Source organism: Suricata suricatta, chromosome 9, assembly GCF_006229205.1.
Source record: "Suricata suricatta isolate VVHF042 chromosome 9, meerkat_22Aug2017_6uvM2_HiC, whole genome shotgun sequence".
NCBI lineage: Eukaryota > Metazoa > Chordata > Mammalia > Carnivora > Herpestidae > Suricata > Suricata suricatta.
Genome location: NC_043708.1, coordinates 76,674,967 through 76,731,652, shown reverse-complemented (window position 1 = coordinate 76,731,652; position 56,686 = coordinate 76,674,967). Strand labels below are relative to the sequence as shown.

Sequence of the window (56,686 nt, the reverse complement as noted above, 5' to 3'; positions counted from 1 at the left end):
CCCTCTGTTTATATCTTATTGTTCCTTCCCTTCCCATATGTTCATCTCTTGTGTTTCCCAAATTCCACATATGAGTGAAATCATGGTATCTTTCTCTAACTTACATTGCTTAGCATAATACACCCTAGTTCCATCCACATTGTTGCAAAAGGCAAGATTTCATTCTTGTTCATCACTAAGTAGTATTCTGTTGTATACATATACCACTTCTTCTTTATCCATTCATCAGTCAATGAACATTTGGGCTGTGTCCATAATTTAGCTCTTGTTGATGGTGCTGCTATTAAGCACACATTCTCTACCTCTAATGTGCATGTCTGTTTTGCATGTGATGGAGGTTTTTGTATACTTAATACAAATTCTGGAATCCCTGCCTGGTGACTCCAGAAACCTCATAGGTAAAGCAATAAGAACTTTGACAAAAGATGGCTGCATTCTTTCTCATTAGACTAAGACCACTGAGATCCTAAAGCTCTTGATCAAAGGCCACCCACTCTGAGGATGTGTACCATGGGAAAAAGCTTACTCTAAGAGGTGACAGACTCTTCGTACACAAACTTGCTTCAAAGAGGTTTTGGTGTGAAAAAAGGAGAAATGACTTTTAGCAAATCTCTGTACCTTATCCCTCAAATTATTCTCTGAATTTGTAGTGTGAAAAAATATTAAAACCCACACATGGAATTTCACCACAATCCCTCTTGCCTAGGAAGAGCTAAAAAAAACTGTTCAGAATGCAGGTTTTCCTTAGTTTGAATCCAAGTGCCGCTGCTTACCAGTTAGACCTTGCCTACCAAGGCAAGGGAAACAAAAGCAAAAATAAACAATTGGGAATACATCAAAATAAAAAGCTTTTGCACAGGGGTACCCAGGTGGCCAGTCATTTTTAAGCATTCCACTCTTGATTTGGGCTCAGGTGATGATCTCATGGTTTGTGAGTTCAAGCCCCATGTCAGGCTCTTCACTGACAGTGTAGAACCCGCTTGATATTCCCTCTGTTACCCTTTTTCTCTGCTTCTCCCAGGTACTCTCTCTTAGTCTCAAAAATAATATAGTTTTTTTTAAGAAAAAAAAAGCATTTGCACAGGAAAGGGAACAATCAACAAAACAAAAATCAGCCTACTGAATGGGAGAAGACATCTGTAAATTATATATCTGATAAAGGGATAATATCCAAAATATGTAAAGGACTTAATAAAGTCAACACCAAGTAAAACAACCTATCTAATTAAAAAAATGGGCAGAGAACATGAATAGACATTTTTCCAAAGAAGACATCCAGATGGCTAACAGACACCTGAAAAGATGTTCAGCATCATTGTTCATCAGGAAATGCAAATCAAAATCATAATGAGGTATCACTTTACACTTCACACCAGTTAAAATGGCTACAATCAAAATGACAATAAATAACAAGTGTTAGCAAGGATGTGGGGAAAAAAAGAACCCTTGTGTACTATTGATGGGACTACAAACTGGTATAGCCAGTGTGGAAAATAGTACAGAGGTTCCTCAAAAAATTAAAAGTAGAAATACTATACGATCCAATAATTCTACAACTGTGTTTTTACCCAAATAAAATGAAAACACTAATTTTAAAATATATACACCACTACATTTATTCCAGCATTATCTACAAGAGCCGAGATACAAAGGCTACTAAAGTGTTCATCAATAGAATAAGGAACAAGGAAAGTGATACACCCATACCTTCCTCATACACACAAGAGAATACTATGAAGTCATAAAAGAGGATAAGATTGTGCCATATGAGACAACCTGGAATGGCCTAGAGGGCATTAAGTGAAATGAGTCATAGTGGGAAAGGTAAGTACTCTACATGATTCCACTCATAAATGGAATCTAAAAAAACAGAACAAACAAAAAGCAGAATCAGACCTACGGAGAATACAGAGAACAAACTGGTGGTGGTCAGAATGGAGGGGATGGGGAAACAAGCATAAAGGGTGGAGCAGATAGGGAGACACAGGTCTTCAGTTACAGAATAAATAAGTCACAGCATAGGAATACAGTCAATAATAATGTAATAGTGATGTATAAGGACAAATGGTAGCTGTACACGCAGTGAACATAGCATAATGTATAAACTTGCCAAATCACTAAGCTGTCTACGTAAAACTGGTGTAATATTGTAGGTCAATTATACTCAAATAAGAAAAAATATATTGTATCTTTCCCCATTCAAAAATAATTAAAAACCTAAAAGAATAAATTTAAAAAGAATGTATGACTCAGAATAAGTATCTAAATGTTGCTTTTATTACTGTTGGTACTAGTATTATTACTTTCCAAAACGTTATGGTCACTATTGAATCATGAATAGAGGAAGAGGAGAATTAAAAGAAGCTAAGAGAGGCTAAATTATATAATTTTTATACTGGGGCAAAATTCATACAAATTAAAGCTCAACATTTTAACCGTCTACAATTCAGTGGCTTTTATTATGCCTACCATGTTGTAAAACCATCATAATTATCTAGTTCCAGAACTTCTCTTTACCCGCAAATGAAACCTATACCCATCAAGTAGTCAGTCAATCCCCATTCTTCCAACCCCTGGCTACTGTTGGTCTTCTTTCTCTATCTACACATACAACTATTTCTGTATATTTTATTAAAATGGAATTATACAATAAGTGGCCCTTTTTATCTGGATTCTTTCACTTAGCACAATTTTTTCAAGGTTTGTTCATGGTGTGCATGCTTCAGTACCTCATTCGCTTTTATGTCTGAATGATAGATATCCCATTGTATGACTATATGACATTTTGTTTATCCATTAATCAGTAGATGGACTTTGGGTTGTTTCCATCCAAATTCAGCATTACCTAAGAACATCAACTAAATAGTGACACAATGGAATATGTGGATTATGTTTTGGCTGTTATGCTTTCTCATCCTTTCACTATCTATTTGTGTCTTCATATCTAATGTGAGTCTGTTATACTCTAAATAGTTGGTCCTCATTGTTATCCATTCTGCTAGAGAGTAGGTAATGGTAGCAGGTTGGTTAAACAACACAGTGTTCTCTTATTGAAATGTAGCTATTCTTTCTTCAGTGAGCATTCCCTTGGTTGTGGTAAGGTCTTGATTAGATTCCAGAGATGTAGACACTGCTTTTGTGAAAGGAAAGTATGAGGCTTCCTTTGTCATTGTTTTTGATAATGTCATTTTGTCAATTAATTTGTATTTTAAAAGGCATGTAGATTTTGAAGTGCATAGCTAGAGTTTCAGTAGGGAAATAAGAGATTAGAGCATTCCCAGGTTTAATGATTCTCTAGGAGAATTCATATGTAGTTGTAATAATTTTTTCTATATATAGTAAAGATATACAAAGCAAAATCAAGGGGGAAAGTGCACATTGGGCAAATCCAGAGGAAATCAGGCACAAGCACTAAAGCATCCTCTCTGACTAGAGTTGAACAGGGTGTACTAATCGCTCCAGCGACAAACTATAACAAGCTCATTAGAGGTCAGTGCCCTGGGTTTTCCTGGTGGCTCGTCACAGACATCCTCTGCCTGACACAAATTTCAGACTTCCCAAAATAAAGCGGTTTTCAGTATAAACCTTAATGTTTGTACAAAACAGTTTAGGCATAGTGAGTCATTTTTATAAGGTAGGGTAGTGGGAACCTTCCTTAAATCCAAGTTAACAGGTATCAGCCAATCTTGTGATCAGGCCTACTATGCTAACATCTTTTTTAAACAAGGCATTTACCTATATGGCATTGAAAACTGGGGCAAAAATGAATTAAAAAAAGATTCTTAGGAAGTTCTGTAGTATATTTTGTGATGCAATTCCCTTTCCACACACTCTCTTCTTCATCAGGAAATTCAAATAAAGACTTGCAACCTCATGATAACCACATGCAAAAAACCTATGGTTAACATACAAATGAAAAAACAGAAAATAACTTAAGCCTAATTATACAGAAAATCAAATCACAAAGAAAGAGAACAAAACCAAAACAGAAGTACTAAACAGTCACAAACAACTAACAATGTAACAATAAGTAATACTGGTCAATAATTACTTTAAGTGTAAATGCACTAATTTTCCCAATCAAATAACAGTTACTGACTAGTTACAAAACAACAACAGTGGGGCACCTGGGTGGCTCAGTCAGTTAAGCATCTGACTTCAGCTCAGGTCATGACCTCACAGTTCATGGGTTCAAGCCCCCATTGGGCTCTGTGCTGACAGCTCAGAGCCTGGAGCCTGCTTCAGATTCTGTCTCCCTCTCTCTCTCTCTCTCTCTGCCCCTTCCCCCACTCGTGTTCTCTCTCTCTCTCTCAAAAATAAATAAACATAAAAAAATTTTTAAACAGCAACAACAATTAAAACAAGACTCATCTATATGCTTTCTACAAGAGACTCATTTTGGATGTAAGAACATACATAAACTGAAAGTGAAGGGATGGAAGAAGACATTCCATGCAAAGAGGAACCAAAGAAAGCTGAGATAGCTATATTTGTATCAGCCAAAATAGATTTTAATGTTTATTTTTGAGAGAGAGAGAGACAGAGCATGAGCAGGGAGGTGTAGAGAGGGAGGTGTAGAGATGTCAGCACAGGGCCTGATGCAGAGCTTGAACTCACAGACTACAAAATCATGACCTGAGCCAAAGTCAAAAACTTAAATGACTGAGCGACCCAGGCACCCCTCGGCAAACAAGATTTTAAGACAATGACACTAAGAGACAAAGAAGGTAATTACATAATGATTAAGGGATCAATCCAACAAGAGGATACAATACTTGTAAATATTTATGCATCAAGCATAGAAGCACATAATATATAAAGCAAATATTAACAGGCCTGAAGGGATAAATAAACAGCAATATGATAATAGTAGGGGAATACTCTACTTTCATCAGTGGATAGATCTGGACAGAATATCGACCAAGAAACATTCTTAAACAACACACTAGATCAGATGGATGTAACAGGTATATATAGAACATTCCATCCGAAAGTAAGAGACTACAGATTTTTCTCAAGCACACATGGAATATTTTCCAGGATACATCATATGTTGAGCAAAAAAAAAATCTTAATAAATTTAAGAATATTAAAATAATATCCAATATCATTTATGATCACAGTGGTATAAAACTAGATACCAATTATAAGAAAAAAACTAAAAAATTCACAAATATGTGGAGATTAAACAACTTGTTACTGAATAACGAATTAAGCAACCGATAAAAGATAAATCAAATAATACCTTGAAACAAATCTAAATGGAAATACAAAATACCAAATTTATGGGATGCAGCAAAAGCAGTTCTAAGAGGGAAGCTCTTAGAGGTAAGTCCTTACATCAAGAAATAAGAAAGTATTACAAATAAACAACCTAACTTAAAACTTCAAGGAACTATATAAAGAAGAACAAAGTCAGTCTAAATTTAATTAATAAATAATATAAGAAGGAAATAAAAAGCAAAACAGAAATAAATGAAAGGTTAGGACAAAAGACAATACTAGTGAAACTAAAAGCTTATCTTTTTGAAAAGATAAACAAAATCGACAATTCTTTAGCTGGACTCACACCAAAAAAGATTCAAATAAAATCAGAAATGAAATTAAAGATACTACAATTATTACCACAGGGGGAAAAAAAGGGAGGGGTTTCTATATACCAGCAAATAGGACAACCTAGAAGTCACACATGGGTGAATTCCTAGAAACATGCAACCTAGCAACACTGAATCATGAAGAAATAGTAAATCTGCACAAATAAATTACTAGTAAAGAAATTGAATCTGCAATTAAAAAAAACTCCTAATAAACAAAATCAAAGACCAGATGGTTTCACTGGTGAATTCTACCAAACATTTGGTAAAAACCCTAACATTTTAAAGAATACCAGTATTTTTTAAACTTTTCCAAAAACTCAAAGAGGAGATCACACTTCCAAACTCATTTTATGAGGGTAGCATTACCCTGATGACCAAAACCAGATGAGGATACCACAAGAAAATTATAGGCAAACATCCCTGAGAAACATAGATGCAAAAATTCTCAACAAAATATTAGCAACATGAATTTAACAATACATTAAAAGAATCACACACCGTGATCAATGGGATTTATTTATTCCAGTGACCAAGGATGGTTCAACATCTGCAAATTGATGTGACACACCACATTAACAAAATTAATGATAAAAATCAATTGATTATCAAGAGATGTAGAAAAGGCATTGAACAAAATTTTAAAAACCATTTATGAGAAACACTCTCAAAAAAGTGAGTATGGAAGATTCCTCAACATAATAAAGGCTATATATAAAATACCCATAGCTAACATCATACACAAAGATAAAAAGATCAAAATGTTTACTCTAAAATCAGGAATAAACAAGGATTTTCACTCTCACCACTTTTATTCAACATAGTATTAGAAGTCTTAGGCAGAACAAGTAAGCAAGAAAAAGAAATAAAAGGCATCCAAATAGGAAAGGAAGAAATAAAACTCACTATTTGCTGATGAAATAATATTATCTCTAGAAAGCCTTTAAGAATCAACCCCAAAACTGTTAGAATAAACAAATAATTGCAGGATACAAAATCAATACATAAAAATCTGGGACATTTCTATATACAAATAATGAATCATCAGAAAGAGGAATTAAAACCCAGCTCATTTACAATTGCAAAAAGATAATAAAAAGAATTAAATTCTTAGGAATAAATATAACCAAAGAGGTGAAAGACCTGTACACTGAAAAGTGTAAGACACTGATAAAATACATTGAAGAAGACATAAATAAGTGGAAAAATTTTATGTGCTCATGGATTGGAAGACTATCGTTAAGATGTTCACTTTACAGATGCAATCAACAGATCCAATGCAATCCTTATCAAAATCTCAATGGTGTTTTTCACAGAAATAAAATAAACAGCCCTAAAATTTCTTTGGATCCACCAAAGATCCAAAGCAATCTTGCAAAAGAACAAAACTGGAGGCATCACCATCTCTAATTTCACACTATATTACAAAACTTATAGTAATCAAAACAGAATGGTATTAACATTAGAACAGATACATTAATAATGGAATAGAATAGAAATCCCAGAAATAAATACATATATGTGTGTGTATATACACATATATACATATACATATATACACATATATACATATATAGTCAATTAACTTACAACAAAAGAGCCAAAAATTACACAATAAGAAAAGGACAGTCTCTTCAATAAATGGTGTGTAAAATACTGGACAGCCACATGCAAAAGAATGAAACTTTACCACTATCTTACATCATACACAAAAATTAATTCAAAATGGATGAAAGACTTGAACCTAAGATTTGAAACCATAAATTTCCAAGAAATGGAAATGATTGGTGATCAGCTTAATTCCTAATAATAATTTTTTGGACTTGACACCAAAGGCAAAGACAACAAAAGCAAAAGTAAATAAGTGAAACTACATCAAACTAGACAGCCTCTGTACAGCAAAGGAAGCCAACAAAATGAAAAAACAACCTAATGAATGGGAGAAAGTATTTGTGAATCATAGCTGATAGGATGCTAATATCCATAGCATATAAAGAACTCATACAAGTCAATAGCAAAAAAATCCAATTACCAAAGGGGTAGAGAATCTGAATAGACATTTTTCCAAAGAAAGCATGCAGATGGACAACAGGTACATGAGAAGATGGTGAACATCATTACTCATCATGGAAATGCAAATTGAAATCCAATGAGATATCAACTCACACTACTTAGGATGGCTATTATTGAAAAGATAATAAATTACATGTGTTGGCTAGGATGTGTAAAGAGCACTAAGGAACACTGCTGGTGGGAATGTAAATTGGTCCAGTCACTATGGAAAACAGTATGGAAGTTTCTCAAAAAAATAAAAATAGAACTACCATACAATCCAGTAAATCTACTTCTGGGTATTTATCTGAAGGAAACAAAAGCACTAACTTGAAAAGATATGTGTACCCCCATGTTCATTGCAACCTTTACTCTAGCAAAAAATATGGAGATAATCTTAGTGTCTATCAATGGATGAATAAAGAATTATATATATTTATATACATGTGTATACACACCACACACACCACACACAATGGGACACTACTTAGCCATTAAAGAGTATGAAACCTTGCCATCTGTGACAACATGAATGGACCTTTGCACATTATGCTAAATGAAATAAGTCAGAGAAAAACAAATATTGTGTCATCTGACTTACATGTTGAATCTAAAAAGAAAGCCGGGGGTGGGTAAAACGGGTGAAGTTGATTGAAAGGTATCAACTTCCAGTTGTAAAATGAGTAATTTATGGGCATTTCATGCATAGCATGGTACCATAGTTAATACTACTGTACTGCATATTTGAAAGTTGCTATGAGAGTAGATTTTAAAAGTTCTCATTCCAAGGAAAAAATTGTAAATATGTCTGATGATGGATGTTAATTAGTGGTGATCACAAATATTGAACCATTTTATTGTACACCTGAAACTAATATGTTATATGTCAAGTATTTCTCAAAAAGGCTCGCAATTTTTTTAAGGCTTTGGAGTGGTATTTTGTTTGGTTGTAACATTATGCTGAGACAGATTTTAACTTGGAAGAATAAAATTCCAGTTTTATTCAGGTTTTGGCAGCAGAGTTCTGGGGAGAGGTGGGCTATAATAAAAATAAGGCAAATAAAAACAGTGTGTCTCGTCAGAGTGTCTCAAAGAACAAACTGAAAGTATCAGTAAGCCCCACTGTGGCTCTGGTGTCAAAACATATCCCAAACGTTAGAGGGATTTTGCCATCCCCTGCTAACGGCTATAGAAGTAGCTCAAACCCCCCTAGCTACACAGGAGTTCAGGGTGCAGTCAGTATGGACAACAGGAGACAAGACAGGAATATCAGCTGTTGTCAAATGTCCATAAAAAATGAATACCAAATGAGCCTTGGGGCCAACGGAAGGTGTGATAGTAAGGCAACAGGTGTAGGCTAAAGGGGGATACACGGGGTCATCCATGGACTTCACCTTAGCAGGCTTGGGCTGTCATTACAAAATGCCAGACTGGGTGGCTTACACGACAGACGTGTTTCTTCATGGCTCTAGAGGTTAGAAGTCCAAGACCAAGATATAGTGAGTTTTGCTTTCTCCTGATGCCTATCTCCTTGGCTTATAAGTGGCCTCCTCTGTGTCCTCGCATGGTCTGGTCTTTTTTTTCTGTGTATATGCATCATTTATATCTCTCTTCTTATGAGGACACTGGTCCTATAGGAATAGGGTCCCACCCTTTTAATATCACCTGACCTTAATTACTTCCATAAAAGTCTTTTCTTCAAATCCAGTCATTTCGGAGATTAGGATATCAACAAAGGAATTTTTAGGGGACACAATTCAGTCCATAACACCATCTCACACCTAATCCATAAAGTCTATTTCACTCACATCCTCTAGGTCTGCAGACGGCTGGAATTCTGGTGGGAAAGCCAAGTTAGCTGCATCGTTATGCTTCATCTTATATTTTCCTTTTTCCCCCATCATATTATATTTTCTAATAGCTGATCCCGCACATCTGAAATCGATTAAGTGAGCCACCATCTCTTCTCAACAGTCTCAGGAAAGAGGTAACCCTGTACAGAATCCTGCTACATATTTCTTTTAAATAGAATTGCCATTCTGCACATAGACCACGTTCAAAGAACTAGGTTGAATAAATTCACCCTTTTTAGAATCAAAATTATGTAAATGATCATCTCATTTTAATAGTATTTATAACATTCTTCAAGTTTTATAAATTGTTTCATATATGAATGAATGAATAAATAGCATTTCTCTTTCTCGCTGCAACCTAAATGCAATTATGCTCATGGAGGCAAATAGAAAGAAAATAATCATAGGCTCAACAAAATGCTGATCTCCAAGGTAGCAGTTGGCATTTCCAGGTAGTTTTTGACAAAAATCACAGTGTGAGGTCTTAGAATCCGTCATATCTTCCAGATAAGGGTAGTCTCAGGCCCAAGTTGTCTCCCTCGACCCCCTCTCAAAAATTTGCCCCAGTGGTCACTGATTTTGTTATAACATAGTTAATTTAGCACCTTAAACAATTTTCACTGGTTCTGATTACCTCATTTAATTTTCTCTTGAGGTTCAGCACTATAAATGTTTCAGACGTGAAGCAAACTGTATTTTTCACTAGAGCTGCTCAGCTCAGTAGGACATACAGATCCTAGCTCCTGCAGCTGAGCCAAACCCAAGGTTTAGGGTTTTTGTAAATTATTTTAAAGAGTTTTATTACAAAATATTGATATTCAGGACATTTGAGAGCACCCTTGTACTTCTACTATACCAAATCTGATTTTTGGTAACTGGTTCCAAGTGTTCCTTGAATATTTCTCTCATGGGGACTTTTAGGTAAAAGTACTACTGAGTGATTAAGAGATGTTAATGTGATTAAATAAAGAGTTTATTCCTAACAACCCGAGACACCAGTCCATAGATAGCTTGCCTGGTAGTTTTATAACAGTGTCAAGTAACCTTAGCAAGTTTATCTTCTGGGTTTTAGTCATGTGTTTCAAAACCCAACATAAAACTTTCTTGTCCCAGCAGGGCTTCCGACTGCTCTGATCTTTTCAGGCAAATCAAAGACGTGACTGGTGGCAAAGTCAAGCTAGAGGAATTCAGCGTATTCACCCAGTACTTATTCCACAAAAGTTCAAGCAATTCATGATCCAAAGACAATTTGAAATATAAAACTCCTAAGGCATAATATTTTGCAGTATACACCAAAATCTTCTATTCTATTAAGCAAAATAGTCTGATACTCAAGAAAGTCCTTCACTGAGAGGTTTGTAGATGATGGGTAGGTATGTCCTAAAGACTTCAAGATTCAATTTCCCTACAGATACTGTTCTTCTTAGGTTTGAAAACAGCCCTTGATGTAAACATGCTGAGAATCTCCGGGACTGTGCAAACCAGACATGCCCAGACTTTCTCCCTAGGAAGTTCTTCAAACCTAGTGAACACTGTAGAAAGAACCTAAGATCATTTTCTAAATCTTATATATTTTTTGTATCTCCCAAAGCTGAATAACACTATGGTAATAATATCTGGAACAGTGAGTTTGGTATCATTCTCTTTAATTCACTGTGATTTGGAAATTTTTATTAGCATTCTTACAGAGAATGGACTAACCTATCCCCACTTCAGCCAAGGGGTAATAAATAAGATTAATACAGTATTTAATATAAGTGGTACTGGGCAGCCTCTCCATTGACTGTGGAATGTGTTATGGTTTTGTCTTTCATGTCCACATAAGAGAAGAAAAAAGAAATCTTAAGGGAAAGAACTCATTAAAAGTCCTTTGTCTAAAAACCTTGGGAAGCTTGACATCCTATCCTTTCTGACCTCTGAGTGATCATGACTACAGCCAGAGATAATGTTTTTAATGTCACAGTTTGAACATGGCCCAATATTTTAAATTAAATCCACAGATTAAGCCTTCTTATAAATTTCCTGGTTCTGTTGCCTTACATTATTAGATATATTTCTGTTTCCTCTGCTTTCATAGACCTAAATAATGAAAACTCTTTATAGTTCTTCCAAAGCTCACCGATTCTGACATGTGGTATTCACATTTTGTGAGTAATTTCCAAGGCACTTCCTATTTTTCTGTTGAGCTGTATGCCAAGATAACTTTTGGAAGGTACAGCAGCATAGGTAGTTGGCAATCGGCCAGTTTTGTGTTGGCTTTGTTATGGAGGTGTTTCTATAAATTAGGGATCTGTGCAAACAGGTAAATTTTATTGCCTAATCATAATTCACGTTGGGGGTGCTCCCTTACTTTATATACTCTTTTCATATATTTATATGAAATTGCCTCAAATGATGCTTTTTCTTCTGAAAGAGCCCATCAACAGAGATCCAGAAACAGCCATAATTAGGTAAGCTGGCCAATTAAATAAGGAAACACAATATCTTGTTAGCAATTGGCATCAACTGTTGGGTGACATTTTGATAAACTGCTTCAATATAGCGTATAGCATTTTGGTGCTTTTTCACTTCTTAAAAGGTCACAGTCTCTGAAAAGTAACATCGAAAAAGCTGATATTTAAAGGGTATAGAGAAATTCAAATAAATAGTCTGTTCCACTTTTAGATAGCTCTTATCTTCTCACAATAAACCCCCTGATAGTCTACTTGGCGTCTTTTTTCCTACTTGTAGAGGGTTCCGTTGTTCTAAGGGGAAGAGGACACATCTTTTTCTCTGTAGTCCAGATTTGTTTTCACTTGAGGCCTTACTTTATATTTTCAATAAGAAATGTAATAGTTGACAGGGCGCCTGGGTGTCTCAGTCAGTTAAGCAACCAACTTGGGCTCAGGTCCTGATTTCACTGTTCATGGGTTCAAGCCCCACTTCAGGCTCTGTGCTGACAGCTTGGGGCCTAGAGCCTGCTTAAGATTTTGTGTCTCCCTCCCTCCCTCCTTCCCTCTCTCTCTCTCTCTCTCTCTCTCTCTCTCTCTCTGTCTCTCTCTCTGCCTGCCTCTCCCCCATTCATGCTCTCTCACCCTCTCAAAAATAAATCAAACATTAAAAAAATATTTTAAGAAATTTAACAGTTAACTTACTTGGGAAGATTTATGTGTTTACAAGGAGATGATTTCCTTTAAAAAAAAATCAGAGATATTTGTATACAAATACCCTAGTGAGACTTTTAGGAAAATTCTTCAAACCACATTGCTCATGGGTAGAAATCAGGATCAACTCCCTCAAGACTCTAGAATAGTGTTTCTTACACTAAGTTCCCCACCAGGGAACTTAGAGCTAGATCTTGCCTCTTTCTCTCTACCCAATAACCTGTCTACATTCTCATACAGCAGGAAAATCACTTCTATTCCTAACACCACTTTAAGACAAAAAAAAAAAAAAAAAAAAAGCAATTGCCTTCTTCCAAAATGACCCATCCTTGACTTTTTGTTCAGCTTAATGCAAAGGATGTGGCCTTGCACATTGTGTTCTGCTCATGACCAGTTGGAGGATGGGTATAACATCATCATTTTATTATGAGTGGATAATTCTTTTCAATTGTCCTGTGGAGTGTATGACGTGCCACATAAACTTCTTTTACAGCCTTGTTAGAAAGGTCTGAGAGCTGAAGCAAATACATGGCTTTGTGTGAGCATGAACAGGTTGAACCAGCCCAGGGCCCCATTGTTCCGCCAGTGGGCCACAATCGCAGACATGCAGGTGGCATAAATGCTTTTTCAAAGAAGTGAGGTTGTACTATTTTATCCCGTACCCAGTACATAATCAGTTTTATTGATTCTAAATAAATATCTGACATTTGGCTCAACAATTTTTGTAGCTAAGAGGTTCCCCAAGGCAATTTCCCCACAACAAAATAGCTGGAAATACACTGTAGGTTGTGCAAATTGCAGGAGGTTAACGAGGCAGGGACATGTTTATATCAAGTCTCGTTCCTGTGTGCCTGCCCTGGAGGTCAAAGAAGAGGTCAAGGCTCAAACAGCTAGAAACGCCCATGTGGTGGTCACCTCACACATCTTAAGGAAGAGCCCTCATTCAGGTTTGAGAAAAGCAATGTGGTGTTTCCTTTTATCTTGGGCTCACATGTATCAGTCTGTATAATTTGTTGAAAAGGAAGAATGCTCAGTGAGCTTCAGCTGTCATCTACTGTCCTGCTGCTTACAATCTGTCCACTCTGGTCCTACTTCTTATGGTCTCTTCTTCTCCACGCTCCACCAACTCTGAGACATTGGGGGTCTTATCAATCTATATTGAGGGAGTTTATCTTTTCTTCAATCTTTGGATTCAGGGTCTTATGTCAACTGGCTTTTTGTGCCACTTCATATTTTGTGCTTTCCTTCATTTGCTTTGCATCTCCTGATGAGGACTGTATTCCTGTGTGCCCCTCTCTGAGGCCACAGACAGATAGACTCAGTGCTTAGTTGCAGGCACTGGCCTTTCTCGTTTTCAAGCATCTGTAGCCCTCTTGAACACCTGTAGCCTTCTTGAACACCCGACTGCTTGAAAGACAACCATTTACCAAGTTCTCCTGATCAAGTGATGCCTGAATCTGCTCACTCCGGATCTGGCCAGTGGCTATCAGTGACTTAGTATTGACAGCAAAAGTAAAGAACTATTGATTGTATATGAATGTAACTCCAGTACCCAACTTCCCTTAATGGTTCTTCATTAAACTCTGTAAAGCCCAAGAGGAATTAAGGAACCAGTCATTTATAATGGGGGTGGGATGGAAAAATTAAGATGTATAAAGTACCAGCTGAGGACTGAACGTGCTATCTTCCTCATGGTCAGAAAATGCTTCTTGGGGATGGGGAAAAATTAGGCATAAGAAGAGGAAATATAAACATAGTGAAGGGACTCAAAGAATAAGTCAATATTGAAAAATAATACTTCAGAGGAAAGTTTAGAAATCAGGTTCAGTGACAAGATCACCCTTTCACACAATGAACATAATGACCATATCTGCTGTGTTTATTCCTCTATTCCCTGCGTAACTTGCTTTTTGGCACTTGATAGGAATGTCATAAATGTTTCAGAAATTAATGCATGTGTAAATGAATAAAATAATTGCTTGATCAGCAAAGCAAACTGCATTATAGAGTCAAAATATGTTCAGTTGTATTGGTACATTTACTAATGGTTTTAAACCTGTGTGCCTGTGTCCAAAATAAATGAAGGTTTAGAAAATAATACATTTGATTTTGCTCATAGATTATTCCAATAAAGGCTAAAGATCCTCATCATCTAGCCACCTATTTTCTCTTAAAAAGCATTAAAAACCTCACCATTTCTTAATGCATTAATTTACTATTTCTTAGCATGGTTCTTTTTCACGTTATTTAGAGAAAATTTGTCTTCCTGCTAGAAATTTTTGCATTGTATATACAATGCTACTTATTGCTTGGATAATGCCCTATTAATTTCAATGGATTCCTTTTGACATAAAAATGGATTTGCACTGAAGGGCAAACACTACCTCCATATGTATCCAGACTGCATTACAATTGAATCCATCACATTATACATTTATAGGTGTCTACCCCTGTTACACTGCTGAAATGGTCTGCCATAAAAAATGGCCATGTGAAAAGCTGGTTTAAATTTCATGCATTTTTACTTGCAAAGTATCTGCTTAGATGAACAGAAGCCTCCAAGATGAAATGCTTTCCAACATGAATATGCTAACATGACTCCGTGGAAGCGACACCTCAGCACGTCGTCCAGTGCCTTTTCTATAGATTCCAATGACAGATTTGTTTTAGGGTCAGCATGTTGGAAAGCATGAAGACTTTATTTTTTGAAGCCCACAGTAGTAAATGGCATATTGAAAGAGAAAAATGTTATCTCTTCTGTTTTCTTTGGCACTCTGGATGATAGTAAATGAGAGCCCGCACATGGTCTTCAAAAGCCTGAATGAGCATGGAGGACCTTTTGAGTTTTATCTGTAGACATAATTGTTTAGTGTATTATTAGCTTAAGTATTTTAGACAACTAAAATGTCTTCCCTCTTTCTTATTAAGCAGGGAAAATCATGCCTCTGAAGGTGACTTCCAGTTTAGAGGCAAAATATATTCCTCAGGGACAAGCATGGAAATGAGACTTAACAGAGCTTTCTGTTCAGAGTGCTTCTAAAAAGTCAGGGTCAAGAGTTTAGGTGAACACCAATTCTGGGGAATTTCATCGCTTTCCTATTTTTTCATAAGTTAGATATCTCAAATGGAGGTAAATATAAATAGCATACTAGTAGGAGTCAAAAAAAATCACTAGGTTTCTATTTATGAATTAAATAATAAAAGGCATTGGCCATTGTGTGGGATTTTACTTCTAGCATAATCTAAACAAAACAGAACTGGAGCTGACAGTAACACCACCAGATCTGAATAGAACATTCGGGTTAGGTCTCTGTCCTTTCTAGATATAATACTTCAAAAAGTTACTGGGCTTCTATTATATGCTTTATATGTAAAATGGGGATGTTTCATAATGGGAAGCTGCCCCATATATTTAAAAAAAATTAAAGCCAGTACTTATAAATCACAGATTTTGCATAAAAATATAGGCTTCTGGTCTCAGTTGCTTCATATGTAAAATGAAGGTAAAAATCTACTTTGTGTCATTATGCAGATTAAATAAGATAGTTTGTTATATACGTTGAAAACCTGAATATTATTTACTATCCGTTAAACTCATATTATTCTTGCCTTTAATGGTTTCTTTTGTCTCTTCTAATTTTCTTAGTTGTTTTTTCTTAAATCCCAGATATTAACCATAATATTTCATTCTTGATGGTTTGAAGACTACGGGTTCTTTAGTTAGGCTTGGCCCATGATTCCTGACTCACAATTTTTTCATTCAAATTGTTACAAGATGGCTTTATTTATCATAATGTATGAATGTAATATAAGTGAAGCACAGTGTACATCAGCTCCCTTATGTGAATACATAAAGGTCCTATACATGCAGAAAGGGGCAGAGTGAATTCTGAGATGGTGAAATTAAGTTTCTTCTCTCCTTTCTTCCCTTCTATCAATAAAGACTATGTAATATATAAGACCTAGAAGTAATACATATAGATGCAGCTTGACCTAGCTTATTTTTAAATAGAGGGCCCACCTTGCTCTTGTCTTAGAGTATGTTAAAATAGGTCTTCTAAAATTGTGTTGTAACCCTCAAATTAGTCGAGTTTTGTTTTTAAAGCCTTTTCATAGAATTTAGTGAGTCAAAGTTAAGGTTGAAAATTAGCAGAACCTTGCATTACAAAGAGTTTGTAGGATTCTTTCTGTAACTGAGAGTTTGAGAACCAACTCGTAATCATGTTAAAAAGTTAAAAAGAGATAAATGTGTACCAAGCAGAAAGAATTCAGTTCAGGTCTGCTGGCCCACATACAATGGTCTGAATAGCAAAGTTCTGAGATCTCTTAGCTGCATAATGTTCTTACAAATGGTCCATGCTGTGCTAATAAAACTATTGTGAGGAGCTTTTGCAGTGAAAACTGACAGATGAGGCAGAGTTAAGTACTTTTTCAGACAAGCGACTACAGTAAATCATTAAGGCACACAAACAATCATCCTTCATCAATGTGCAATTTGTTTCATAGCAATTGCAAATCGAAAACAATGTAAACAAACAAATCGACAACTAATGAACATCCCCCACCGCTCACTGTAAATAGATCTCCAACTTTAGAAGAACACTTTATCCAACACATTGTCAACTCATTGTAAACACATCTACAACTCATAAACAACTCATTACCCAGTATGTTGTCACCTCGTTGCAATTAAAGCTGAATGTTAACTGTACTGTATGCTCCTGCTCTGAATCAGATTATACCCTAGGAAGAAAATGCAAAGGAAGGAGAGCCAGTTCAGAAACAAGGAGGCTTTTACTTTTCTCCCCACGTGTTTGATGTTTAAGATCATCTGACCAGGCTCCTGTAGAAATTAAATGGCTTTTGTACCCTTTCTGCAGGTATTCCACATTTTCCATTTGCATAGACAAGGCAGCGGTTTCTTAGCACAACTTTCTTTCACAGAGGAAAAGTAAATGTGTAAAGTATTCCCTGAGCAGTAGTAAAACTCACAGCTTTTACTGTAATTGCTTTGTGTGAACTGCATTTGGCATCCCTACCCGGTGTATGGTCTTTTGGTTGGGGCCAGTGTTTTTTACAGCCTACGGGATGATGGGTTTTGGAAAGCGAATATGAACTGAGGAATGTCACTACCATTCTCCGGTAATGTTAACTTTGCTTTAAGGATTTAAGAGGGTTTATTCACCAGTGTGGTTGACATAATCCTTATATCACAGAGGAAGTATTACCAGGTTATATGGGTGTGCTTATGTACAGCATACATGCAAATATGCATGCAGCACATAAGCACATGTGTAGGCAGCATTTGACATTTTATACAAAGGGTCAACTGTGAGATGTGTGTACATTAAAAAAAATTTTTTTTAATGTTCATTTTATTCTTGAGAGAGACAGACCATGAGTGGGGGGCAGCGGGGGCAGAGAGGGAGGGAGACACAGAATCTGAAGCAGGCTCCAGGCTGACAGCACAGAGCCCATCGTGAGCCTGGAACTCACAAACTGAGATCATGACTTGAGCTGAAGTTAGACGCTTAACCGACCGAGTCTCCCAGGTGCCCCAGGTGTACAATTTTTTAAATGTTTCTTTTAGAGGGAGATGGGGGGAGGGGCTGAGAGAGGGGAGGACAGAAAATCCAAAGTGGGCTCTGTGCTGACAGCAGAGAGCCTGATGCAGGGCTCAAACCCACGAACCATGAGATCATGAGCTGAGCTAAAGTCAGATGCTGAACTTACAAAGCTACCCAGACACCCCTGAGGGTACAGTTTAAAGTCATTTTTATATGATTTTTTTAGATTTTCATTTATGTATTTTGAGCGAGCCAAAAACAGCATGAGTGAGGAGGGCAAAGAGAGAAAGAGAGGGAGACAGAGAATCCCAAACACGCCCCACACTGCCAGCATAGAGCCTGACATAAGGCTCAAACTCACAAATTGTAAGATCATGACCTGAGCTAAAATCAAGAGTCAGATGCTTAACCAACTGGGCAACCCAGTAATTTTTTCTTCTTTTTTTTTTTTTTGATTCAGACCAATTTTTAACTTTCTTGGTTTACCTGTGTGGAAGGCAGAAGAATTGGATTGGAATACTACTAAATAAAAATAATTTACACACTCAATAGATAAACCTATGTGTGTAATTATATTTATCTTAACAAATGTATAATCACCATATTCTTATGAATCAACACAAAAGTGCTGTGGTGTTGTGAAAGAACCGCCTGCAGTGTAGGGGCGTTGGTTCTCTGTATGGTGTTGCTTCTATAGAAGTAAGATATTTCTTAAAGTTGTATTCCAAAGGATTAGTCATAGATTCCTTCCTGGGAAAGTTGATCTTAGAAGTTCTTTTCTGCTCTATGTTTTATTCTGAATGTTTTAAGCCTCTATAGTATAGCTAGCACTGAGGTTCTTCGGAGGACATATAAGAACTTATTTTTAGGGGTGCCTGGGTGGTTTAGTCAGTCGAATGTCTGATTCTTGATTTCAGCTCAGGTCATGATTTCACAATTCATGAAATCGAGCTGTGCTGTCAGCACAGAACCTGCTTGGGGGGATTCTTTTTCTTTCCCTGTCTCTCTTTCTCTCTGCCCTGTCCCTTATTCATACACATGTGCCCTCTCTCCCAAAATAAACAAACATTTAGGGGAAAAAAAGATAATTTTTCTTATGAAATAGTGAGATGCAGTAAGGCTTGACAGTTAGATAACTGAAAGTAAAGAGAGTTCGGTCACCTTTTAGCTGTGTAACATGTCCTCTTAGAGCTTTAAATTATGTACCTATAAAATGAGACTACAGAATTGTGAAGATTAAAGATGAAAATACTGGTAGGCATCTAGCGCAATGCTTAGTGATCAACAAGTTCAAAAAATACAATGATGATGATGGCAGCCAAACTACTTTACCATCTCTAGAAAAACCCCAGATCCCCCCAAATACATTCATTTATTCATCCATCCTTATATCATCTCCTATACCCTCTTTCCGTTACACACCCCATTCACATTAATGTTTTCATAGAAAAATATATTCAGGGGAGAGTCATGGATTTTCTATTTTGCTCTTCTGTGATATATTCTATGATGAAGGTACTCTAAGCAAGTATGCAATATTGAAGTATGAGCCTTCAGATTTAAATACTAAAAATAAGTAATATTTTTACTTAAAAGGAGACTTTTATAACTTTTCTTTGGTACACTATTCACAGAATAGACTAAATTACTATAAAGAGAGGCCACTTGTTATATGAAGATCGGTGCCCTCTGAATGAAAGGGGTGTAGATTTCATTCTTAGCTCTGCCATTAAGCAAGCATTTGAGTTTGAGCAACTCCCTTAAAATGTCTAGATGAAAGTCAGTATTTGTTTCCTCAATTATATCTTTCACTTCCACTACAAATTTCTTTTGGCCCATTTATTCATTCAACAAATACTGACTAATCATTTTGATGTGCTAAGGACTCTTCTAGGCACTAGGGATCCATTATGAGCCAGACTGACAAATCCCTGTTCTTGTGGAGCTGGTGTTTAGGATGGGACAAAGGGAGTAAGTAAAAAACTTAATAAAAAGAGCCATGAAAAATGAAGCAGACAACGTGTTTGAACATGACGGCAGGATGCACTATTTTTGATGCAATGGTGATAGATATTCTCTCTGAAGATGCCATTTGATTATAGAACTGAATTTAGTGAGGAAGAAGTCATGCATTATTATACTAGGCTCGATGGTTAGAGAACCTAAAGGTTAAAAATCTTCTGGTTTTCTCTTTTTTTTTTTTTTAAATTTGAGAGCAAGTGCAAGTCAGGGAGAGGGGCAGAGGGAGAGAGAAAATCTTAAGCAGGCCCCATGCTCAGCACGGAGCCTAATGTGGAGCTTGATCCCATGATCCCAGGATCATGCATGACCTGAGCCAAAATCAAGAATCAGATGCTCAACAAACTGAGTCACCCAGGCGCCCCTCTATTTTGAGACTAACAGAATCCATTCCCATCATCTTTATAGCTCTTATCCTTTAAGGTGTAGGAACATTGTTGCTCTCTTTCTTCCCTCCCACATGGGCTTGTGTTTATCATCCCCATCCCATCTTATTCTAATATCAGAAATTGAGCCTTCCTCACATCTTTTCATAGGTTTTAGCTTTTAATTCTTGTAGCTGCAAATTATGCTATTTATAAAAATATTCATGTCAGGGTGAACACAAAACAAACATTTATGAGAGAGTTGTAGGAGATGAGGTTAGGGACATAGCAGATCTGGAATGGAAAATCTTTCAGGCTGGCATAAAGGCTTTGACTTTTGTTCTGATCAAGTTGGGATTTTTCTGACACGCTATCTAAATAGAGATAGGAAGGCAATGCTAGAGTGGACAGACCAATCAAGAGTCTCTTTTCATAATTTAAGCAAGACATGATAGAGGCTTAGACTAGTGTAGTAGTAGTGGGGGTGGTGAGAAGTGGTTCTATTTGTGACTTCCAAAGATCTAGCACTCAGGACTTGATAATGGGTTGGATGGTAGTGAGGCAAGGTGAGTTGAAAACAGAATTGGTAACTTTCGGACCTAAACTTGCTTGACCAGTTATGAGCTGGAAAAGTTTGAGCAAGTCAGTTAATTTCTCTGACCCTGAGAGCTCCCTCATTGAGTTATATAAAGATTAAATAGGATAGATGGCACATAGTCAACCCTCAGTAAATAAACAGCATCTATCTTCTGGAAAGAGTATGTTGTTTTAAGGTTATGATGCAAGTCATTTTCTTTCGTGATTGTTCTCACAACGATAGGTAGACAATATACTAAAAATAAATTCTAAGGCAGATAATGAAGATAATAATAGGTCATAAACTAAAAGGTATTAGATATTTCAAAAGAGTTAAATTTTGGAAACCACTTTTCTGGACCAAAATCTGCAGACTGCCAGAAGAACTGGTTACGGCCCTACAGATGTGAGCCCAGCAAAGGGGTTTCCCAATGAAAGTGGATGTGTCCTGGTGGTGACATCTTCCAGGATACCTGGTGCCATCTTGAAAAACTGAGACTGGCTTCAAAATGGGCCAGCTTCCTCTAAAGCTGTAGACAAAACAAGTATCTTACTTCCTTGGGACATTTCAACCTCATCAAATACTCAATTTCCCCCTTAAAGATTTCTGTCCGATTGATTTTGGGCAAAGAAAACCAGCATGAGAATGTGAATGATCTGTTCATTCTCATGTTACCTGGTGCTCAGACCAAATGTAGAGAAAGTGCTCATTAAAAGGTGTTTTCTAGAGAGGGAAAACTCTTACGGCCACAGATTGCATTTCAAACCCTCATGAATAAGATGTTCATAAAAGTGAACAGGAGAGCACAGAAAACATAGCAACATGATAATAATGTTCACTGAATACACTATGTATCACTCACTGTGCCAAGCACTTTGCATCTAATAGCTCATTTGCACAAAACCCCTAGAAGATACATACTATCCTTATAATTCCTGTTTCCATAAGTAAACAGAGGCAGGGAGTGGCTCATTTTTGTCCAAGCACAGCTAAAAACAGCCAGGCCAGGATTTGAACCCAGGTCATGTGGCCCCTCGGGCTGCATTTTGAAGCATTACTCAATAGTACCTCTATAATGTTCAGAAAAGGAAATCAAAGAAGGTATTGACTTACACCAAGCCATTAAAAACATTTCTCTCTGTTAGGAACAGTATCTCGTTAATAACAATATATAGCGAGAAGGTGAGCTGAAAGGCAGATGCAGGTCTGAAAGCTTATTTACACTCCAGACCCGTGTGTGGCAATCTTTACCATTTAAACAATCTAAATCCCTGATGCTGCAGTATACAGCACATGGCTGAAGTGTTCTCTGAGACACTCTGTAAATCGGCTGTTCTCGCCATTGCCAGCCAGGTCAGAGCTTCTGGAGAGCCCTCAAAGAAAACCTCAACTAGAGTAAACTGAAGCATTTATGAAGTAAAAAGAAAGGATGACAAGATCTCAGCAGGAAAATAATATTATACCTTCCATGTGAAAATTCCCAGCAAAAATATGTTCATTCCTACCTCTCAACTCTTTCTCCTTTTCTCCCTTCCTTCACCCATGTGGTCTTCGTCCTATACTCCCGGACTCCCCTTGAAGTCTATCAAATTTCCAGACGAAAATATGTGCTCAAAATGTGCTAATACTTTACATGTGTATAAAACAGATGTATGCCCATTATGCCATAGGTATGAGGCATTTAAGACAACATAGTTGCTAAGATTTGAGTCCTATAAGCTTTATTAAATCAGTATGCTAGATAGAATGTTATTCAGTGCCCTACCTGCTTCAAAGTAAAGGGGGCTAGTGCTGATTTAGAACCTCTATAAAATAAATGTAAATGATTTAACATTCTGATTTATTTATTATATTTATTTTAAGATTTAGGCTTCCTAATGACATAGATTCTTTCAATGAATCATGTTACTTTTAAAATTTAGGGCTTACCCATTGTTTGATGCTTACGATATTACTGGTATTTAATATGCTACTCATTCCCAGATGCAATAGGAAAGGCACCTTTGCATTGCCAAGTGGAGCTCACCAAAGCCAACGAAAGTTCAGGCTGTATATTGTCCTTAAAACAAGTGAATTTTGCCAACCTCCGTGCCATCTGGTTATTTTTTCATTTTTCCTTAACTCATCCTAGTCTCTCCTTCTGTACTTTTCTTGTTCTTCTGCTTCTTTTAAGTCTAATCTGAACTTGCCTATTTTGTCACTCAACAGAGACTATCTCAGACTGTTCCTCTTAGTCCTGGCTGACTTGAGGCTAAATTCCAGATAACTGGCTGGGGTTGAGATAGATATATAGAGAAATTTTATATGGAACATCTACTGTACAAATGGAGATGCTTTCTAACAAACACCTCGTCTTTGATCTCTGTAGATCTTGTTTTCCTTTTGACTTCCTACAGAAGATCACAGCTACGAGCCTTCTACCTCTTACCCTTAAACTGAGCCTTGCCCCACCCCTGGCATGGGTTGGGCATTTAGATAATTTTCTGTTTTACTATTACAGACTGAACAGTGATGAGTATTCTTGAATATCAGTAGTTCTTGTTTTTTTTTTTTAAACATATCTTCACGGTCATCAAATTCCTGTAACCCACTAGGATTTCTCAAGAGGGCAGCTTAACTACGCATTCATAGCTCTTAAAATTCAGCTTCTCCTCCTTGTAGTCTTATCATCTAAAACATCTAAAGAAGCCAAGTTTTAAAATCATATACTGTAGCGGTGCCTGGGTGGCTCGGTGTGTTAAGTGTCCAACTTTGGCTCAGGTCATGATCTCAGAATTCATGGGGTCGAGCCCCATGTTGGGCTCTATACTGGCAGCTTAGAGCCTGGATCCTGCTTCAGATTCTGTGTCTCCCTTTCTCTCTCTCTGCCCCTGCCCTGCTCACATTCTGTCTCTCTTGAGAATAAATGCTAAAATTTTTTAAATAAACATTAAACATTTTAAAAATCATATATTGCGGTAAATTCTGTGTGATAAAGAATGTTTATAAAATATTATAATTAACTTTTCAAATCCACTAATAAAAGTCACACAAAGTGAGCTATTAATGGAGCACTTTGTAAATAAGCATTTTTATATACTTAACACAGAAAATGTCTACGAGAGTTTTGTAGGAAACTGGAGTTATTAGGTTCTACTTTAGTTGTCATAAATGTTAAAAGTGGATACCAGACATATATAACTCACCTTACCAACATAAGTATGTGTTAATCTAGTTGGTCTTTTTAAATAGACATGGTTTTTTGAGTCACCATATACTGTTTAATATTTGTTTTAATCCACACAAAAAAATGTGTCAAAATATGAAATAAATTATGCCCTAGCAAAATTGTCCTAACTATGAACAAGCTGGGATTCTGAACAAACTGTTTCAACTTTCAGATTTGCGACATATATGGTCGATGAGTGATGGATTAGGAGTGAAAGGGTTAAGCTGTGTGCGTGTTGGTGCCGATAGCCAGGAAGTGAGTTCAGGACACCACCAGTCAGATAGGTCAAGGCCTAGTGGAGTCAACGGTCAGGGAAACCAAGAGTTCAGAGTGCTGAGGACCTGGAGAAATGTGCCCTGGAGAATTTCAAGGAAGCAGGGTATAAGAACACCACGTTGAGCGAGGGGCCGGACTATTGTGCAAGGCTTTGCCCAGAACAGAGACTAATGTTAACAATCCTGAACCACTCTCTCTAGGTTGGTGCTTTCTGTCATTATTACAAAGGCTGGAATTAGCCGTAGAGAAAAAGATGAAGGATCTCTTTCCTTGAATTTCCATGGCCTAGTTAAGCAGAGCACCAGGTCACAGGATTCAGAAGGCTGTACGAGGACACTTGAGCAAGTGGAAAAATCCCACCATGGGTTTTAAGGAGAGTTTGGAAATAGATTAAGGACAGAGACTCCAGTACACCATGATCTGCCTGAACCGTGGCCTCCTGGCCATAGTCCACTTGCATGTACACAATTTAAAGTGGCCAGCAACCGAGTGTATTAGAAAAGGGACCATAAGCCACAGCAAAGATGTGTGGGAAAAGCATAACGGTCACAGTGGCAATGTGATATACAGTGGCAAAAGCACTGGCCCAGAGTCAGAATGGACAGACTAAACCCTACCCCGATGTCTATTAAAAGTGGCATTAATTCATTGCTCAATCTCTTTGAATCTGAATTTTCTCTTTTAAAAATAGTAGCAATAAGTAAGAGTACTACCTCCTTGTAGGTTCTCCCATGTATTAGAGACACATAGGATATGCCTAAGTAGAACAAACATATCATTGCTATCATCATCATTACTATTACCATTACTTGAAATTCTAGGCAAGAAATAGAAGGTAAGAGAAAGCTTCAGATTCTCAACTAACCAGCAAAATCCATAGGCAGTTCTCCCTCCACTTCACCTAAGTCTCTTCAATTAACCACTTTCCCCTAATGTTTGATAAGAGCTTCGGAAGTCAGTAAAAACGAAGGACCTAGGGTGGTCATAATTAATTTTGTTGGCTAAAGCTGAAAGCATCAGAATTGCACAGGTGAAATCTTACAATAGCCATACTTGACGTTTATTGAGAACCTGCCTTGATGGGCCCACACTATTAGGTGAACTGCATATATTCTCATATTCACAATACTCTGAGAAATTATTACACATTTTTTACAGATAAGAACACTGAAAATAAAAATTATGTCAGGAATATGGTTTAGTTTGTTGAATAACGTATCCTCCAGCATCTTAACAATGCCAGGCACATAATCACCATCGAATATTGTTGAAGGTATATGAGGAAATTTGTGGCTACCCCATTGGACAAAGGAAGAAGTAGGACTTGACATGTTTAAATGCAACACTGTGAAATACGTTCCTTAAATATACGTCCCTTAAATGTTCATTCAACAAAAATTAACTAAAGATTTCCTTACATATGCCTTCCTCTCTTTCAGAGGCGTGGCTTTTTTTGTGTGTGATTCTGAGTCTTCCGCAATTCCTGAAAAGATTCAGGGGAAATTCAATAATTTCTCCAGTAATCAATTCCTGATTCTTATTCTGTGCCTACGTTGATCAAGGGATCACGCTAACTTGAAGTGCCTGGAGGACCTTTTTCTAGTATTGTGACATAGGAAGGATAACTTTGATGGGAATATTAGTTCACAGGTCAGAAAGGAGGCCAGGACTAGGGGTGCAGAACTGAAGCCCTTTTGTGTACTCCATGTCATAAACATATTTGTGGAATCAATTGGGTTATGAAACCATGGAAGAAGAAGTGGGGAGGTCATTGAAAACTGACTTACAGGATGAGAAGAGAAAAAGAAAATCAGGGATTGAGGAATAGATGAAATATGAGCAGAGGAGGTCATAAGACATACTGAAAAGGAATAGCTAGAGAAATAGGGAAAAAGGAAAATGGGGAAAGGAGAACACTGTTCATGGAACACCATTCTGAAGAACTGAGTGACCAGTTTTCTCCAATTCAAGCATAGCCAGATAGTGGAATAATTGAGAAGTATCCATTGTCCTTACCAAGCTGGTAAAGCCTTTTTAAAAAAACAAAACAAAACTTTTTGTTTGAACTACTGGCGTTGGAACCACACCTCAGGACTTCTCAGGAATAAATAGAAGGTAATGCAGGTCAAGTGACAGACACTAATCTTTTACATCCCTTAACTATGAAGGTAAGTAGAGAGATAATGCAGGAGGGTAGAGGACTTTTTAAAGTTAGAATGACATAAATACATTAATAATCAATATGCTAGTGGGAAGGTTGAGGCTGAAGATAAATCTCCAATATGCACTGACAGAAGTTTCTGAGGGAGTTAGAGACTGGGGCGGGACAAGCATATGATCTGCAGTGTAGTTAGCTACCTCTACCTTGAGTCAGAGGACGGAATCTTCTTATATTAAGATAGGAGAGGGGCACCTGGGCGGCTCAATCAGTTAAGCATCCCATTTTTTATTTTGGCTCAAGTCATGATCTCACAGTTCATGGGTTTGAACCCCGCATCAGGCTCTGTGCTTACGGTGTGGAGCCTGCTTGGGATTCTCTGTCTCCCTTTCTCTCTCTGCCCGGCTCCCCCATCCCATATGCATGTGCACGCTCTCCTTCTGCCTCTAAATGAATAAACACTAAAAAAAAAAAAAAAAAAGATTGGAGAGGTGACGGGAATAAGATGCCCATAAGCCTAGCAGAATTAGAAGCTGAGTATCTTCTATAAGGAGAAAGAAAATAATTACATAGGAAGTAAGAAGGTAGTGTAACACTGGTAGGCAGTGTTGAAAACCTAATAAGCTTCTGATTCTTGAATTTTTGTTATTTTTTTTCTCTTTGGAAATAATCTCAAAAAATTCTAACGCAGATTTCATTATAGCTTTAAGGTCATCAACCATAGTTGAAGGTTAAATGACCCATAAAGGGATATTTAGTTGAAAGGAAGACTTTGGATCTCATTAATTTTGTAGCTAGCAACTGTGTAACTTTGGGTGAAACATAGTTCTTTGGTAAATAGGAATGAAATACTTGTTCTGATCAGTGGCAATTGCAATAATAATGAAAGTCCATGATACTACAAATGAAATGCTTGCCTTCTACTTTTTCAATTTGCAGCAAATATAAAAGAGAACTGGAGAGGAATGTTTTATACATAGTGTATTGCAAATAAAAGTACACTTTACATGGATATTGCAAGTGGTGTAAAAAAATCATTCAGTTACTTTAAGGTAAAAAAAAAAAAAAAAACAAGTCAAAACCCAGTTCTTTAATGCGATAGTACTTACTCTATGTTCCACTTCAAAGTCAGTCAGTCCCTCAAGTCTAGTGAAAATTTTTTTTTCAGTTTTGGTTGGAAATCAGAAGATTTTTAACTATAATGATATCATAAATAAACTATTAATATGGAATGGGAAAAAATTTATGATACAGTCTAAGTATTACTCATATAGTCTGGGGTTCATAGTGCCCGTACAGTGTGTCTAAAATATATTCAGCAGGTCATGAAGCGCTATTACCTGACCAGGAACATTCCCTGGTGGGCCCTCATCTCATTTAAGGATTTATTTTGAAAAGGAGGATAAGACTGTTTAAAGTGTTTCATAATGCCGTGTGTAGTAATATTTTAAGAAGAACGTTATTGAGAAACGTCATTCAGAAATTTTACTCCTTACCTTAAAAGGAAAATGGAACATTTTAAGTAAATGTTATTCAGAATCATTACTCTCAACCCCACTTGAAGGGAAAGGTAATTGAGTGAAGCGATGGTGAAAAAGCTAAGATGAAATGTCTCAGTACAGTATTTTCACTCTTAGTGTCAAGCATACAGCTTGATGTGGTGACCATTCATCAACCATCCATCAATCCATAAAACACCTGTTTTGAGTAAAACCCTGTACTCAGATTCAGTTTCTACCTTCAAGGTGTTCAGAGTCAAGTACAGGAAAACACCATGTAAATGATAAAATCACAACAGAGGGTGATCAGTACAGCGATGGATGTGTGCATAAAGCTCAAAAATAGCACCGGGGAGGGAATGATTGCCTCTGTTGGAGGGTCAGATATGCCCTTCAGGGAAGCAAACATGCAGCCTGGCATTGGAGGACTGAACTTTGTTCACTGTATATGATTAGAGACTTTCCGTTACACAGACAATCGCCACAGTGCAGGAGGGTGGTCACTAAGACACAATTTCCAAATCAAAGCTTCACATCCTGCAGGCTTCCCTGACTCACTCTTTTGATCGTCCTTGTATTTTGTGTTTCTACTGTACTCACAGATGGGCACTTATTTCTATTTTCATTCTTAATTGCTCTATTTCTCAAATTGCTTCATATTTTTTCCCTAAAATAGAATTTCTGACTTTGGTTTTGTCCCAAACTGAGAGCGCTGCTGTGCACAATGACCTCACGTGCTATTTGAATGCAAGTCCATTCATAATAACCTGTGTGTTTTCATTTTGTCACTGAAATAAAAAACAGTGCACATGGAGGAGATTCAAGCAGTGTGCTTCAGTAAAGCCAAAATTCTGTTGTCAATTATTTCTAGATGAAAAACTCCAGAACAAAAGGACTCATCATCAGATTTCGGTCTCAAATAGAAAGAGTTGCTAACTTTAAATAAGATAATTAAGAGGAGAGCCTACATGTTGAGCTGCACAGTTGGGGGCCACATAATATGTCCAAAGTTCTTCAGTTGACATATTTTGGTATTTAAAGTATTTACAATATATATTTACACATATAACTACTCTTCTAATCAAGAAAGATATACTTCAGATGGGCTTCATTTTTCTGGCCCTAACCTTTTGCTTCCCACTGTGTTTTCATTTAAAGTACACATTGCTGCCTTCGCGCACAGCTATCCCAGACACTTTTTGAATAAAAATTCTTCAAGAGGAAATCCTGGCTTCATTACAATTCTCTTTTTAATCTGTTAAACTTCATCCAAAATTGCGTTCTCTAATTGCATAGGAGATTTAGAGAGACGTCCAAGAATCTCCAGGACTTGTAACCTTTTTTTTCCTTCACTTGTTTCCAAACTGCATCTGGGTTGTCAGACAAAATATTGATATAGCTTGCTTAGCTCCACTTAGTAGAATCTAGGACAGTGATTTATAGAGTATAGGCAAATCCACGTTAAACCTTAAGGTCTGGAAGTTTAAGGTTTATGTTGCCATCTATTTAGATTGGTATTTCCTTTCCTTGCTTATAAAAATAAAATGACGTGTGAACGCGTAAGCCAGAAACGCAAGGCATGATGTTTAGCATTAGCCTGCCACTTGGACGTCAGAGGTGTGTTAGTGCTTCAAAGATTCACAAAGCAAAAACATGTCAATGCAACACAGAAGGATAGAGTAATGCTCCAAGAGCACCTTGAAGGGTGAGCCACGTCCTTTTAGACTGACAGGGACAAAAAGTAAGGTTGAAGGCTATACATTTCATATTAGACTAGAAGTTGGAAGTAATAGCACATCTGGAATCTGAGTACGTATATATGTTTGTATGTGTCTATATAGACACACAGATAGTTCACAACATATATGGCACAGACACTATATATGTTTGTACATTTGTATACACAGATAAGCACACAGAGTATGTGTATTTCTAAATACATATACATATACTGCTGTCATTATCCTCAGGGTATTGGCTTGTCAATCCGGCTGCAGAGAAACAGGCCAGATTGGCCTTTTGCCTCCAGCAGGATGTCCCGAGGTAGAATTCTGCGTGTGGCAGGCAGCCAGCACAATACATCACTACAGCTGGATTAGGAGGATAACCCAACAAGGCCAGATCAGGAACAGGAATAAACCCTTTTTTGTAGAATTGTGTAGGGGGTTTTAGAGATGACTTTTTTTTTTTTTTTTAATCTAAAATTACTATTTCCACAGCTAAAACAGGAAGGAAACAGTTGTCATCCAGAAAGGGTGAAGAAAAGGACAATGGGGCTCTTAAATAGGGCATGAACTTGAATGAGACAGAGACTCCAACTAGCAGTCTAAAGGGGTAAGGGAAGGGAGGGGAGACTGCGCTGAGGATATCACAAGACGGGCCTCAAAGGTGACCACGAGGGGCCTCAATAGTTGGGATCCTGGATTTAAGTTTCCTGGCCCTATTTACGGTGCTTTTCCCCAGGAAGTTTATAGGGATTTAAAAATAGCTTCATTGTAGAGTCCAGCTTTACACAAGAACCTTGGTATTTTCAGATATGAGCTAATCGGACACACACCTTAACTGGAGACAGGTTGCTCCATCGAATCGGTGACATTTAATTTGTAGTTTGAGTTTGTAACTAAGTCTCAAGGATCTACTGAAATCAGACAGTCTTCCTCAGGAGTTTTTTCTGCCAGACTCCAGTTCGGTTACTATTTTAACAACTTTACAAATCTCAGAAATGATTTTAAATAATAAGCTCATAACAATACAAGAACATTTTGCTTATTAGCATAACCTTTTACCAACCACAACTATTCCCCATACAAAAATATAAGAATTTAGAATCCGCACTTGGTGGCCATCTGTTTTCTTTCTAAACATTACTTTTAAGTCCCTTTCTTTGGGTTGTTATTAAGATATTTTAAATCGTGATGTTCTTGCACAGCATGTCAGATAGAAATAATGATAATAAAATAAGTGTGTATAGCAATGTACTTAGAAACAGGAGAGAGCAAAAGAAAATTAGCGAATGTTCAATTCTAGGCAGAGGGCCAGACTATCCTAAGCCCTCTCCTCCATCTGCCCTTGCCATATTTTTTAAAAATCCACCTTTGAAAAGTATAAATTTCTTTGTCTATGACAGCAGAGTTTCCATAAATGAATGTGTGGTAGAGAGGTTCAGTGCGGGGCTTCAGAACCAGACGGTCTGAGTTCAAATCTCAGCTCTGTCAACTTACTTGTTGGGTGATGTTTGGAAGGTTTATTAACATCTCTGTGGCGTGGATTCCCCATCAGTGAAAAGAAAGTGATATTAGTCTAACTCATAGATTGTGTGTGTATGTGTGTGTGTGTGTGTGTGTGTGTGTGTGTGTGTGTATTGCTTCAGTTAATGTGAGCAATACATTCAGAATAGCATCTGGTAAGCACTTAAACAAGCACATGTAAGGCCAAAAAACTGCTGGCTGCTATTATTTTTAAGAATACTAATAATTACAGCCATTTGGTTCATTAGTCTGTCTTTAGTCAAGGCTGTACCTTGATGCGGTCTTTAAAATCTTTATAGGTGACCACTTCTAATTGCATGTATATTTATGAAAATGCCATTTCCTAGTACATCTGGATAAAATTTAGCTGTTCATCCTTTACTCCTGAATCAAGCATTCTTAACAGGAGCAAAGGGATTTTCTGTGGAGTCAGCACATTGTCAAATCCCAGGTTCCCCTTGGTTAGTATATATTTGGACTGTGGCCAAATCCCCATTAAGCTTTATATTAATCATGTTCATTGTAATCCATTGGGAAAAAATGATAAGAGAACCTGGAAGGGAAGTATCTTCATAAGACTCCGTGTGCGCTTTTTTTTTTTTTTCCCCTAAACAGTGAGCATTTGGGGGCTACGATTCTGGTTAGCAATCCCTGTATCTTAATGTAAAATAACTGCATCAGAAACCATTTGGTTTTGGTCCAACTCAAGTACCTCTAAAAATGTGCTGGTACATAGGCTACACAGGTGCATTTTTATTGCACATTCTTATAGCAGGAGGAGTGTTGCACATGCTTTCACAAGCACAGTTAGACGTAGACCTGCCTGAAAACCCCACTTAACGGGAAAAAGGAAAAGACAACTCTGTTTCACAACTAGCTCTTTCCCTTTACAGTATTTTTTCTTTTTTTTCCCTCTCCTGATGCCTGAAATAGTGAAAATCTATTTTTAAGTTTGCATCTTCGTATCTAAAACTTTTCATAGCAAGTTATACAAAGAGTGCAAATTTTCTGGTTTGCTGAGAATATTGACACTTCAAAAAAATCACTAAATACTGTTGGGATTTTAATCTACCATAATCTCCTTAAAATACATAAATGCGATTGTCTTTAACATTTGGAAACTTCCCAGCTTTCCTTTTTTTCTCCTTAAATTGTAGGTTTATTCTAATTTCCCCACTACATTCTATTATAATATACATATGATACATTATAAACTTGAAAGGCTTTTTTATTGCTCTACGTGATTTCTCTGTAATAAAAATCTGTGTACTTTCAAATCATTTATGTTCCTTTGGTATATGGCCCTACAGTAAAAAAAAATGTATATTTTTTAAAATTTGGTTATCAATATATCTGTATTAGTAAAGAAATGAAGATGGCAGAAATATGTTATAAATCTGGATAAGCGCTTATATATGGTAAACTTCATTGGAACTACAGTTATTAATGAGATGGACATTGTTTCATTTTCAATTGATCCATGTATGTACAGATGAATATCATTGCCAGACTGGAACAGAGTGTTATTTCTTTCCTCACTTATGAATCCTGGAAAACCTTATTCACCTGAATAGGTAGAAGGAAATAGAAGGAATTTTATTATAACATTGTAACCCAATTCTTGGTATTCCTTTGAATACAAAATTATATGCCAAAATATCACGTAGTCACTTATCAAAAGTTATTTCTGGTGTTCTATCAGCTAACAACTTGACTCCTTTAATTTCACTGAAAGCAAAGAATTATAAACAACCTGCCTTGTGAAAGACTTTGTCACCTAGTCATTAGAGACATTCATTGCCTCAGTTTCTGGGAAGTATACCAAGAAGGCTTTACTAGTATCCATCAAGTAACTGTTAATTATTCCTGCTAGTCCTTTACTTTGAACTACTTTTTTTTCCAGTCTTGATACACTCAGAAGAGGTTGGGAAAATAAAAATTTTCATTTTAATTCATCTTTGCCAATATATTTTTAAATAAAATGTTTTCATCTTATCCCATGCTTTGAATACATTTTTGTGAAAACAGAGCTGAATATTTGCTTCATTCCACTTTTGGAAAATGTTCACCCTTTACTCTACTTGGCATAGCTACTTCTCATTGTCTAACCAATCAAATCAAAATCACTTTTTGATAGAAAAACGGTCTAATGTTATTTATAATCCAAAGCTGTTATGCATCACTGTGACAACATCTGACTTCTGAATTCTAGCTCTAAGCTACACTAGGTAGATAGGTGGGTAGGTAGATGGGTAGTTATAAGGATAGATCAGGCCTGGGGATTTGCCATAAATATGTCACCTCCTGACCTTCCATATTTCTCAGTCTCTCTCTCTCTCTCTGCTTTGCTTCTAATGGGCTCTCTAATGAGAATCACTTATTCTTTGACAACAGTTGAAGGAAAATGAAAAGATTCGTGGAAGAAAATATAACCTCTGCTGCCCACTTTACAAATATACTTGAGTGAGAATATATCACCTTGAGCCAAATGGCCCCTTTCTAATGTCACCCTTCATTAAAAAAATTTTTTTAATGTTTTGTTTATTTCTGAGAGAGGGAGAGAAAGTGTGAGCAGGGGAGGGGCAGAGAGAGAGGGAGACACAGAATCTGAAGCAGGCCCCAGGCTCTGAGCTAGCCGTCAGCACAGAGCCCGATGCGGGGCTCAAACCCACAGACCATGAGATCATGACCTGAGCCGAAGCGGATGCTCAACCGACTGAGCCCCCCAGGCACCCCTTGTCACCCTTCATTCTTAATAAAGATATGTTTAAAGAAGAGAAGGACCTAAAGTTTTTGGCACTTTGGTTTTAGGAATCTTTCCAGACAACAGTATTAAAAGTGATCCCTTCATTTTGTTTAATGGAGCTTTTTACACTGTGGGGCCAGGTTGATGAGTGGTAGGACTTTCTTTTATAAAGTAGGAGACTGTTTTTAAAGAGGAAATATTAAAGAAGAACTAGGATAATGCTTAAGCCACAGCGCCACCTCAAAACAAAAGAATACGTAGATGTTGAAGACTAAGAAATTGATGTTTTTTTAAAAACTATTGCTGTCACATAGATCTTCAAAAGGCACACATCCCAAGCACAGATATTCTGTGTGAAGATTGATTACAGGACTGTAAGACCTTTTGAATGTAACCTCAGCAATGGAAACACACAGACTTCATGCACAACCAGAGTAAAGGGCTACCTGCTTGGTATGATTTTAAGGGCTTGAGATGTTTCCTTCAATATCACTAACCCAATATTTGATGCTTGACATTCCACTATCAAAGATTCATTTTACTTTCATCACCCATAAGTGTTCTTTCAACCCCTGGAAAGATATCGTTGAATCCTGCAAGCCACTTGTGTCTTAAAACCTTAGTGTACATGAGATTTTACTCCTCACCTAAAAATAGAAGAGCAGAGCACATACAAAGATTGGTGGAGGGGGAAAAGATAAGAATACACAATTGCACTGAACCTAGATGGACTCATTTTGGCCAGAGCTGGATGTGCTGTGGCTTCAAGGATCTCTTGACATCAGTATGTAAGTTTCTGTGAGGGGTCAGTTCAGATAGCTTAACTGCACCGATAATTATAGTCCTTGTTTATCACATGCTATTAGGTTCCAAACTCTTTCTAGCTTCTGTACATAATTTACCACTGCATGAGGCCTTGAAATGGTCGTATGTGGTAGGTGTCATTATCCCACATTAGGAAATAGAGGTCTTCTTGGTCACGTGGATACTCTGTCCAGTTTCAAAATGCACGGTCTTTGTACTCTGTTTCAAGACAACGTTATGGCACCCGGATGCCAGGAACTCTTTCACTCTCATTTTCAGCTTCCACACACAGTTCCTACTAAGCAACGTATACAAGCGAAGGTGACTTAGGAAGGATTCTAATTATGCATGTTCAAGCTACCAACCTCAGGCAGAGCTCTTGTTCTCAGCATTTTTTATGATGAGATGGGACAGTTTGTTCTTCCTATGTAATCTAGTCCTATCTCTTCCTTCCCAGGCATGACAATCTCCTACCTTGAGCACCTTTCCCCTCTATTATACAGAGAAATTCTCATCTAGATCAAAATTCTATCCTAAAACCACATACCTTTGTTCATTAAACCAACGGCCTGGCAATTCTCAGACTCTACTCATTTTAGAAAACAATTTAGAAACCACTTCCCGTGTTTTTAGCCTGTTCTTCAAGAGCCTCGGGCTTATCTTAAAAGGATCATCATGAAAATGTCCTCAAAAATGTGGGTTTTCCCCTTCAAGGAATTCTCAGACTAAATTCTAAGAAAAAATATTCTGTGTTGTTGGCATTATAGTTTCATGTTCAATAGATAATAAGATGGGCCACAAGGCAGGAGCTGGTTTGTTAGTAGTCCCCTTGCTTGCTAAGTAGAATCAGGTTATTTAGCTTCTGTTTTATTTTGTAATTGTAACACCTCCCCTATCTATTTCACAAAGATGTCAAGGATCAAAACAAATTATTTGTTTTTTCTTTGTAAACTATTTGCTCTGAAAGGTATAAATGTCTGTGTAAATAGAAATTATGTTTATTATCGTTATTCCAAAAGGTGTACTTTTAAGTAAGTCATGATATTTGGCAGACAAGTCATCTGAAAATAAATTCTGAGTCTAGAAAAAGATCAGTGTTTAATCATTTACTGAATAAGCACAGTAAGTGTGCAGCCAGGGGTGAAGTCACAGGCTTATAGGAAAATTTTTGAGTAAAATATTATCTAAACTCTTTATTATGGCAAAAAAATGTTTAGAGTTTGAGCCCTGAAACTTTTTCTTTAGTTTTTTTTGAGACACAATTCCCAAAGCATTGTATAATTTTAACATGCATAATGAATAGATTTGATACATGTATACATAGCAAAAGTATCACTATAGCGTTGGCTAACTCCATCACCATATAATTAACATTTCCTTTTTGTGGTGAGAACATTGAAGATCTACTGGCTTGGTAACTTTCCCATATACGGTATGGCGTGGCTAACTAGAATCAGCATGCTTTACGATAGTCTCCAGACATATTCATCTTAAGCTGCAAGTTTTTATCCTTTGACTATCTCCCCTTTGCCCTCACCCTCCAGCCTCTCGTCATCACTATTCTGTTTCTAAGGAGTTTGGCCTCATTAGATTTGACATACAAGTAAAATCATATAGTATTTGTCTGACTTCTTTTACTGCACATAATGCCCTCAAGGTCCATGGTGCTGCGATTCTATATTGTGTGTGGGGTGAGTGTGTGTGTGAGTGTGTATGTGTGTGTGTGTGGTATATGCACATATACTACATCTTTATCCAGTCACACCTCATATCACTTTCTATTCATCTGCTGACAGACTTTTATGTTATTTCCATATCTTGGCTATCGTGATGAACATGTAATGGACATGGGTATACAGATCTCCCTTTAGATTTTTTCCCAATTCTTTTGGATATGTACAGAGAGGTGGGATTGCTAGGTAATATGGTAGCTCTATTCTAAATCTGAAGAATCTCTACGCTGTTTTCACACTGTGGCTGTACCAACTCACACCACCACCCCCAGTGCACGAGGTATCCCTTTTCTCCACAACCTCAGCAACACTCCTTGTCATTTCAAGACAGCCATTCTAACAGGTATGAGGTGGTATCTCATTGTGGTTTGTATTTCCCTGACAATGAGTGATGCTGAGCACCTCTTCATGAGTCTGTTGGCCACTTAGGTATCTTCCTTTTTGAGTCTATCTCCAACTACCCCATCTCCTAAACACCATATACCTTATCTCCATGACATCACACATGAAGTCTCCCAAACCCATGATTTCCTTCTGGTCTGTTTGGTGTGCAGCCAGTCATCCTTGAAGACCCAAATCTGACCTCTGTGGGCAAAGTAAATGTCAAATCCTCACTATTCCCTCAGGGTCCCGTGTGCACAGCTACTGCTCTGACCACTCCTACTGAGTCTATGCTTTGTTGTTTTTTTGTGTTTTGTTTTGCTAAGCAATTTATTAGGGACTTCACGTTGAATATCTCACATTCTCGTGATTAAAAGGTAACTTTTTTCATTTGTTATTTCGTTAGTAGCAGCTAATTTTGTCTGTTGTAGTTTATATTCCAACAAATGTCATATATCAACTTTTGAACAAATTAACATCCTGAAAACTCGGTTTATGGTAAGCATGATACTTGCCACTCAAATAAATGGCAGTCTCTCTGTTTAGGGAGATAACCACCTCGTGAGGAGGCAGGCATGTAACCAACATATAAAACTAGAAATCTCCTGCTTAATATCAAGCAGGAGAAGCCTGACTTTATCTAAGAGTCCATCTAGGGAAGTGGCCACGTATACACCACTCAAGGAAAGAGGGAAACATGAAGGGGGAAAAGCCCAATGGAGCATGGTATCATTTCCCCCATGACAAACAGCAGAAATACCCTATACCTATACAACCAAAACTCTGGGTCACATCACAAACTTGGGCTTGGTTTGTAAACTGGTGAGAAATGTTACATGGTCAAATGTCAGTTGACAAAACATTTACTAAAGATCAATAACTTTGTCTGTAGGTCTGCTCTAAAGCTCAGATCTCAACTGGGAAAGGTCACCATCCTACTCCGAGAGTTCCACCTGCCTTCTAAGTGGGGCATGCACATGTGAACAATATATTTCGGGTAACGGTGACCACCTGACTCTCCTCCAGTTGGGCTTTCTCCCTCATTACTCCACTGGAAATCTATTTTTAGGTTTTCCAGGACTATGAAACAGCAGACATTTCTACCTTTCTCCCTCTGCTTCCAACTCCAAAAGGAGTTATTTCACAAAATGAACAGTGACTGTGACAAGTCACCACAACACAAACCTCTCTCCCCATCTATTATTATTGATAGAATCCAAATTAATGAAATTACACTATAAGACATGTTAGCATTGTTAGATACAAGGAAAATATATCAAAATGCATAGTATCAAAAATGCTAACATTTTAATTAGATGTAACAAAGCTTTGCATAAATTAATAAATGACACATCAAAAGTGTTTGAAGAAAACTAGCACCCCTAGGAAGTTGTAGCTGGGGAGATTAGAAATATAAGCATGTTTTTAAATGCTGAAGCCATGGAGACAAGTGTTTGTCTAAGCTGTTTTGTTTTGTTCAGCTGGCTGGTAGGTAGGAGGGAGAGAAGAGAATCTTGGCAAAAAAAAAAAAAAAAGTACAACTGTAGTATATGTTGTATTTAAAATATATTATGACTTTAGTATACACCAAAGTTAAGAACATAATACACGTTAATCTGCTCAAAACTGATGTTTGACATTTGCTAGAAAGGTTCTATTTTCATGCAACAAAGTCAGTTGTTATTAACTTGAATTCACAAGTTAGCAAATGATCATACCATAATAGTGAGAGTTTGAGATAGTCCACGTACAGGGACTAATGTGGTACTCAGTAAAAAGTGGGTAGACGTTGTATACAGTTGTCAATGGCTGGAGGAGTCCGGGCAACAGACACACATGCAAAATTCTGCAGACGTAGAGCAGAGCATACAATTCCCTTCACCTAGGGAAGTTAGGTTTGGATCTTAAAGGGTGACTGGGCCTTCTAGCAGCCAGATAGGAGACTCCAGGCTCCAGAGACAGAATGTGCACAAACATGGAGATAAAGTACATGGCGGTGAGGAGGGCGGGTGTGGGTGTAGAGAAAGGAGGTAAGATCGGAGAGGAGGCAGAGCCCAAAAAGTCTGTGCAGCCCTTTACACCATGAGAAGGCATTTAGAAATTGTATCCATATTTTTTTGCTAGAGCCCAGCAAACAAATACACATAACTGAACTGGGGAAAAAAATTTTTTAAATGCTTATGGTTTCTGTCTTTCATAACACATGCAAACAAAGAGCCAGGTTTTGCAAATAAAAATACTGGATACCTAGTTAAATCCAAATTTTAGATAAACACCTTTTTTTAGTATAAGTATGTCCAGTGCAAATTTGGGGACACATTTATAACAAAAGTATTTATTGTTGACTTGAAATTCAAGTTTGACTAAGGGTCCTATTTTTTTTTTCTAGGAACCTACCCTTTCAGAATCTCTGAAGTGATGCCTGGCCACGGGGGCTCTCCAGGTGATTTTCACATGCAGGCAGGTCTAAGTGATGGACAGTCAAATAATTTCAAACAAGGGAGTGACGTGTCTAGAAAGATCACTGAGGGGTGCCTGGGTGGCTCAGTCAGTTAAGCATTTGACTCTTTGTTTCACCTCAAGTCATAATTTCATGGTTCATGGGTTCAAGCCCTGCATAGGGCTCTGTGCTGACAGTGTGGAACCTGTTTGGGATTCTCTCTCTCCCTCCCTCTGCCCCTCCCCTACTTGTGTGCTCCTTCTCTCTGAAAAAAAAAAAAAAAACTTGAAAGACAGAAAGAGAGAGAGATTGAGAAAGAGAGAAAGAAGACAGATCACTGGAGGAATGAATGTTCTCACCATTTTGTGGAGTAGAAGCTAAAGGAAGGACAGGCTGGCAGCAGGGAGTTTGCTGAGAGATTTTGCAGGCATCTAGTCAAGAGATATAGTTGACAGGAACTAAAGCTGTGGTAGTAGATGTAGAGAAAAAAGCGAAATTCCTGACCAGAGACTCAGGTCGTGTTGCCCAAGAACTCATGGAAACAAAGACCACAGTAAAAGAAGATGACCACTGAATTCCTGCCAATGTTGCCATTTCTTAACCCCCACTTCCCCCTCCTTCCTCCTGCAGTTTGGGTTTGAGCACAGCTGCTCATATTATATATATGGATATGTATAATATCCAGGATATTATACATCCTGGATAATAACACCATACTTAACCTTTGTAAGATTTAGTAATTCTTCCATAAAATGGTTAGAAAGTTAATGGTAACCTATTTTGGAACATTATTTGTAAAGATTAAATGAAATACATTTAAAATGTATTAATACACTTAAAAGTCTCATGATTCCTCCAGACATGCTAAGTACTCAATGTATTTTGGCCATTATCACTATTTGTGATTATAAATTTAATCAGTGTGATTCTGCTTGCTTTTCTCTGGCACATTCTCTCCCATTTCTGGTTTCTAACGCCTTCCCCTTGCCCCATTTCTTCTCCCTCAGTTATGACTTTTTAAAAAATGTTTATTTTTTTGAGAGAGACTGAGTGCGCATGGGGAGGGGCAGGGAGAGAGGGAGACAGAGAATCCCAAGCAGGCTCCACATTGTCAGCACGGAGCCTGACATGGGGCTCCATCCCACGAACCCTGAGATCATGACCTGAGCAGACATCAAGAACTGGATGCTTAACTCGCTGAGCCAGCCAGCGAGCCCTGACGTTTTAAATCTTGGGGTGTCTGGTGTTAACTGTTTAGGAAGAGACTTGCTGAGGCCAGTTTAGACTCATTTAAGCAGGAAGACAGAATTAGGCTGATCATGGTAGCTGCAGCTAGTTCTGAGAGGAAATGACTGTAGAATGGCTTCGGAACCCCTGAGCGATTCCATTATTCCATTCTAGATAGCCAGAGTCAAAGAACCGTAGGTTCCGAGAATGCTGCAGCAGAACAGGTTGTGAGCATGTATGAACTACTGTGATAATATATAAACTTCAGTAATAGCCACACTTAGGCACAAGCTTTTTAACTCTTAGAACCTGTGAAGAGCTGACTCTACATCCAGTATTCTGGAGATGCTGTATGTGGAGGAGCCACAGGGACAGCTCTACCTTAACTGCACCCTGGTCAAGAACTAAGTAACACAAGTCACTGGGAAGGCAATCTGGGAAATTCACATATGGACTGTAGCAGATGACATTATTGAACGAGTGCTTATTTTTATGATGTGGCAATGGCACTGGGCTTCAATGAGAGAATGTTCTTATTTTTAGGGCTAAAGCATCATAGTGATGGTAACCTCCTTTCAAAATTTTAACATTTATTTATTTTTTGAGAGACAGAGACAGAGTACGAGCAGGGGAGGGGCAGAGAGAGGGGGAGACACAGAATCTGAAGTAGGCTCCAGACTCTGAGCTGTCAGCACAGAGCCCAATGTGGGGCTCAAACCCATGAAGCAGGAGATCATGACCTGCACTGAAATTGGCCCCCTAACAATAACTTCCTTTCAGATGGCTTAGTAGAAACCACTTGAAATAAATACATGTGCAGATATATGCATTCATACTTACATTTGTACAGGGGAAAAAGAAAATATGGCAGAATTGGTAAGCCTAGCTGAAAGCTGTGTACGGTATATTACTTCTTAAAAGAAAATAAATCCAAATTTTAAGATAAGGAAGCAGCAAGGAAAGTCAATTTCTTAAAAAAAAATTAACACAATAAATGACTACTCTTATCCAAAGAAGGATGAGAAGCAGGCTCTAGAACCAGACAGACCTGAGCCCCTAACACGTGGGGCCATCTCTTTATTAACAAGGCAACATTGGACAAATTAGAAAACCTGAGCCTCAGTCTTCCCATCTATAGAATGAGCTTAATGATAGTAGTAAGAATCCCTACTCGATATTCCACGGTCGCTGTGGTCATGGTTGAGTGTGAGAATGAAAGAGACATGCATAAGCACCAGGGCCTGGCACATGCCAGGAGCCCACACAGAGTCCTCTCTCGCCATTGTGCATTCAGACCACATGCGAGTAAAACCAGGAAGATGTCCCGTGTTCCGCTCCACCTATGATCTGCCAGATCCCTTCAACTGATCTGTCTGCAAGAAACTGCGACATCAGTAAAAAGCTGGACCACTCTTTAGTGGGCCACAGAAATACAAAAAAAAAAAAAAGCCCTTTTGGGTAGAGTGGGTAGCTTAAGGGTGGCATTTCCCCTCACTGTCCTCTCTAAAGCCAGCAATAAACAAATCATAAAAAATGTGCTTGGAAATTTCAGCTCCACAGTAATCGCTGAAACAAAAGCAGAAAATTGCAGCTCTCTGTGTAATAACTAAGCCTCTCGTTATGTGCTGCTGTATTACATATAAAACATTTTCATTTCCTTTGTATAGGAAATTCAATAGGACCTGAAAAGGGGGTCAACCAAGTACTGTGACTCCCACAATAAAATGTGAGTGGTGCTAATATTCCTTTTCCAACTCTCGAGTGACTGCAAATAACCAAACAGATAAAATGTAGCTTTCATAAAACTCCGAGGTTTGGTGGAGAATTAGCATGAGACTTGTACTAGCTACTTGCTAACGGAAGGTTGGCCAAGAGCTCAGATTTATGCCATGAAATTTAAATGGTTTTCTCCTGAGGTTTTCTTGACAATATCATTGTATGCGGCTGAGTTAGTTTATTGGCACCGTTTGTACCGGGGATTGTTTTTGGAGGAGTGGGGGGTGAGAGGTTAGGGGTGACGGTAACCTATTTCTTTAAGAAACCCAGCACTTATAGGGCTCTGGGGAATTTTAAAGTAGGGAATTTGGAAGAGTAACACATGCAAGAGTCTCCAAATGGTGAGGCAGAATCAACAACATTTACAAAATTACATTGGGGGAAAAAATAACATGGTAAAATCGCAGTTCTTTTGTTGGGGTGTTTATAACATAACACATGGCTTCATCTCACCAGGCTTCTGAAATTAGAATGATATTGCTAGAAGATTTTGTATGGATCGGGCTTTGAATTTGCATGCAAGTTTGCAGGGAATTTTGTGCAAAGATGAAAACCCTCAGTCAGAATTCAGACCCAGGTATTTTAGCAGCGGCGAAAGGATATTCACAGCACGCCCGATACAATGTCGCTAACTAACTTAGAAACAGGAGGTCACAGATTAAAGTTAAAGAGGAAGGTTAGGCCTATGAGCAATCCAAGCAGAATTTAATTACAAAAAGGGTAGCTGAAGAATGGCACACATAGCTAAAGGCAGCAATAGATGCAGGAATTGTAAATCAGTTCAAGGAAGCTCAGAGAAGAAGAAAAAAAAAAAAAAGAAAGCAAACAAATCAACTCTCTTAAAAATATCCTAGGGTTAACTGAGCAAGCCTCAGTGGATCAGAGTCAGGCTTTATCCTTTCAACGTCCCTGTACTTTGAAAAAGACACCTAAACAGCAGTTCATTGATTTCCGCAAAGGCCGAGGACCTGTGTCATCCACCCAATTGAATTCTTTTGTGCTGTACATCTGCTTCCCTATATTGTCTGTCCCCTTACAATTTTATCTCCCCGTGTATACATTTCTCCCGCCCTGGGTAGGACACAATTATTCCATTCTTGCCAACATGAGCCATATAATCACCTCGGGAACTGACATTTCATTCATGCCCTTGCAATCCACGAGAGGCATTAAAGGTCCGTGTCCTCTGTGTCTTCACTGCTTTATTCCTTTCATGCATTTCGAGGGTAGTGGCTAAATATCACCGCAAAAAAAGAATTCTTCTCAAGCTGGAACTTTACACAAGAATTGCACATCTAATAATAATGATGCTGTTTTTTTAAATGACTATTTCTGGACAAGGAAATAAAACGAAGCAAGGCCAACGTTAAAATGCCGACATAGCTGAGGATGTCTGTGAAGTGGCGCTTACAATGGAACTGCCAGCAAGCTCGCGCTAACATTAGAAGCATGGGGAAGTTGGCAGCCCAGGCTCACGTAGAGCTCAAGAAACAGTGTTTTTGTATATTCCAGTTCCTGTTGGTTCTGATCCCTTGAATGTTGCTTGGGGTATTACACTCCCAATTCCAAACAAATTTCAGCTAAACCTCAAAATATTTTCAACTCTAAGAAACCAAACAGGATTCCCACGAAGCATAATAAATCAGCTCAAATTTCAGTAAAGCTTTAAGAATCTCCTTAGAACACCGAAGAGTTAAGTTCCCAGGAAAGAACCAACCATTCTCAGGTCTAATGCGTAATGTTTTGGTTTCGGCTTTAGGTTGGTTTTCTATTTTTAAGCCATTTCACTCCTACGCCCCTGCACCTCGCCACCGAGCGTCCGCTGCTTTTGAATCAGGCTGCTTATTTTTGAAAAAAGAACCCAGTTGACATTTATTGGGCAGGTGGTAGCCAGGCGTCTTCTCTATAGGGAAAGAAAATTATTTTAGGTGTTTCCCCCACTCTCCTGCCTTTCAGACTAAGTGAATTTCAGCACCTGATCCAAATCACAAAGGTCATCCATTAGCAGAAAGCAGAAACTAATTTGGCTTTCCCTGGCACCTCTCATACTCCTCGATTGTCTAATAGTTTGCATGGTGATAAGTTGGAGGCTTGGAGAAGAATGGTTTGTATGCAGGGTGCAGAGCAGAACGTCACCATGTTCTTAAGGCCAACCTGTAACACAGCTTCAGACAGAAGGATCTACTGCAGGGGGTGGCCGTTAGTTTATCGATCGGTACGCTTTCCATTGCAGTGTCTTTTTTACTGGATCTCAAGTAACTATTCTGCTCTTCATTAATAATCTTACGACAGCAGCTGCACAAGTAGATTTATGGTGGATTTTCCCCTTTTGTCATACTGTCTTCTCTCCTCTGTCATTAGTTCAACTTATCACTTCGAAACGGTAGGCCTAGGAAAGACTTCTGACAGTTTTAAACCAATATTTGATTGGCATGATGGTTACAGTGACATCCTAGCTATAGATGGAATGGTGGGGTGGATTCACCCTCTGCCTCCCAATGGCTTCTTTTATAGAAAACGAGAGGACAGATTGATTAAGAAAACCCAGAAGAATAAATAAAAGTGAGAAATCTGCTGATGCAGCCCTACCTGAAGAATCACATTACTTATTTTTAGATTTATGCTTAGAAGACAAAGAAATCTATATGAGCCCTGCCTGTATCTTTCCTCCAAGCTCTTTTTAAAAATTATATGCATGTGTGTGTGTGTGTGTGTGTAGTCAATGCAACCACGTTGACATTATTCCAGAGAAATACTTTTATTCTTTCCTATTGATTTAGAAATTCCTTTTCTTACCCTTGTCAAAACTTTTCACTTATGACCCAAGAGCTAGGGTCCCAAAATCAGTACTGTCCTGTTTTGAGTGTCATTGTGTGGTGATCCTCCGTGGCCCCTAAACACTTTTGTCGATATTTATTGATGGGATCCACAGGCATTCTGCGTGATACCACTCTGGAGGGGCTCCAACCAATGGTAAGGTGAATGGGAGAAGGAGGTGGTCCTGCTGCAGGCCAGACCTGGCGAAGCCGGTCGGGTGCTCAGGGGTCATTGACAAAACGTCAAACATTTCAGATTTCTGACTAGCTCTCTAAAGACATGCTAAGCAGAAACCTGGCCATTTCCTCCAAGGAACCAACAGACACACAGACACACAGAAATAAATACAGTTTCTGTGTGGGGTTTTTTTTCCCCTCTTCCATTTGCGTGCTCTCTTGCTTTCTCAGTCTTACATGTGCGCGGGCGCACTCACACGCGTGCGCGCACACACACACACACACACACACAAATAGTCTACAGGGAAATTAAGCGGTGCCAACGAAACAGTGTACTGAGAAAGTTCTTGGATAAATTAACAACGCAATTACATTACATGACATGCCACAAGATGGATGAGGAAAACTTGGCTGGTATTATGTTCTGTTTTCAAATTGCAATTTATTTGAGGGTTTTAATGGATGCCTTATTAAAACATCTCGGCCCTGGTCAGGTTTCAGCATATGTCACAGTGGCCTGTGATTGATGACACCCTCTGCTGCTTCTCTTGCACATTTGCAGGGAATTTAAGCAAAGAGGGAATGAGCTGAGGCCCGGCTTTGTATTGATCGTGTGGAGGTGTGCTGCCTGGGAGCACAGTCTAATAACATTCTCTTAGCTGAACTGCTTCACATGAAGGCATTTATTACAAGAACTAAAATGTTATATTGCTCAGAATAAAAGAATGTCGTACAAACAAAAGAGTTAGCAGCGAGTAGGGGAGACAGGGAGGTGGTGGCCAGCAATGGAGCCCGAGCCTCGTTATCTCTCAGAAGCCACATTTCCAAGTGTTGGTGGAAAACAGTGAAGAAACCTAGGGTTTCAAGAAGGTAAAAGAAAGGAAGGGAAAACGCCGTGGGCTTTTTTTTTTTTTTTTTTGCTTATTTCAACCAGTTACACATACAGAACAGCGGAGGTTCAGGAGAAAGAGAATGCCAGGCAAGGACGGAGAAGGGAGCAGTCTTAGTCATTTGAAAAACAACTAAATACCCGACGAGATCATAGCACATTATTTGTAAGGCCATCTGAAATCTTTCTCATTTTATAGAAGCTGTGGTTAATTTTTAGGACAAGCCCCCACCTAAAAAGCAAGAGCTATTCGTACCTAAGGATTAGCTGTACTCCAACCACACTGTGGAAATTTGATTTCTGGAATGCTTCAATTATTTGCAATTTCAATACTTGAAGTTTTATAAACCCTTATGTGAATTGTGGAAGAAATTTATATTTAATGTTTAATCAAAAAAGCATGATTCAATTGGTTATATACATGGGTATGTCTAGTCATAGAAAAAAGACTAGAAGGATATGAGACTTATTAGAGAAATGATAGTAATTTTCTTCTTTGTGATTTTCTGTAGCATCTTAATTTTCTACAAGAAACACATATTACTTTTTAAATCAAAAGGATAAAAAAGCATTTTAAAGATAGTTATAATATCTTGATTCATAATCATTAGTGAAATAGGTATTCCTTAAGAGTCTGATAAATATAATCTTCAAAAAAAGGATTCATTTTGCAGTTATATAGGAGACTATTTCTTAGTAAACAGATTCTGCATTGAAAAGTAAATTAAAAAATTGTAACAATTGAATGGAAATACCCGTATGCAATACCAAAGAAAAAAAAGTTAAGGGAAAAAAAAAAGCCAAAAACAGTAAGAAGGAAAGAAAAAAGTATGTTGCAATTCCGAACTCTGAAACATTAGGGTTTGTCAATCTCGGTCCAAAGGATTTTTTTTTTTTTTTTTGCTTGACCTGCTGATTGCTATTATTTGAACTGCCACATTTATTATTTTGTTAGCCTTTGAGGGCCTATAAAAATCTCACCTAATTATATTGGAATCACCTAGCATCACAGCCGCAGCCAAAGAAGGTGAGAAAATGCCCAACAGCTTTTCCTTGAAATGGAAGGAAAAAATAGTTAAAGAACGAACAAACAGCAGGAACCAAGAACACTCAGGAAAGCCAGCTTTATGAGTCTCCCAAGAAATGGATACAGAAAACATTTTTTAAATGTTGACAGAAACTGTTAAGTTGTAAAAATGGATTTTTTAGCATTGTCAGTTGAATGCACCTTCTAACGTGCGAAATACCAAATTTACAGTCTTTGACTGGATTGTGATAGCTTTGGCGGAGTGGTGCTGGGGAAAAAAAGAGGACATGTTACTTACCCTCCAAGGCCTCTTTTTCTCTTGGATTGTAGATTTCATGTCTGCTAGGTCTTCTCATGACCCCCCATCTTTTGTGACTGAATGCCTATCTGTTGATTAAAAGGGAACTATGTCCTTCCCCTTTTACTGTCGAGTGATAAATAATATCAGAAACTCTAGGTTGTTTTGTTCTAAAAATCTCCAGCATTAAAGAATTACTTGCTTTAATTTCAAGTCAATTACTATTTATTGAGCACTGTCTATTTATAAGGCAGTGAGCATAACAGGTGCTCCTTCATTATGATGATAGCCAGCTTCAAGAGCCAGTTTCTTTTCACTGCAAATGCATACGACCCCACAGGCCACAACTGAGTCACTCACCAACTCCAGCTTAAAGCTGCAGAACTAATGCATAAAATCACAAGGAGGTACAGCCTTTGTCAAAGCAATGAAAACAAACATGTATCAATAATTATGTGGTTCAATTTGTGAGAAGAGCTATGGATGAAAAAAAAAAAGAAACCCCACTAATGTGCTCTATCTCCCCGGATAATTCACATATTATATATGGCCTTTGTGTGAAGTTTCCAAAAGAGCATAAAGCAGATGATGACCTCAGGGCAGTTGCAAAGGAAAGACCTGCTGGCAGCAAACGTTACAACCTTGGGAGGCACTTGGGAAGGTGCAATTTGCAGGAGCAAGAACTCATGGAAGGATGGGGCACAGAAGATAGAATTGTGAACAACGGGGAAATAGACAAGTACAAGAGAACACAGGAATAAAAAGAATGCTAGGAACACCTTAAGTGAATACAATGTTACATATCAATTCTATCTTGAAGATGGTTGGAGTGGGGGGTTTGGGGCGTTGGAGGGTGGGGCGGTGAGTGGAAAATGCTTCACAGGTCCAAAAGTCTCAAAATATTGTATCTGTTCTTTGAGTAACTTCCCTGCTGAGGTCCACACAACATATATAATCAGTAAATAAGAAAAAGAAACTGGGATGCCTACCCAGAGGAGGCCAAGTTAATATCACTGTCTGATTTACAACAGGTCCTAACAACTGCTCCCTGGTAAGGATTATTTGATTGCTAAAACTAATTAATATACCCATAATTCACTCAATTTAATTTCTAAGTGAATCTGTATAAGTGTGGTTGTCTGTTAGTCTCAAGTAATCCCTTTGCATTTCAAAGTCCCAATTTAAGAACCTATGTTATTGGGGTGCCTGGATGGCTCAGTCAATTAAGCATCTGACTCTTGATTTCAACTCAGGTCATGATCTCATGGTTTGTGAGTTTGAGCCCCCTGTGGGACTGTGCACTGACAGTGCAGATCCTGCTTGAGATTCATTCTCTCTCTCTCTCTCTCTCTCTCCCTCCCTCCCTCCCTCCCTTTCCCCTCACCCCCTCTCAACAATAAACTTAAAGAACAAAACCTCTAAAAATAAAAAGATACAGGTTTTTTTTTTAAAGAACCTATATTATTTAAGACTCTTGACTGTATTAGCAACCAAATTTGGCTAAATTAGCAAAAGGCAATTTGTTGGAAAATTATCAATAATCTCAGAGAGTCAGTGAGAATTTAAATAGCTAGGAATGGAGACAGGCAGATCAGCTGAGGACTGACTGGTCCAGATGGCCTCCCTCCCATGATTAATTTTGCAGGAAGCCACTAGTGCAGGGTCTCTCTTTATCCATCATCGCCTAGGCTTTTTCATATTGTAGATGGGTTCCAAAAGCAGCAAGCAAAAGAGGGTAGCCTAATGTGTAAGCACTTTGCCAGTCTTTGTTGCATTTTGTTTATGCCCTGCTCAGCAAAACCAATCACACAGTCAAGCCCAGAGTCCACGTGGAGGAGGGACACAATAGCACGGATACAGGAAGGTGTAATTCAGTGGGGGCCCTTACTGTAACTGTTGACACACTCAGGATCTGGCTTGCATAAGAGAAGAAGAGTGCCTGAAATCTTCTTCCGGCAGAGCTAAGGCACAATGGATTAATGGAATAAAAGGGAATAGGGTGACATTAAGAAGAATAATGAACAATTGGTGGTAAAAATACATGATACATGGTCACTATGGAACCCTAATTAATTAGATTTTTGAAATAGAACTGAATCCACATAGAAACTATTGTATTCCTCAGAAGATTCTGGGCTGCGGACAGGTATCCTCCATAAGGAATTCATGACTTCCCTAAACAACCGGTTCCCCATTACAATGCATGTGAACTTTCCAAACTAGCCAAGAAAACTATGAATTATAATCTTGGTCTATTTTTTTTGAACAGCCATAATAAATATTCCTCAACTGATTTAGGTTACATCTGTTCACATTTCAATTCTTGTGTCTAAATGAAAAATAATAGAAGCCAAATATGAAATGTATATTTTAAAAGAATCTCACTGCTCTAGAAACTTGTTATCTTATATGTCACACACAGTTTCTTTCAGTTTGATTGGTAAATAACAGTTACTGTACATAACCATGCTACTAAGAGTACATTGGGAAATGAAAATAAGTAGATATTTTCTGGCATTTTAGTGCACAAATATAACCTCTTAACCTGCAGCATCCAAAGGTTAAGTCTCAAAACTGAGTCCATTAACCTTTCTAAATGGTTGTGATATTAAAAACTGACTCTTAATAGCTATGGGTCATCATCTAATGCAATAACCATCAGCAATAAAGAATTATGGATTAAGAACATTATCTATCTATAAAATGGTCATTTATGACACTTGCGCACAGACCATCTCTAAAACGTACAGATACCCATGGCCAAGAGTTCAGACCTAATAATATACATTATGCTTTTATTAGTATAGTTATGATATTAGTGAGTTTTAAGAGAAAATCGTTACATTTATAAAAGGCTCTGGGTGTTTACTTCAAACATGAAACTAACAAAGAAAACCTTCTGAATTCTCTTTCATTGAGCTATAACTCAGCCAGGTGGGACTAATAGACTCAGAAGGTCAAATAAAAAATAAACATGTTTTTAAATTGTCTGGTGTCTGTGCAACAGACCCAATTTGGACTCATCTACATCATTGAGGAATGGCCACTCTACAAGAGCGTCTGTGTCTTCTATCAAATGGAAAACTATTTGGATTGAACCTTTTTTGTTGTTTTTATCATCACATAGAAAATTCAATATACACTTAGAGAATAGTTACTATGTACCATCAGCAAAGATATGCTATGTCTGAATTCCTTAGATATGAATAAAAGAAACTTCGATTTTCTAATAGAGACAGCCTCAGTCAATATTCCTAAGGACCTCAGTTAATTTTCTTAAGGAATTGCCACAAAATAGTCTTCTGAATAAATAGAACCATAAAAATAACCAAAATTAGTTATGGTTTCTAAGCATATTTACTGTATTAACCTGTGTTTTGTCTTCAGCCCTGCAAAAGCAAGAAACAAATGTACTCAGGGATGAAATCGCATTAAGCCTTGTTCAGAGGAAACGGAGGAAGACAAAAATACAGGAAAAAATACAAACTTGGGTGCTTTGCATCTTCCAGTATTTTTTTAAAATTATTTTCTTGAAACGTGTGTTTTCTTGTGTTATTTAAAATTTGTCCATTTGATTTCCTCCTCTACATTTAGTTAATAATTTATACCCTCACTATATGAGTTGTTGGATACAAAATTAATGGCCCATTAATTCCAAGTAACAAACTTTTAAAAATGTCAGTGTTCAGAAACTTAAAATATGGATTTGTTAATAGAAAAATCTAGCATAAATAGTGGACCCCTAAAATGTGCTTAAAAACACATCTATGAGCAAGTTGTAAATACACATTCTCCATCTCATGGGGCCATTTAGGTCACCTTTAATAACTTTAATTCTTTTTAAAAGTTGCTTGCTTTCCTCCCCCTGCTTCTAGGAATTAAAGCTCTGATGCATTTAGAAAAAGAGCCTGCTGAAGAGAGGTAATAATGTTTGTCAGCGAGGATCTTTATCTCCATGGTCTAATTCAGATCACCTGGGCCATTTACCTTCTGCCAAAGTCCTTCATACTATCCATCGCCAACTCTCCATGATTCCCTGGGGGAGGGTGACCAACATCTGATCCGCTACATATGTAATTGTAAGGCTCAAAAGCTTTGTCAAATAGAATTGCCAAAAAGAACTTCTTTTGTATTCCTCTGCCCCATATTCACTCTCTACTGCTACGCAATCTCAGGCCAGACTATTTTAAACCAATGCCAGAGAACCTGAGAAATTCTACTTGAATTAGTAAATCATATTAGTAAGTCACATGCCGCACTAAATTATTAGGTTAATAGAAAAATAATTTCCAAGACACAATGACTCTTTTAATCATCATAGAAGCACAGCTTTGGGGTTTTATTTCCTCTCATAGAAGCCTCAGGTTTATTTGGCCTGCCGGACTGTAAGCTCCTTGGAAGGATTTATACCTTATTAACCTTTGCATCCAGCGTGTCTAACGTGGCAGTCGGAGCTCCATACATGATGTTTGTAAATTGATAATAACAAGTATTGAGCATCCTGTAGTTGAATGTTCAGTATGTTTTGACAGATTATCACTGCATAAGCTCTTGAAGTGTTTCCAATCATGTTCTCAACTGGGCCACCACGTACAAACAGAGCCGAGAGCAGCTTGCTTGCTTTTGGTAAATTTCCTCAGGATCTGTCCTGTAATGTGGCTAGTTTGCCAGACTGCTTTCACCACAGGATGTTAAAACAACACAATAATCAACCAAACTATGTTAACCAGACTCCCCAAAGGCATATATTCCATGAAAAAGAGGAGAAGCAATGCAATTTCACAATAAGTATAACATCGTTTAAAATTCTGTTGCCAGCAATTCTCAAAGGTGCCTTGTGTGTTATCTCTTCACACGAATATCTGGAATCCTTTTTCTGCAGTTATCCTTGTAACTTTCGGAATAACCCACTGGGATTTCAGAAAAATATTTTTCTTTTTTTCTACGTCTGCTTCTTTAGCCTCTTCATCTCCTTCTCCCTTCCTCCCATTGCACTCCCCCTACTCCTTCCACACTCTCCTTTTGATTTTTTGAGTACTGCAAACGATAGTGCAGTTGAGTTCCCATTTCTTCCTATTTCATTTCCTCAAATGCTTGGGCATCCAACGAGTCTTTTTCTAACCTCTGTCAGCTAAACAATACTGACAAAGAGGGAAAGGGAATCTGTTTTAGGGGAGGTGTCCCCCAAAAGTTGCACATTAAGTCAATCTAAATCACTTTTTAAGTAATTGTTCAGATTATTCAAAATAGTCCCCTGAGGGGACTTCACTTATTCCAACAATACAGCTTCTCCCTTGAAGTTGCCTTCAGGGCCTCTGGCACATTTTATTGAGGAGACACCTTCTACCACAAGTAGGCAACTCCTGCAAGATCATCTAAGCTCAACCATATTCTATTTGAAAGAAGGCTTCACTTTAAGAATACTTAAGAATGTATTAATATTAAAAAATTTTTCTGACTGATGGTGAGATCGTAACAAAGCTATTGTTTGTCTCACCTATTCTCTGAACCACTTTTGAATAATAAAAAAAAAGTACTCAAAGTGGGGTTTCCACATGCCTTAAGGAACTGAATGACTGATGACAATCAGGTTCACCTAAAAAGAAAGCTGTTTCTACAGTCCTTTTATGGCTTGAAGATTTTCTAAGAAAGGGCAGGAAATAAAGGTCTCGGGTGTTTTCCACTGGGAAACCCCTCCCTAAGAACACTCAGTTATGCAGAATTGCAACAGCTGACAAGGAACAGTAACAGAGGACAGGACATGAACCCCTCCCATCTACAATTTCTAGCTGGATCTCCTGAAAAAATGACACGTTAGTGCATTATAGTCCAGTGTTGTTGGCAGAGCCTGTCTGATTTGTCCAGAACAGAGGCCCAGAAGTTCACATAGAGTCAAGTTCACCTTCCTATTATTTCCTCTGAACTCCTATTCCTCATTCCAGCACCAAACAGCACATTGCTCATGGAGGCATTTCATAAATATTTGATAAGATGTAAGAAGGAACAGATGGTGAACCTTAGCATACTGCCCACTTGTCCCTTCCCACAGATGCACTACAAGGGGAGACAGGAGTTAGGACATACCTTAGGATACTAGGTTGTCAAATGAAATGTCCAGAACACATTGATGTTCCTTCTGTCTTGTCTTCTCTCTGACCTATTTTTCAACCACTAAAATTTTTGGCAACTATTATTTGGACTTTAAAGTTACCTACTACCTACAGAAAATAATTTCCGTGTTCTATCCTCATTTTCCCATCTTCACTTATTATTTTGGGAGAGAGCACGAGCGAGCTGGGGAGGGGCAGAGAGAGAGGGAGATACAGAATCCAAAGCAGGCTCTAGGCTCTGAGCTGTGAGCACAGAGCCAAATCGATGCTGGGTGTGAATCCACGATCTAGGATATCATGACATGAGTTGAAGTTGGCCATGTAACCAACTGAACCACCCAGGTGCCCCTTCCCATCTTCATTTGAAAAATTTATATGTATATACGTCCATCTAGATATAATTTGATCTGTTATATATTATATATAAATCAAAGATGTCAGGACATCTAATCTATTTCTGGGAGTTAAAAAAAAATAGCTATTGCTCTCAGAACCCACCACATAACTTCAGAAATAAGTTTTCTAGCTAAATATTTTGTGTGCCTCATAAGCTTTCTTTTCATAAAGGCTTCTTTGCTCACACTGTCAGCGTCTCTGAACAGCCACACCTACTGTGCCAGTTACCAATTCAGTGCCTCTCAGTTCCAGAACCACCCTTCACCCCCTGCTTGTGATCCTGGGACATTTCTCCCTTGCCAGCTGGGGCGAGGTTAGTCTCTGTTAGTAGATGGTGCTAAAGGGACACGAGAAGAGGAAGGACATTCTTCGGACTCTGGCCCCTTTGCAGCCCTGGGTTGATATATGGGACATCCCGTGGAGCTGCATTTGCCTGCGGGTACACTGATGGCAGAAACTGGATTTGTTCTGGGGCCACCCAGACAAGAGGACTCTACTAAATCATTATAAATATATCTACATCAATCAGAGGAAGTGTTCCATCCCCTTTACCCAAGTGGTTGGTCTTAGGGTAGACATGCAACCAAGTTGTAGATGGCAATACAATATACGACGTATGAGGGCAAAGGAGGGTACTTTACTTTTTAGTTTATTCTTGAGAGAGAGACACACAGACACAGAGAGACAGAGACCTCAAGCAGAGGAGGGCAGAGAGAGAGAGGGAGACAGATCTGAAGCAGGCTTCAGGCTTCGAGTGGGGATCAAACTCACAAATCATGAGATCATGACTGGAGCCAAAGTTGGGCCCTTAACCAACTGAGCTACCCAGGTGCACCTAGGAAAGATTTTCTTTAACAAAATGCACGAAATATAGGCAACTGTGCTTTCTGCCTCTGGTGGTGGTACACAGAGATATGATGCCTGGAGCAGAATGGTCATCTTGAGACCCATAGAGCTGAGAGATGTCATGCTGAGGGTAGCAAAGGAGGAATAGAACCTGGATCTAGTGATGCGGTTGAGCTGCTGGATCACCCAACCCTGACATACCTTCAGATTTTAAACATATATGACAATTATTTTTAAAGTTTCATACTATTTGGGACTTCAAATGTTTTTAAAGTCCTATTTTTTAAAGTTTATTTATTTAGAAAGAGACAGATAGCATGAGTAGGGGAGGGGCAGAGAGAAAGGAAGACCAAGCAGGCTCTGCAGCCCCAGCACGGAGGAGCAGGACAAGGGATTTGAACCTACAAAACCCTAAGATCCCGACCTGAGCCGAAACCAAGAGTGGGATGCCTAACTAACTGAGCCACTCTGGTGCTCCATGTCCCACTGGTTTTTTAAAGTCTCATTTGTTTTCTGATGAATTGCAACCTCCAGCACCCTAACATTCCTCAAAATGAATTTAACAAACACTCCCACTCTGTACCCAGGAGCCCAGGAATCCATTTTCACTCACTACAGAAGGCTGATCATTATCTGAGACCCTTAAACTCCTAAGGCTACTTTACAAGAGGCTCAAGGAATAATCTGAAAATCTTCACTCACTGCCACAACCGAGATGGAATCTAAGGGTTTTAAGATATGCAAATAAATTCCTGTACTGACTTCAGTTCTCTGCTTTCTGTTTTCGTCACTTTAATTTATTACAACATTGAAATTTATTTGTTTTCTATAGCTTGTAAAAAGGCAAGATAGCAAAGTAGCTTAAAGAATGGGGCCTGGAGTCAAAAGGTCTTTATACAAATCTTATCCCCTCTCCTTTGTGCAAATTATAGGACACGGAACTCACAGGACCACTGTTTCCCATCTGTGAATGGGCATAACAGAATCTCCTTCATAAGGTTGGGCATGGAACTTAGCCCTGAATGCAGTCAACTTATCCTATATTCATGAAATCCTCAATTTTGCCTCTACAAGCTAACTGCCAATAGACTTCAGGAGTGTTCAGGATAATCCCGATAGAGGATCAGAGGGTTGGAAGGAAGTATACCTACTTATCTGGGGTTTCATTAAGAATTCTGAGAACTCCCATCTTTTGAAAAAAAGACAGGAGAACTAAGCCCTCGTCCAAAAGAAGGTGCTGATGGAGGGCTCCTTTACCTTCCTACTGAAAAAGACACCACTGATGAGCCCCACCAAGCTGAGCAGGCAAATGGAGTATCACCCAGAAGCTCCCCTTAAGCGTGTGGGTTTCATGTCCTGTCTTCAAGGATGGAAAGAGAACATTTCCCTGTACTTTGAGGAGCAACAAGAAATAGTGAAAGTGCTGTCTTTTCATTTTGTCTTACCCCGCCCCCCCCCCCC

At 38.1% G+C, this 56,686-nt stretch overlaps 1 long non-coding RNA gene across 1 annotated transcript; it reads left to right on the top strand.

Annotated features, from left to right (window-relative positions):
- Positions 1 to 1,775: 1,775 nt before the first annotated feature.
- LOC115301955 lies at positions 1,776 to 42,595 on the top strand. The gene is made up of 5 exons (XR_003913371.1): positions 1,776 to 1,824; positions 9,568 to 9,633; positions 10,616 to 10,853; positions 39,613 to 39,666; positions 42,558 to 42,595. It is a non-coding gene; the product is annotated as an uncharacterized LOC115301955 (long non-coding RNA).
- Positions 42,596 to 56,686: the final 14,091 nt, after the last annotated feature.